The 51,383-nt window shown below is 45.2% G+C and overlaps 1 protein-coding gene across 1 annotated transcript; it reads right to left on the bottom strand.

Annotated features, from left to right (window-relative positions):
• Positions 1–4,180: 4,180 nt before the first annotated feature.
• Positions 4,181–39,283, bottom strand: LOC115081389 (pre-B-cell leukemia transcription factor 1-like; the record flags this gene model as incomplete). The annotated part of the gene is made up of 2 exons (XM_029585843.1): positions 4,181–4,316; positions 39,093–39,283. Coding segments are annotated over 2 exons (327 nt in total), but the record flags the coding sequence as incomplete, so codon positions are not given.
• Positions 39,284–51,383: the final 12,100 nt, after the last annotated feature.

Raw genomic sequence — 51,383 nt, 5'->3', positions numbered from 1 at the left:
TAGCCTGTGTGAGGAGTGTGTATGTGTGTGTGTGTGTGAGATTGGGAGCTCGTGTGTATGAAAAAGGGATTGTGTGTATGTGAGGGTGCTAGCCTGTGTGAAGGGATTGTGTATGTGTGAGACAGAGCCTGTGTGTGAAGGGCTGTGTGAGAGAGAGACGTAGGTAGCCTGTGTGAGGATGTACGTGTGAAAGAGAAAGGGAGCTCTTGTGTGTGTGTATGAAGAGAGAGGGCACTGTATGAGGGTGTGTGTATATGTACTAGAGAGAGGGAACATGTGTGTGAGAGAGGGAGGGACAGAGGGAGCTTGTGTGAGGGGCAGTACTGAGAACGGGGTCAAACTCTGGGACTGGCAATAGAGTGGAAGGGGAGAGATACTGGCAGGTGGAGGGGAGAGATGCTGGCAAGTGGAGGAGGTGGGGCCTAAGAGGGCAAAGTGGCTAGGGGAGTAGGGAGAGTGAGTGGAAGGGACACTTACAGTGAATTTCTAGGGAAATTCTGCTCAAAAGATTTAAAATTCTGCATCTTTAAGTAATAACCTTTTTCTGTATTAATTTAAGATGTAATTACTTAAAGACTGTCATGTAAATTGTGTTATTTTGACCAATATAAAGTTTGCAGAATTTTAAGTTTTTGTGCACAGAATTTTACATTTTTTTGCGCAGAATTCCCCCTGGAGTATGAAATGTACCACTGTAGGCTGTATAGAGATAGGGATATGCGCCAAGCGCACTCAGATGAACCCTGAGTTGTAGCTTTAGAGAGGTGTGGAAGATAGTCGAGCAGTTTTTGTGTTGAGCAGGAGAAAGGGTTTAGGGCTTTTTGCTCACACCACATGGAAAACTTCTTCCACTTCAGTCCATAAGATTTCCTGGTGAAAGGCTTTCTGGAAGCTATGAGGACATGAGATACATCTTCTGTGAGATTGAGAGGTGGCAGGATCAATCTTTCAACATCCAAGCTGTGAGTGACAAGGCCTAGAGGTTGAGATGTTGAACCTGCCCCAATCTTGGGTAGTGAGATCTGGGGAAGTCCCCATCTGATCAATTTCTGAATGGACAAGTCCCAAAGGAGTGGAAACCAGACCTGCTTTGGCCAGTGGGGGGCTATGAGAATCATAGTACCCTTGTCCTCTGAAAGTTCACAGCAAGAACCTGATCACCCAGAGCTCCAGGATGTTGATCTGACAGAGACATTCCTGAGTGGACTATAGACCCTGAGTGCCGAGTGTATCTACATGGACACTCCAGCCCAAGGTAGATGCATCTATTGTCAAGACAATTTGCACCTGAGGAATGTGGAAGAACACCCCCGTTCCAAATTGAAAAGTTCTCACCACCAAGGCTGAGAGTCCCAGAAGGATGGAGTGCCTCAATGCAGTCTTGCGAATCCTGCGTGACCTGAAGCAACTGAGACCATAGGCTCCATTGGGCTCTTCACATGTGCAGGCACGCCAAGGGAGTGTACCGTTGTGGCCATGTGGCTCAACAGTCAACATATGCCATGCTGATACCTGCTGGCTCCTTTGAATCACTGCTGTGATGGCCATCAAGGTGATCAGCCATTGTTGCAGCAGGAAGGCCTTGGCCTGAGCCATGTCTAGCAGGGCTCTGATGAACTCCAATTGAGGTGACAGGCTGAGATGGGACAAGGGGAAGTAAATCATGAATCCTAGTGACTCCAGCACACAGATGGGTCAAGCACATGGGCTCCTCGGCCCCTGCCCAAGAAGTGCTCTTGACCAGCCAATCATCCAGATAGGGAAAAATGTGTACTCCAACTCTGCGAAGGTACACCGCCATTTCGTAAAGACCCACAGGCAGACAAATAGCCCAAATGGCAGAATTTGGTACTGGAAGTGCTGTTTTCTCACCACGAAGCAGAGATACTTCTGGTGGCTGTGGAAGATGTTGATGTATGTGTGTTTTTTACAGTGTGAGAGCTTAGCTAATTCCCTTTTGGAAGAAAAGGGATCAAGGTGCCCAAGGAAACCATCTTAAATTTTTCTCTTTCAGAAATTTGTTCAAGGTCCTTAAGTGTAGGATGGGGCGGAGTCCCCCAGTTTTCTTTAGAATCAGGAAAATCCCGAATCTCCGCTGTCGCTGTCCTGGTGGAACAGGCTCGACCGTTCTGGCCATTAAGAGGCAGGAGACCTCCAACAACGGTAACTCAGGGTGAGCTACTGGGCCCCAAATAGACTTGGAGGGAGATTTGGTGGGACACTCAAGAGGTTTAAATTTGTATCCTCTGCGAATGAAGCTAAGGATCCACTAGTCTGAGGTTATACTGGGCCACTGGCTTTGACATGTGCTGGTCCTAGTGCCATCGGTACTCTGAAACCGAGGCCCTGCAGCACCTTTTCCGCATCTAGCTGCACTTGCTTCTCCAGCTTCTCCTCGAAGATCACCAATGCCAAAATAACTGGTAACCAGGAAGCATTATCAGATCCTCTTTGGAACCGAGAGAAGGACTGGTGGCAGACATCTAGATCAGTGGAGGCTGTGACAAACTTCTGAGAAATGCGGAGGACTGGTGTTCCTCACCATGGGATCGCTTCGGGGGCATCTCAGACAAAGCTGGAGCTTCCCCATGCCCGGCACTATGCATTGATAGGGAGCCATGCCGATGAATCTTTGGCTTCTCTCAGTGCTTCCCTGGTGCTGAGGTTGAAGATGACAAACCCGATGTCTTCGACCTGGAAGATCTGGGCAATGGCCTTTCTCTGGAGTCACCAACGCAAATGGAGCTGATGGCCCCGCTGACATTGAAGGCTTGATGGCCATCAGCACGGCTTCAACATAGTAATGATGGCAGAAAGACCAAAATGGTCCATCTAGCCTGCCCAGCAAACTTCTCAAGGTAGTAACTTCCGCTCCGTGCAGGTTACCCCCCAAGCTTTTTTATTTATTTATTCCCATCCTCTAACCTTTAGGGATCCACAGTATTTATCCCATGTCCCTTTGAAATCCTTCACAGTTTTAGTCTTCACCACTTCCTCCGGAAGGGCATTCCAGGCATCCACCACCCTTTCTCTGTGAAGAAATATTTCACGACATTGGTTCTAAGTCTTCCACCCTGGAGTTTCAAATCATGACCCGCTCGTTCTACTAAATTGTTTCCAATGGAAAAGGTTTGACGACGACCATGGATCATTAAAACCTTTCAAGTATCTGAAGGTCTGTATCATATCACCCCTGCTCCTCCTCTCCTCTATGTTGACACCTCTGATGCCGATGGATCAGTCTTATGGTGGCCGATGAGCCGGTGTGTCTTCTCCAAATGGGCTCAGTGTCCTTTGGGTGGTCATCTGTGTGCATTTATGGCAACCTCGGATGTGACGCAATGCCCCAAGCAGAGGGGGCATCTATCATGGGGATCCGTGACAGATAAAGTCCTCCCACACTCTGGGCATTGCTGGAATCCCGATGACATGGCCTTGTGTTGTGAAACAAAAGGGATGCGAGTTAGAAATCGATGGCAGTGACCCTAAATGGATGGCGGGCCCAGAGCGAACTGCTGCCCCTGGGATCGACAATGAAAATAAACTTACTTTAAAAAATATACCTAGGGAAGATAAAGGAGAGATCAGAGGGATCCCACATCAACCCGGACAATCCCCAACAGTAAATTTGAAGTGAAAAATCATTAGCAAATCCTTAAAAACAAGGAAAAAAGTGAGGGACTTCACCACAAAAAAAACGGGCTCCATGGAAAAAGAAAGACTAAGGGGACCCCGCATAGCCACGTGTTATAATGCATGCTCAAGCATGCTCAAAAAGGCTCAGTTAAAGTTCTAGAAACTTTCATATAGGTTTTCTATCCTGGGCTACATCGGATGATATCACCCGTGTGTGAGGACTACCATCTTGCTTGTCCTTGGAGAAATGGAAGCATCTAACCGGCTCCAAAACTACTAATGCCATATAACCACAATTAACAGTCAAAATACCCATTAAGTTTCAAGCTTCAAACTTTTAAAGATGAAGACAAGTTTTGTGAATTCTCCTGTAAATATAAGAGTTTGCAGCTTTGGCACAGGATGGAAATGTGGATCTAAGAGTTTCCTAATGCTGTCTTCATTGGCTGCCATTTCCCTGTACATTTGTAAATACCCATCATGCACTGGGTGTGGTACACTAAGGGAACAGCGCCAATGGAGAAGTTGATTTCTCGGCCCTCACCTGTGAGACTGTGATGCCGCATTTCTTGGCTAGCTCCTCTTTGGCTTCCTCACTGGGGTAAGGGTTGCTGAGGTGGGAGTAAAAATACTCATTCAGGATTTCTGTGGCCTGCTTGTTGAAGTTTCGTCTCTTCCGCCTTTAAAAAAACCAAAAAAAAAAACCCCATGTTATCACCTTTCATGAAATTGTGCTATAAAACACTTTACAAACATAACATTGTGAAACATAAATGCAGCCACCTCTGGGGTAAGTAGCCATGACATCTTCCTAAGGAGAAAAGGAACAATGTTATTCTCTGACTACAGAAGGACAAAGCAGCACAAGAATGCAGGATAACTTCACAGGACCCTGCAAGGGAAAAGAGGTTGCCTGCAGAGACCGGTCACACTAGCAGGGACTCCTGGGGACATACTCTAACACAGGGGTGGGCAGTTCCGGTCCTCGAGGGCCACAAACCAGTCTGGTTTTCAGGATATCCCTAATGAATATGCATGAGAGAGATTTGCATGCACTCTGCCTCAGTTGTTTGCAAATCTATGTCATGCATATTCATTAGGATATCCTAAAACCTCGACAGGTTTGTGGCCCTCGAGGACGGGAATTGCCCACCCCTGCTCTAACATCACATCCCTGGTAAAATAAACAGCAAATTGTATTAGCATAATAACCCACAAATGTAGAACAGGTACTGGCAACATTCCTGCATCATTATTCTGGTCTCTTTAACCTACTGAATAGTATTTCACGTACATTATAAGACACTGAGAGCACACTTACATTACAAGGGCCCAATGGGATAGCTACAAGCAATTCTGAAAGCATGATCTGCCACATGATCAAAAACCATGAGCCAACTTGCACTACCACTCTGGTGCTTCAAGATGTCAGCAAGAATCATAGAATCAGAAAACATGACTACACCCAGCCTACACAATTTGCTTCTTTTTGAAATGCTAGGTATCCTAGCTGATCTCTGATCTTCACTTCCTTTCTTCACAACTAAGGATCCTCTGAGTTTATTGTATGCTTCTTTTTTTAATGTTCTGGTTTATACCACCTCCACTGGGAGGTGGTATGAATCCACCTTCCTTTCCATGAAGCAATATTTTCTAAAGTTACTCTTGAGTTTACCCCATTTCAGCCTCATATCATGACCTCTTAACACAGTAATATAGTAAAATACAGCAGATAAAAGACAAGTGGCTCATCCGATCTACCCAGTTATTCCACTCCACACTACTAAAGCTATCTCCCAGCTGTGAGCTGTAGAAGCTTGATCACCTGTAGGATATCACTCCTTATCCAATGATCATAGATTATAATGCACTACATTTTAACCATTTACCAAAAAGTAGTCCACAGGAATATTCTCTATATTTTTTTATGTATTTTTTGTTGCATAGAAAAACTGATCAAGGCAGTTACAGAAGAAAATATCTTAAGGTGAGGAAAAATAAAATACTCAAGAATCATTAAAGTACATAAAAAGTAATGAAAATGTTCCTATAAAATGTGTTTGTTAAATGATTGTTTTATTGCATTGCTGACTATGGTCATCAAAAAGCTGTGTACCAGGTGGTTTGACATCACTTAGCATTTTTTAAGATGCCATCCAGTAAATGTGGCAGTTACGTCTTACACATTCCACCTTGATGGGGTTTTGTTTTTTTTATGTTGGATTAGGTAGGGAAAATAGTGGCATGGTGGGGGTGCAGGGCAGGCACTGATGACATCCTGCCAGCCAGCACTGACCCCGTGGAGCCTGTGGGTTATAACCTGGCTGCTCCATGACTTGTGCTGTCACTAGTTTATGCTTTGCTCTTGAGAAAATGGAGTGCGCTCTCTGCAATAATGTCACCTCCTGCCCCCTCTACCTCTCTACAAAAGCTTGTTTTCATGACCTCTGCTGGCAGGTTATTCCAGACATCTCCTACTCTCTAAATAAAAAAGGAATTTATCTTGATTCCTCTGAGCCTCTCTCCCTCCAGCTTCACACCTCCTGATGCCTTGTCTCTGAAATTCCTTATCTCTGGAAAATGTCACCTTCCTATGGTACACTGAAGCTTGGCAAATATTTTAATAGTTCTCTTCTACCATTCCATTTCATTTTTTCTAGTGAGTATATTTTGAGTATTCAGCTTTTCTCTGTAGGCTTTGTGGAGCTGGTCCTCTCCCATTTTAGGAGTGGACCAGCAGCAGGCTGCAAATCAGGCAAGTCAATTCACTTTCAGTTGCCTCAGGTACAAACAAATAATCTAAGATTTAACTCGCACCTTTTCCACTGGTAGCTCAAGGCAAGTTACATTCAGGTACCATAAAACCTCTGGGGACAGGGAAATACCTACAGTAACAAAGTAATCTGCCAGAAGTGGCTGACGAGTAACAAAAGATAAAATATGAATAAAAAATTAAAATGCCCTGCATGGAATATGGGATAGAGAAGAACTAAGAGCTGTCCTTAAAAAAAAAAAAAAAAAAGGATGGTGCGTCCATTTATACTGGAGTGGTTTACAGGCCTCCAACTCAATTGGAAGAACTGGACAGAGATCTGGTCAAGGACATCCAAAAAGTGGGAAAGAAGCCAGAAGAGATGATTTTTGGAGATTTTAATCTGCCAGATGTAGACTAGAGAATCCCTTCTGCACAATCTACCAGAAGTAGAGAGAGAGTGGTTACTCTGCAAGGGTCTCTGTTCAAACAGATGGTAATGGAACCCATGAGGGAAGATGTGAATCTAGACTTGGTGCTCACTAATGGGGATAATGTCTCTAATGTCCAGGTGGGAGCCCACCCCAGCACAAGTGATCAAACAGTATTGGTTTGATATCGCAAACAGGATGCAGAGAAGTCACACAAAGACCTGGGTTTTGAATTTCAAAAATTACAGACTTTGCTGAAATGAGGAAGTACCTGGAGATAGAACTAGAAGATTGGGAGAAAATGGGAGGTGGACAAAAGTGGGCCAAACTAAAAGGAGCAATTGACACTAAAAGGTGACAAAGATCAATGTGTGAAGAGAAATGAAGAAAAAGCAGAAATATTAAACAAATACTTCAGTTCAGTGTTCACTAAAGAAGACCCTGGAGAAGGACCTTTACTGGTTGACAAGACCATTGGTGGAAAATATGTAGATGAAACTGTTTATAGAAGAGAATGTTTAGGAAGAGCTAGGAAAACAAAGTGGATAAGGCAATGGGGCCAGATGAGTTTCATCCCAGGATACTGAGGGAGCTCAGAGATGTGCTTTGTAAGGAACTGGGGAAACTTTTGGGGAAAGGGGAGACTTTTCCGAAAGGATGGGCTCCACCTTAACCAGAGTGGAACCAAGCTGCTGGCACTAACTTTCAAAAAGGAGATAGAGCAGCTTTTAAACTAGAACAAAGGGGAAAGCCGACAGTCACTCAGCAGTGCATGGTTCGGAGAAATGTATCCTTGAAGGATACTAATGAAACAGGAGAGTTAGGGCATCCCAACAGAGAGGTTCCATTAAAAGCAAATATAGTCCATATGCCTATATGTAAAAAATCACCAAAACTAATGATTTCCGAATTATCCCAAACAACTGAAAAGCAGGTTGTTAAAACAAACAAAAAACACACTTTGAAATGTCTATATGCCAATGCCAGAAGTCTAAGAAGTAAGATGGGAGAGTTAGAGTGTATAGCAGCAAATGATGAGATTGACATAATTGGCATCACAGAAACTTGGTGGAAGGAGGATAACCAATGGGACAGTGCTATATCAGGGTACAAATTATATCGCAATGATAGGGAGGATCAACTTGGTGGGGGTGTGGCACTTTATGTCCGGGAGGGTATAGAGTCCAACAGGCTAAAGATCATACAAGAGACTAAATGCTCAGTAGAATCTATATGGGTAGAAATCCCATGTGTGTTGGGTAAGAGTATAGTGATAGGAGTATACTACCGTCCACCTGGACAAAATGGTCAGACAGATGATGAAATGCTAAGAGAAATCAGGGAAGCAAACCAATTTGGCAGTGCAATAATAATGGGAGATTTCAATTACCCCAATATTGACTGGGTAAATGTAACATCAGGACTTGCTAGAGATATAAAGTTCCTGGATGTAATAAATGATTGTTTCATGGAGCAATTGGTTCAGGAACCAACAAGAGAGGGAGCTATTTTAGATTTAATTCTTAGTGGAACACAGGATTTGGTGAGAGAGGTAACGGTGGTGGGGCCACTTGGCAACAGTGATCATAACATGATCAAATTTAAACTAATAACTGGTAGGGGGACAATAAGTAAATCTGCAGCTCTAACACTAAACTTTCAAAAGGGAAACTTTGATAAAATGAGGAAAATAGTCAGAAAAAAACTGAAAGGTGCAGCTGCAAAGGTTAAAAGTGTTCAACAGGCTTGGACATTGTTTAAAAATACAATCCTAGAGGCGCAGTCCATATGTATTCCACGCATTAAGAAAGGTGGAAGGAAGGCAAAACGATTACCGTCATGGTTAAAAGGTGAGGTGAAAGAGGCTATTTTAGCCAAAAAATCATCCTTCAAAAATTGGAAGAAAGAACCATCTGAAGAAAATAGGATAAAACATAAGCATTGTCAAGTTAAGTGTAAAACATTGATAAAACAAGCGAAGAGAGAATTTGAAATGAAGTTGGCCATAGAGGCAAAAACTCATAATAAAAACTTTTTTAAATATATCCAAAGCAAGAAACCTGTGAGGGAGTCGGTTGGACCATTAGATGACCGAGGGGTTAAAGGGGCTCTTAGGGAAGATAAGGCCATTGCAGAAAGACTAAATGAATTCTTTGCTTCCGTGTTTACTAGTGAGGATGTTGGGGAGATACCAGTTCCGGAGTTGGTTTTCAGGGGTGATGAGTCAGACGAACTGAACGAAATCACTGTCAACCTGGAAGATATAGTAGGCCAGATTGACAAACTAAAGAGTAGCAAGTCACCTGGACCGGATGGTATGCATCCCAGGGTACTAAAGGAACTCAAAAATGAAATTTCTGACCTATTAGTTAAAATTTGTAACCTATCATTAAAATCATCCATTGTACCTGAAGACTGGAGGGTGGCCAATGTAACCCCAATATTTAAAAAAGGCTCCAGGGGTGATCCGGGTAACTATAGACCAGTGAGCCTAACTTCAGTGCCGGGAAAAATAGTGGAAACTATCCTCAAGATCAAAATTGTAGAGCATATAGAAAGACATGATTTAATGGGACACAGTCAACATGGATTTACCCAAGGGAAGTCTTGCCTAACAAACCTGCTTCATTTTTTTGAAGGGGTTAATAAACATGTGGATAAAGGTGAACCGGTAGATGTAGTGTATTTGGATTTTCAGAAGGCGTTTGACAAAGTCCCTCATGAGAGGCTTCTACGAAAACTAAAAAGTCATGGGATAGGAGGCGATGTCCTTTTGTGGATTACAAACTGGTTAAAAGACAGGAAACAGAGAGTAGGACTAAATGGTCAATTTTCTCAGTGGAAAAGGGTAAACAGTGGAGTGCCTCAGGGATCTGTACTTGGACCGGTGCTTTTCAATATATATATCAATGATCTGGAAAGGAATACAATGAGTGACGTTATCAAATTTGCAGATGATACAAAATTATTCAGAGTAGTTAAATCACAAGCAGACTGTGATACATTACAGGAGGACCTTGCAAGACTGGAAGATTGGGCATCCAAATGGCAGATGAAATTTAATGTGGACAAGTGCAAGGTGTTGCATATAGGGAAAAATAACCCTAGCTGTAGTTACACGATGTTAGGTTCCATATTAGGAGCTACCACCCAAGAAAGAGATCTAGGCGTCATAGTAGATAATACATTGAAATCGTCAGCTCAGTGTGCTGCAGCAGTCAAAAAAGCAAATAAAATGTTAGGAATTATTAGGAAGGGAATGGTTAATAAAACGGAAAATGTCATAATGCCTCTATATCGCTCCATGGTGAGACCACACCTTGAATACTGTGTACAATTCTGGTCGCCGTATCTCAAAAAAGATATAGTTGCAATGGAGAAGGTACAGAGAAGGGCAACCAAAATGATAAAGGGGATGGAACAGCTCCCCTATGAGGAAAGGCTGAAGAGGTTAGGGCTGTTCAGCTTGGAGAAGAGACGGCTGAGGGGGGATATCATAGAGGTCTTTAAGATCATGAGAGGTCTTGAACGAGTAGATGTGACTCGGTTATTTACACTTTCGAATAATAGAAGGACTAGGGGGCATTCCATGAAGTTAGCAAGTAGCACATTTAAGACTAATCGGAGAAAATTCTTTTTCACTCAACGCACAATAAATCTCTGGAATTTGTTGCCAGAGGATGTGGTTAGTGCAGTTAGTGTAGCTGGGTTCAAAAAAGGTTTGGATAAGTTCTTGGAAGAGAAGTCCATTAACTGCTATTAATCAAGTTTACTTAGGGAATAGTCACTGCTATTAATTGCATCAGTAGCATGGGATCTTCTAGGTGTTTGGGTAATTGCCAGGTTCTTGTGGCCTGGTTTGGCCTCTGTTGGAAACAGGATGCTGGGCTTGATGGACCCTTGGTCTGACCCAGCATGGCAATTTCTTATGTTCTTATGCTGGCGGGTCCAGTGCGTGACCTGTTCACCAGATCCCTGGAAACGGGAGTGGTGCCTAGTGATTGAAGAAGAGCGGTGGTGGTCCCGCTCCACAAGAGTGGTAGCAGACAAGAGGGCAGAACCTACAGGCCAGTTAGCCTCACCTCAATGGTGGATAAATTAATGGAGACTCTGCAGAAGGAAAGGATAGTGAACTATCTACATTCAGGAGGACTGTGGACCCGAGACAACATGGATTCCTTAGGATAAGGTCCAGTCAGACAAATTTGATTGATTTTATTGATCAGGTAACTAAAGAATTGGATCGAGAAAGAGCGCTCGATGAGATCTACTTGGATTTCAGCAAAGCTTTTGATACAGTCCTGCATAGGAGGCTTGTGAATAAAATGAGAAGTTTGGGAGTGAGCACCAAGGTGGTGGTGGCCAGTTTTAGCCACCCAGCAAAACTATTTTTAAACTCAATTTGACAGCACTGCATCAACAATTATAGAAAATGGATATAAGATCTTATTCAGATGATATGTAATGCCTCATCAATTATATAAAATATACCTTAGATGTCAGTTAATTGTTGAAGACAAATACAGATTAAACAGACCAAAAAGTATAAACAGAAATGAGCAGACAAAAAACTGAATTTGAAATCGCAACAAGCCAGGCGCTGTATGCGGTGCAGCATAACCATTCCTCATAAAACAATAAAATCAAGAAAGCAGAGTTGCTTACCTGTAATAAGTGTTCTCCTAGGACAGCAGGATGTTAGTCCTCACACATGGGTGACATGATCAGATGGAACCAAAAACGCACACTGAGCACACCCAGCATTTCACTATCCAAGTGGGGTTCCCTTTCTGTCTCGTAACATAGAATGATGAAAAATAAAATAAACATAGGAGAAACCCAACTCTGCAGGGTGGCGGGCGAGTTTCCTGAAGACTAACATCCTGCTGTCCCAGGGGAACACCTGTTACAGGTAAGCAACTCTGCTTTCTCCTAGGACAAGCAGGAAGGTGGTCCTCAGACATGGGTGAATACCTAGCTACAGGCTTTTCCCAAACACAACCAAGAGGCACCAAACCAGGTGCCAACTGGCACAACAACACAGGTGCTGTTGGTAACAGGCAGGAAACAGCCTGAACACAAGAAAAAGGGCCCTAGGCAGGAAGAGTTGGGTTCTACAGTTGGAATAGATTCCAGAGGACAGACTGGCTGAAGCGGCTATCATATTGGCCATCCTTGTCCAAACAGTAGTGAGCAGCAGAAGTGTGGAGGGAACTCCACATCGCTGCCTTGCAGATCTCAGACACAGGGACGACTCTCAAGTAGGCCAATGAAGCTGCCATGGCTCTAACAATATGAGCCTTGACATGGCCCCCAAGCTGCAGTCCCACTTGTGCATAGCAGACAGAGAATCAATCCGCCAGCCAGTGAGAAAGGGTTTACTTGGCAACTGCAACTCTCAATCTGTTCTTATCACAGAGATTAAGAGTTGCATGGACTGCCTTTGGCCTGCTGTCTGCTTCAAGTAAAAGGCCAAGGCTCTCTTGCAATCCAAGGTGTGCAGAGCCCGTTCGCCCTAGTTCGAATGAGGCCTGGGAAAAAAAAGGTGGGCAGGACGATTGACTGGTTGAGGAATTTAGGGTGCGTACACAGAACCACCCTATCATGAAAGAAAATAGTGTATGGTGGGTACGTCACCAATGCCTGAAGCTCTCTGATCCTAGACGCAGAAGTGACTACAATCAAAAGCATGACCTTCCAAGCCAAGTATTTCAGGTCACAGGTGTGCAATGGCTCGAAAGAATCCTTCATGAGATGGGCCAACCCCAGATTGAGGTCCCAGGCACAGCAGGATGACGCAGCGGAGGCTTTAATTGAAGCAGACCTCGCATGAAACGCCCCACTAAGGGCTGCAGAGATGGGTGAACCATCCACCCACTAGTGATAGGCCCCAATGGCACTCAGGTGTACTCTGATGGAGTTGGTCTTGAAGCCAGCATCCAACAGGTATAGCAGATAGTCAAGCAGCTTCGGTGTAGAGCAGAACAGATCTAACCCGTGATGCTCACATCACACGGCAAACCTCCTCCACATAAGATTTCCTGGTGGAATTCTTCCTGTAAGCTACCAGGACCTGAGACATATCGTCCGACAGGTCAATGGGCTGCAGAATTAGCCTCTCAACATCCAGGCCATTAGGGACAATGCCCTGAGGTTGGGATGGCTCAGCCTATCCTGATCTTGCGTGACGATCTGGGGAATTCCAAACCAATCGGGTCCCTGACAGAAAGATCCTGCAGGAGCGGGAACCAGATTTGCCTCGGCCAATGAGAATCATGGTCCCCCCATCCTGCTGGAGCTTCAGGAGAGTCATCACCACCAGAGGAAACGGAGGATATGCACACAGCAGGCTTCTGCCCCAATTTGGGGGGGGGGGCAAAGGAGTATGTGGTTGGTTTGTGTCCTCCCTTAAAGGGAACAGAAATTTTTCACTTTACTGTTGCAGAGGGAGGCGAAAAGATCCACATCTGGGGTTCCCCAAAGGCAGAAGATCTGGTCTGCTATCGCTGGATTCACTTGCGGGGGCTCGACTCAGTTCATCCGTGACCATATTCTCTGTCCCCACAAGGTACATGGCTCAAAGCAGGATGCCCAGAGTCTACGTGCATGATCAAATCTGAACTGCTTCCTGACACAGGAGGAACGATCCTGTACCTCCCTGTTTGTTGATGTACATTATCACCTGGTTGTCAGTCTGGATTAAGACAGTCTTATTGGACAAGAGATCCCAGAATGCCCAGAATACGTAACGAATCACTCAAAGCTCCGTGAAGTTGATCTGGCACTGAGCTTCCTGAGCAGACCACAGGCCCTGCGTGAGGATGCCCTCCACATGGGCACCCGCACCCCAGGGTTGACACATCCGTGGTGAGCACAATCTGGGAAGAGGGAGGCTGGAAAGTAACCCCTTGTTTCCAAATTAGGCAGGCTCTCCCACCAAGATAAGGTGGCCTGGAGCAGCGGCGTAAGGTGGATGCACAAGTGGAGGTCCTGGGTGGCCTACTGATACCGGGACCGCAAGGTCCATTGAGCCCTGCACATATGCAAGCGAGCCAAGTGTGTAACATGGACAGTGGCCGCCCTGTAACCCAAAAGGCAGAGCTTAAGGTGGGCCAAGACTTGCTGGCTCCTGCAAACCAGACCCGCAAGGGATACCAGTGAGAGCAACTGATTGCAGGGTTGATAGGCTCTGGCCTGGACCATAGCCAGCCGGGTGCCAATGAAGTTCAACTGCAACGGGGTAGTTGATGACAAACCTGAGGGACTCCCATCAACCCGTGTAGAGACAGAAGAGCTCCCCTCCTTGGTGGCGCTCTTGACCAGCCAGTCATCCAAAAAGGGGAATGACTGTACCCCTAGACGGCAGAGGTGCACTCCCACTGCTGCCGAATGGCAACATCTTGTATTGGAAATGCCTCTTGTCCACAACAAAAAACAAAGATACTTCCTGTGGCTAGGGAAGATTTCCCTTGAGATCGAGGGTGTAAAGCCAGTCCCCTCCTTGCACGAGGGGAATCAGGGTGCCCAAGGATACCATTTTGAACTTTTCTCTTTTTAGAAACTGATTCAAAGATCCAGAATAGGGAGGAGTCTCCCTGTTCTCTTTGGAATCTGGAAATAGTGAGAATAGAACCCCCTCCCTTGCTGCCACAACGGGATAGGCTTGACTGCTCTGGCCATTATGAGGGTGGAGAGCTCCGTCAAGAGTATTTCTTGATGTGGGGACGACCCCAAGAGGGGCATGGGGACTGTCATCGGAACATCCAGAAAGTTGAGTCGATACCCTCAACGAACAATGGACCACACCCATCGGTCTGAGGTGATACTGGGCCAGTGGTCCAACAAAGAACTGTAGTTAGCCTCTGACTAGTGGGCCCGGTGTCGAGGGTATGGGTGATGAGCTTATGCTCCCCCACAGCCAGTCAAAAACCCCATAACAGGGCTTGGCTGGGGCACCGACTGAGGCCTGGGGGTCTGCTGCTCTCTAGGGCGGCCCATAGAGCTCCCACGTTGAGCACAGTCACGAGAGACAAGAGGATATTATTTCCTCGGGCGGTAAAAAGACCTCTGTGAGCCTTGTCGCGAGGACTTCCTGGAAGAGCACGGTGGATCCGATGTACTAGCTGAGATGCTGGAGGGTCTTATGGTGATCCTTCAACTGAGCCATAGCATCCCTCACCTTATCACCAAAACGGTTTTCGCCAGTGCATGGGAGATGGACAAGTTTCTCCTGGACCTCTGGGCAGAGATCCAAGGCTCAGAGCCAGGCCATCCTGCAGGCACCAATGCCCGCCGCTGCCACCCTAGCAGATGTTTCAAACATGTCGTTGGTGGAGCGCACTTCATACTTGCCACATTCCAAGTCTTGCTGGACAAGAGCCATAAAAGCATCTTGTTGCTGCTGGGGCAGATGCTCTGATAACTCCTGGACCTGTTTCCCGATGTTCCAAGAGTATTGTGTCATATACAACTGGTAGGAAGCAATACGGTTGATCAACCTTCAGGAAGAGACTTAAGACTTGGCTCTTCAAACAAGCTTTCCCGGACTCCAGCTAATGTCCTTCAACTTCAAGTTCTATTTCACAACCAGCTCATTTAACTGTTCGTTGTAAATATTTAAAATGCTATTAACCTTTTCTTTTTCCTTCCTCTCCCAGTTTAAGCATCCCTGTTTTTTGTAACTGCTTTCTTCCGCACTACAGTTCCAGTTTGTTTTTTCTTTCTATGCACCACTGTTTTAATGTAAACCAGCATGATGTGATTTTATCATGAATGCCGGTATATAAAAACCTTAAATAAATAAATAAATAAATAAAACATGGCGCTCTGAAATACCTTCATGCCCAATGCATCCAGCATTCTGTGTTGTCGACCCAGAGGGGTGGAAGCTTGGGTATGGGAATGCTTGACCTTCTAGACAGCAGACTCCACAACAGACTGATGTGGGAGTTGATGCCTCTCAAATCCTGATGTACCAGATAGACAGCATCAGACTTCCTATTTACCCAAGTAGCGGAGATGGGGTGCTCCCAAATTCTAAGGAGTAACTCCTTGAAGATCTCATGGATGGGAACAGTCACCATCTCCTTTGGGGAATCAACAAACTGGAGAACCCCCAGCTTCTTATGCCTGGCATCCTCTTCCATCAGAAGCTGAAATGGAATGGGTTCTGCCAAGGCCTGGACAAACCCCACAAAGGTCAAGTCCTCAGGTGGGGACTGGCGCCGCTCCTCCAGAGACAGGTCCGATGGAAGATCACCCAAGTCCTCGGACGAGGACTCAGAGGTATCATCCTCCATGGGTCATATGGGGCATCCTCTTCACTAAGATCACCTGGAGACACCAGTGGAAGGCACCAAAGGACCTGGAATTGGATTGGGGAACATTGGTTGTGGAACGAAGGGCTTCGGAAGTGCCATGGGCTGAGCTGGGTCTTCCTCCTCGAAGAACTCACAATGGACGGAGGAGGCAATGGTGGCTGCCGGGGCATCGAGGGACCCCCGTGTACCGGCAGTATGGGGAGGATGCCAAGGAGGACATCAAGGTGCTCCAGCATCGGTGCCAACATTGAGGGTGCAGGCTATGGCACCAGTGACAGCACCGGTGAGGCTGGCGGCTTGTTGCCCTGTAGGGCTTGGACCACCGGCAATTGCACCCTACGATCCAACTTCTCTTGAAAGTCCGCTGAGGCCAGAATGGAGGTAGGCGTCACCAGATCTCCCTCAGAGCCCTGAGGGAGATTGGTGCCTAGCACCAGCATCAGTGGGGAACACCTGGATGGCATCTCCTCTCCGCATGGTCACTTCGGGGGCATCACAGTAGGCACTGGTGCCGTACAAAGACGGCAACCGATAGCGATGCATCTGGGACTTCCTTCTGTGCTCGGCCCAGTCTTTCCCTGGTGCTGAGGAGAATGGAGACGAATCCGACGTCCTAGAGCACGAAGACACCACTGATGGCAGAACTCCGGCCCCTTTCTCCAGAGGGGGCCCCGGTGGGGGAGAGGACATCGAAGGCTCGGTGTCCATCAATTTCCCGCGGCCTCACATAGTCAATGCCCCCAACGCCGGAATTGAAGTTTCAGATTTTTTGGAATAGAAGAGCTTCTCCATCTTATCCAAACGGGCACGATGGTCTTTAGGGGTCATCGTTGCAAAAATGACACCCCCCTGACATCATGCGATGCCCCCAGGCAAAGGATACATACCCCATGTGGGTCCATGAGGGACAAAGCCCGTGGACACTGAGGGCATCGATGAAAACCTGACTCCATTACAAAAAAGACCCGACGAGTAGTCAGTGCCCAGCGGCCACCGAGAATGAGACACCCCCGGGAATCAACTGCAGAGAAGGGAAAAAAATTTACCATGCTGCCCTAACTACTACAAATTCACATACACAGTTCTTAATACATACAATATAACAGTCTAAAATAAAAAATTAAACAATAAAAACAAACTGATCACACTTCCAAATCCATCTGCCACTTTAAAACTCTCTTCCACTATAAGCCTTTTTAAATAGTTCAGCCTTCAATAACTTTCTAAGTTTTAAATAATCCTGCTCTTGATGCAGCCGCAACGGTAGCATATTCATATTGTTGGAGCTAAATTTGAAAACGCCGTTGGTCTAGTTCCACTAGACAATAAATCTTGTAGGGATGGGATAAAAAATAAATCCTGGGAAGCCAAACATAATGTGTTGAAATATACTTAATTTTTCCAGCTAATCCATGTGACTCCATATTAATTGCTTTATGTATTATAGCAGGGGTCCCCAACCACCAGTCCGCGGAACAGGACCGGGCCGTTGGGGGTTTTTTGCTGGTCCGCGGTGCCGCTAAGCACCGGCAGGTGTGTCGCATGCTCCCGGTCTCTCCCGCTGCTCTTCCTTCCCTGCTGCCGTTGCCGCCGGGCTATCAGCACGTTCAAGCCCAGTGGGTACGGCAGCGGTGCTAGAAGAAGCTGTGCACCCGCGGCTGGCCTTTTCTTCTTCCCGCACGCCCCCCCCCCCGTGATCCGGAACAGGAAATAATACACAGAGCGGTGCGCAGGAAGGAGAAAGGCCGTGCCGTGTGGAAAAGTAGCAGCGGCAAAAGCAGCATCGGCCCCCGAGCAATCAAAGCAGACAGCAGCATGAGCCTCCCGCGGCCGATGGGATTCTTCTTTCTTGGCCTGCAGGGGCTGGAGGAGGAGGCTGCTGCAGCTACCATTTGTGCTCGGGGGGGGGGGGGGGGGGGAGAGAAAGAGAGAGAGAAGCAGCCAGCCAGCCTGTGTGCGATTGAGAGAAACTGGTCAGAGAGCTGATATATGTGTGTGTGTGTGTGTGTGTGAGAGAGACAATGAAAGTGATTGCTCAGGGAGATGACTGATGTGTATGTGAGAGTGTGAGGCAGTCAGGGAGGTGACTGATGTGTGTGCGTGTTTGTGTGTGAGAGAGAGAAAAAGCATGGAAGTGAGAAATCTGGGTTTGTGAGAAAGCATGGGCATAAGAAGCCTAGTGTGTGTGTGTGTGTGTAAGAAAGCATGGAGTGAGAGAAGCCTGTGTGTGTGCATGCATGAGAGAGAGAGACTGGTTGCTAAGGTGACGGTGTGTGTAAGAGAAAGAGACTGGTGTGTGTGTGTGTGTGTGTGTGTGTGAAAGAAAGCATGGAGTGAGAGAAGCCTGTGTGTGTGCATGCATGAGAGAGAGAGACTGGTTGCTAAGGTGACGGTGTGTGTAAGAGAAAGAGACTGGTGTGTGTGTGTGTGTGTGTGTGAAAGAAAGCATGGGAGTGAGAAGCCTGATTATGTGAGAGAGAGCATGGGAGTGGGAAGCCTGTGTGTGTGTGCATGCATGCATGAGAGAGAGAGACTGGTTGGTAAGGTGACGGTGTGTGTGAGAGAAAGATACTGGTGTGTGTGAATGTGAGAGAAAGAATGTGATTCAGGGAATGAGAAGCCTGTGCACGTGGAGAGTGAGCATGGAATTGAGAGAGAGACTGGTGTGTGTGTAACAGAGAGAAAGTGATTATGGGAATAAGAAGCCTGTGCATGTGAAGAGTGAGCATGGGAGTGAGAAACCTGGGTGTGTAAGAAGCCTGTATATCTGAAAGAGAACATGGGAGTGGGAAGCCTGTGTGTGTGAGAGAGAGAGAGAGAGAGAGAAAGAAAGTGATTATGGGAATGAGAAGCCTGTGCATGTGGAGAGAACAAGCATAGGAGTGAGAGACTGGTGAGTGTGTGTGTGTGACAGATAAACTGATTATGAGAGTGAGAAGCCCATATATGTAAGTAGAACACGGGAGTGGGAAGCCTGTGTGTGTGTATGGCATGAGAGAAACTGTTCAGGAAGGTGACTGGTGTGTGTGTGCCAAAGACTGTTTAGGAGATGATTGGTGTGTGAGAGACAGAAACTGGTCATGGGGGCATGACTGGTATGGTGTGTGTGTGTGAGAGACATGGGCACTAAGGAAGAGGACCATAAGTATAGAGCTTAGCTTCTACTGTTTCTGGTGTGTGCCACGGCCTACATGGAAGGGGAGTAGGAGAGCTGCTGGAAGAGGTAAGTAAAGGTGGCTTTTTAAGTTTATTTTTCTTGATTGACTGCCATTTTAATTATGTGATGTCTACTTTTTTGAAATATTTTATTGGTGTTTGGAGAATGTTTAATAGTTTTTATGAGTTTTTAATTGTTGGATGTTATTCTGTTCATAGCTGTTTTGAAACATTTATTCTGCTTATTAGTACAGTTTACAATTATTTCTGTGTGGGGATCTATAGCAGCTTGCTAGTTCTGTTTTCCTAATAAGAGGTGTATTGGTTTTTAGGACCTGATTTAATATTTGTAGTGTTGCCTTTTCATAGATAGGGTTGCTCCTGTTTGAGTGTATTCCATAATACAGGTATAACTGTGTGCGGATTAGTTTATGTGCATTACTACAGATCCTGGGAGTATGTTAGGTTGGTTCTGTGTCTGTTACCGAGATGAGATATTTTACTAGCATGTAAGCGTTTGTATCGGTCTTATTTGTTGTGTTTTCTCAAGAGGATATGCATTGCTGGTAAACTGTTGTCTTTTCATAAGTAGGGCTATTAAGCCTGGAAGTAGAAGGAGTTTGAGTTGCTGTTACTAAGATGACGCCAGAACCAGAATATCGTTTTTGTAGGGTGAGTTGTATGGGGAATGTCATAATTCTGCTTTACATCCATTATTGTGGGTCAGGGGGGTTCCCATGGATGCAAACTGTACTTTTACATCCAGCCCCATGACGATCATGGGTCAATGTGTCATGCATGTGAGAACCTATGGTGAGTTGAGTCACATTCACATTATAAATGTCATAATTAAATGATAAGTATGCACTAAAATCCAACCCCCTCCATAACCCCACCCCCATATGACCAAAGCCCCGCCCCTGCCCCACCCGAAAAATGGTCTTGCTTGAAGCCGGTCCCTGGAGCAAAAAAGGTTGGGGACCACTATATTATAGTATACATCTTAAATGTAATTTTTTAAAATATGGTTTAATAGAAACCCCCAGAGCAAGTCAAATTTATTGGCATACCCACATATATAGCATTACAGTAATCCAATTAATGTAAAACTAAAGTCTGTACTATCAATCTAACATCCTCGATAAGTAAAAATTTCCTCAATGGTCACAAGAGTTTTAACTTAAAATATGCAAAGCATGACATCCTTTTTACCTGAGCCATTTATGTTAATGCTGTATACAAAACTACTCCTAAATTTTGAGTTTCTTGGAGTCCACCCCAGCTTTCCTGCACTAAGGGAGAAAGCAGAATTGCAGATGTTCTCCGAGGAGAGCAGGATATCTGTCCCCACACATGGGTGACATTATTTAATGGAGCACGGCATTAAAAACATTGTCAAAGTTTCTAGAACTTTGACTGAGCCTCACTAAGTATGCCCATGTCATGGAAGTTCTCATACATGGATGAATCCCTAGCTACAGGCAGCCCACAACAAAAAAGGGGGAATAACAAAACCAGTGCCAACGTGCACAACCAGAACAATAATTTTGTTGCAACAGGCCTTTTTCATATGTATATAACCTAATGGGGGCAGACAAACAAAAACAATGGCCCTAGGCAAGAACAGAGTTGTGTTCCATACCTCAAACAAGCTCTTGAAGACAGACTGGCCAAACCTGCTGTCACGCCAGCCATCCCTATCCAAACAGTAGTGTGATGTGAATGAGTGGAGAAAACTCCACCTTGCAAAGCTCCTCCATGGGGACTAATTGCAAGTCAGCCACTGATGCTGCCAAAGCCCAGAGTGAGTCCACCTTACTTAACAGAAGAAGATGCAATCTGCTAGCCAATTGGAGTGTGTCTCTATTTGGCAACAGCAATCCCCAGCTTACTCTAATGAAAGAAAACAAAAAGCTCAGTGGGCTTTTGAAGGGCTTCTGACAACTTTAGAAAGAAGGCAAAGGCTTTCTTGCAGTTCAAACTGTACAGGGCTTGTTCATCTTGGTGAGTATGAGTGTGTACGCAAGACCACTCTATCATGAAAAAACTTAGTGTAAGGTGGATAAATGGTTAAGGCCTGAAGTTCACTGAAGTAACTGCCATCAAAAATACAACCTTCCAGATCAGGTACTTCAGGTCACAGGAGCACAGTGGCTCAAAGAGAGCTTTCATCAGCTGGGACAAACCACATTGAGGTCCCAAGATACAGCAGCTCTTATGGAAAGCTTCAAATGAAGCAGACCATACATGAAACAGACAATTAAAGGCTGTACAGAGATGGGCTTACCTTCTACATGGTGATATACACTAATCCCATTAAGATGCACCCTGAGTTTGTCTTAAGACTAGCTTTAGATAGATGGAGAAGAAAGTCTAGCAGTTTTTGTATGGAGCAGAAGACAGAATGCATGGCCCTGTGCTCACACCACACATCAAGCCTCCTCCACTTCAATCCATAGGACATTCTAGTAGGTTTTCTGTAAGCCAAGAGGACACGAGAGACATCCTCTGAAAGATCAAGATTTGAGGAATCCACCTCTCAACATCCATGTGGCGAGCAAGAGGGCTTGGAGGTTGTGATGGTGTAACCTGCCTTGATCATGGGTGAACAGAGCCGGGGATACCCCCAGCCTGGTCAGTTCCCAAATGGACATCTCTCAAGGAGTGGAAACCAGATCTTTCTCAGCCAATGGGAGAGCTATGAGACTCATAGCCCCCTGTCCTCTCTGTGCTTCAACAAAGTCTTTGCAACCAGTGGGACTCGAGGATAAGTGTGCAGAGCTTCCTGGCCCCAATGTAGGGCGAAAGCATCGGAGGACAGCTTGCTGTGCGCCCTTGTGATTGGAACAGAAGAGCGGGATTTTTCTGTTACAAGGAGCTGTGAACACAGCAATCTCCGGGTTGCCGCAGAAACAGAAAATCTGATTTGCTACCCCTTGGTCAAGGACCTTTCATGGAGTTATAAGGACAGACTCAGTTTGTTCACCAACTTGTTCACAAGAGTGACTAGATAAATGGCCCTGAGGACAATCCCCTGAGAGATGGCCCAGGCCCACAACTGGATTGCCTCATGACACAAAAGGCAGGAGCCTGTACCTCCTTACTTGTTGACTACATTGCCACGATTATCCATTTGGATCAGTTCAACCTTGTTGGACAGCTGATTTCTGAAACCTATAGCGCATACCAAATCTCCCAGAGCTTCAGGACGTTTATTTGATACTGATGTTTCCGGGCAGACCAAGTGCCCTAGGTGTAAAACTTATCTACATGTGCTTCCCAGCCTAGGTTAGATGCAACCATAGTTAGAACAATTTGGATCGGAGAAATCTAAAATGGAACACCCCTGACCAGACTGGAATTGTCTCGCCATCAGGACAGGGAGTCCTGGAGTAGCGACGTGATCTGGATGCAGACCTGTAGATCTTAAGTGCTTGGAACCACTTCAGTCTCAGGGTCCATTGGGCTCTTCTCATGATCAGATATGTCACGAAAGTAATATGAACTGTTGCAGCTATGTGGCCCAATACCCCCAACATGTGCCAAGCTGACATCTGCTGACTCTCTTGGACCTCTGCTACAATGGCCATCAGATTGGTAGTCCATTGCTGCAGGAACGTGGTCTTGGCCTGAATCATGTCTAGCAGAGCTCAAATTCTAACTGTAGTGATGGGCTGAGGCGAGACTTGGGGTAGTTGATGACGAGCCCTAGTAACTCCAACACCCAGATGGTCATGTACAAGGTCGTGTACATCTCTATCCTGAGATGTGCTCTTGACCAGCAATAGTCCAGACAGGGAAACACGTGCACCCCTAGCCTGCTTAGGTGCGACCCCCATTATGACTAAGTATTTCGTGAAGACAGGTGGGGCAGATGCAAGCCCAAATGGCAGAATGTTGTTTGGCGGTGCCGGTTTCCTACAACAAATCTGAGTCATTTCCTGTGACCGGAGAATATCTAGATGTGAGTGTAGATGTCCTTTAGATCGTGAACGAGTATAGCCAGTCCCCTTTTCACAGAAAAAGGATCAAGGTGCCCAGGAAAATCATCTTTTAACTTTTCTTTTTTGATGAACTTAGGTCTTGGATAGGACAGAGTTCCCTTGTGTTCTTTGGAATCAGGAAATAATTGGAGTAAAATCCTCCCCCTCTCTGCCATGGTGGAATGGGCTTGACCACTCTGGCCATTAAGAGGGTGAACAGCTCTGCGACCAACACGTCCTGATGTATTGTTTGCCCCCAAGATGAGTTCAGAGAGTGATTTGGTGGGACAACCAATAGGTTTAAATTGTACTCACTCTGAACAATCCTGAAGATCTACTTGTCTGGAAGGTCCCCCGGCACAGCTACTCGGATCTTGACTATGCTCTCTATGGTGCAGTCAAAAGCTGTCCCAGGTGTTGGCTGGGAACTGTGGGGCTTAAGTGACCTCTGCTGTTTGGGATGGTTTAGAGGGAACTTGCTGAGTCCCATTTTCAGGTACCTCCTAGAGATGAAAGTCAGATTCGGAGAGGGTGTGGAGAGCTCCTGGAACTTCGCACAGAGATCACATCTGTGCCACCACGTCCTTAACATGATTTCTGAAGAGATTCTCTCTTGTGCACGGCACCTCAGCAAGACACTCCTGCACTTCTGGATGGAGCTCTAAGGTGCGTGACAGCCAGGCAAGTCTGAGCACACCATCCCAATGGCAGAGACTCTCATTGCTGCCTCGAAAACATCTTGTGGTAACCCCAGATGTCATGCAATGCCCCCAAGCAGAGGACATATCTACCTTGGAGATCTGTGATAGACACAGTCCTCGTGCATTTAGGGCATCACTTAAACCCCGAAGACATATTGGCATAAAACAAAAAGGACGCTAAATCAAACTTGACGGTGGCAATGGCTGATGGCCGGCAGGCTCCAACAGGACTATCGACTGAAGGGAAATAGAGATATTCCAAAAAAAAACTACCTAGGGATAACTAAGGGGAAGACCACGGTGATCCCGTGCTGAAAAGTGAAATGAAACCCACATAAAATAAAAAAGAGAAAAAAAATTGCAAAAATCCCTGTGACAGCTGGGCTCTGTGGAAAAAGCAAGACCAAAGGGGCTCCCGCATGAACATGTGGTTCAGTGCATGCTGTTGGCATGCTCAGTGATATTTAGCCAAAATTCTAGAACATTTTCCATGCCGGGTTCCATATGATGATATCACCCACATGTGAGGGCTGCCATCCTGCCTGTCCTTGGAGAAAAGCTGTGTGCACCAGTGGGAAAAGCAGTGCACGCAGTTAGAGGGAACACTGCTTATAATCTACTTGTTTCAAGATGCTAAACAATACATCCTCGTCAGTCAAAATAAGTACTTCAGAGATGGAGTTACAGTCTCTGGAGTCCAATCCTGGTCTAATCCCTCTGCAGTTTCTACACATTCCCACCCAACCTTCACCATCCTCCACCCCAAAAAATACACTCACCGCTCCCCCCATACACCCTTCTCACCCACACACTCTTCAATCTCCATCATCCACCCATCAACACTCTTCAACCTCTGTTACCTACATACATGCACATTCTCCAACCCAACCATTCAAACACACCCCCTAACCGTGTATGTGGGGTTTGCATGTCCTTTACACACCATCATCCACCTCCCCATTAACATAGCTCTCTCACCCTCCAGATCAACTGCTGGACACACACACACAAACACACACAGAACTCCTGTAACACACAAAGTCATAGAATTATGAATTTGTTTTAAATAGTCATGCTATTCTAGATATTTTAACTTAGCAGAGGAGTAGGCTAGTGGTTAGAGCAGTGGGCTATGAACCAGGGAAGCCAGGGTTCAAATCCCAATGCCGCTTCTTGTGATCTTTGGCAAGTCACTATACCCTCTATTGCCTCAGGTACAAACAGATTGTGAGTCCTGTAGGGACAGGGAAATGCCTCCAGTAGCTGAATGTATTCTGCTTTGAAGTGCAGAAAACCAGAATATTAAATAAAACAAATATAAAATAGGAAAAATGCCAAGCTTTATTAATATTATGTATTATTTACATTACTAATACTAATGCTGTACACAGACCTGTACAAGAAATTTTGTTTGAAGTATCTACACGGTGTTTGAGGAAAAGAAAGGGTTGGAGGAGAGGTATGAGCTCCCCTCTGCCAGAGATTGAATGCTAATTACAAGCTGCCGGGTCCCTCTGCTTTCAACTGATACACTGGGTAAATACAGACTTTGGCATTTTAACTAGGGGGTTGCCATGGAAACCTTACCAACAAAAGCAATCCAGGCTCCTCTGTGAAGAGGTCCTGCAGTTTTGTTTAGTGAGGATTAATTCAGTATCATTAGCAGCACAAAGCGCCAAGACAAAGAAAAAAAGAATAATAGTAGGCAAGGTGAGCAGGCAGTCAACTCCAGATACTGATATTATGCTGCCTTAAAAAATCCTGGAACCGATCCAGCAAGGCGCACTCTCACGGGCTCCTGTCGGACACCTTGTGGGAGGAGCCTCTAGGATAGGCACCCTGCATTCCACATTCCGTGTGCTTCTATGGTTAAGGGAGCCTTTACAGTAAAGGATGTTCTTTTTGATGACATTTAAATTATTCACATTTATGTAGTGCTATTAGAATCAAGGTGGGGATTCCTCCCCAAAAAGACAGAAATGCATAAAGTTTCATCCAAATTATGCTGGAAAAAATGGTTGCTGAAAGGTAATCGCAGAAAGTACTTAGACCCCTTCACTTTTGCCACATTTTGTTAGATTACAGATTTATTCTTAAATGGATAATATGCATTTTTCCCTCCTCAATCTACACACAATACCCCGCAATGACAAAGTGAAATCAGGTTTGTAGAAATTTGTGCAAATTAATTAAAAAAAAAAAAAACCAAAACCTGAAATACCAAATTTTACATAAATATTCATATCTTTTGCTATGATACTCAAAGTTGCATCATGTTTCTATTAATCATCCTTGAGATATTTCTCCAACTTGATTGGAGTCCACCTGTGGTAAATTAAATTGATAGGGGGACAAGATGGCCGCCGCCTGAACACCATGCTGCGAAGAGCTCGTCCGCAACCCCGAAATTTCTGTTACTTTAATTCTTCTTTGATTATGCCTCATACAAAAAGGAAGACTTGGGTGAGGGAGATTTTGAGTTCTTCTCCCGTTACTGAGCATAAGCAACAACAGCGGATAGTGTCTTTTTTCGCGGCACCCTTACCAGTGACGCCGGAGGTAAGAGCCGCTGTGGAGGCGAATGTGGAACAGATGCCTTCCCTGGCCGAAGTAATATCTTTGAGCCCCAGTGAGCCGTGTGCTCCTCCACCGCCTTGCTCGTTCAATTTGGAATTACTACAAGGAGCGACTGCTGCTACTACTGCCCCGAGAAGGGGCAGCCATATAGATTCCCCTTCGGTGAACCCATTAATTATGGATTCAAAGGGCTTACCTCCATTACTGTTTTCCTCTGAAGTTAGAGAGAGTGGAGGAGACCCCGAGAAGGAAGAAACGGAGAGTAACCAGGTATGCATACCTTCAAAGTTAATTATTGAAAAACCTAGAGAAATAATGTTGGCATCTGTATGGAATGCGTTAATATCCGTGGAAAAAGCAATATCGTCACTAACCGAAGCATTGCTAGAAAACAACCGAATTTTGTTTGTTGAGAAGTAAATTAAACCTATGGAAACTAAAGTTGCTGAAATGGATGTAAAGATTGCAAGAATGGAAACAGTACAACACAATCTGGTTCAATCAGCTTCAATTTCTTAAAAAAAAATAAATTGTAAAATGTTGAAAATAATGGGCCGGATTTTAAAAGGGTTACGCGCATAAGGTACGCGTGTAACCCTTCTAAAACGGGCCTGTGCGTGCCGAGCCTATATTGCATTGGCTTCGGGCGTGCGCAAAGCCCCGGGACGTGTGTAAGTCCCAGGGCTTTCTTGGGGTGGGCGTGTCGGGGGGGGCGTGACGCAATCGGCGCGTCATCCGGGGGCGTGTCGGGGGATGTGACGCGGTTAGCGCGTCATCTGGGGGCGGTGCCGCAGGCGTGGTTTCGGCCCGGGGCCGTTCCGGGGGTGGGGGCTCGGCGTGCGCAAATTGCATAAATGTGCACCCCCTTGCGCGTGCCGACCCCGGATTTTATAAGATACGCGCGGCTAACCGCGTATCTTATAAAATCCGGCGTACTTTTGTTCGCGCCTGGTGCGCGAACAAAAGTACGTGCGCGCGCTATGTTTTAAAATGTACCCCAATATGAGGTTGTTCAATTTGAGAATATTGAACTTCCCTTATATTAAGATGATAGATACCTGCTAAAGACTTAAGAGTTACTTAAAACAAATTCTTAAATTTCCAGAGGAAGCTCTTCCTATTATAACCAGAGCTTATTTCTTCCTATTATAACCAGAGCTTATTAAATCTGAAGAAGGGATTCCTAAAGGCCCTAAGGGTTCTGATTCCTGTTCATTAATGAATATTACACAGTTGCTGGAATTATCACATGAAATGAATATTCAGGAACGTGCCACATTATTGGTATCTTTTGCTTTTTTGTCCAAGAGGAATTCTGTCCTGAAATTCTTTTTTCGCAATTGTCAACATCTTTATTATGGTCAAAAAGTATGGGTCTTCCTGGAGGTCACTAGAATAACTCGGGACCATCGGGGGAAATTTCTGCAAATGAAAGATGAAGTTAAAAATAGATCTGCAAAATTTGATTTAACATTTCCTTGTAAGTGTCTGATTAGGCATCAGGATTCCAACTATATATTTTTTGAACCATCACAATTGAGGACATTCCTGGACTCTCATTCCTAAAATCCTCACTTTATGGGTACGGCTTAATGTAATACGTAAGGGATTGTTCAGGCTTCATACTGGCCTTTAAAAAGATTTCCTATTATTTCGCTCATATACAAAATTGTCCCCCTAGTATTGTACTTATAATGATGACTTAATGATTGGAAAATTTTTCCAAGTTAATTGATATTTCATAATATTAATCATAATCATTGTCATATTTCTGTTACAAGTGGACTTGTGTTATTTGTGAAAAATTCAATAAAAAAGTAAATTAAAAAAAGTGAAGCAGATTTGTGAGGCAAGACTTGCCCTGGGTAAAGCCATGCTGACTTTGTTCCATTAAACCATGTCTTTCTATATGTTCTGTGATTTTGATGTTTAGAACACTTTCCACTATTTTTCCTGGCACTGAAGTCAGGCTAACCGGTCTGTAGTTTCCCGGATCGCTCCTGGAGCCCTTTTTAAATATTGGGGTTACATTTGCTATCATCTAGTCTTCAGGTACAATGGATGATTTTAATGATAAGTTACAAATTTTTACTAATAGGTTTGAAATTTCATTTTTTAGTTCCTTCAGAACTCTGGGGTGTATACCATCCGGTCCAGGTGATTTACTACTCTTCAGTTTGTCAATCAGGCCTACCACATCTTCTAGGTTCACCGTGATTTGATTCAGTCCATCTGAATCATTACCCATGAAAACCTTCTCCATTACGGGTACCTCCCCAACATCCTCTTCAGTAAACACCGAAGCAAAGAAATCATTTAATCTTTCCGCGATGGCCTTTTTTTTTTTGTAAATATGTTTTATTAGGAGTAAAAAATAAGCAATTCCACAACATTCATCAGTGCAAGAAAAGCAAACCAGGAAATAACCATGGTACGCCATAGTACCTAACCTTCAGTTATACAAATCCGTATATAAAAGACATACAACAGATATGCAATATGCAATATAGATATACAATAGATATACAGTTGGCACTAGGAGTCAGGCTTACTTGCAACCAGGGAAGCGTGTGTTATACTCCATATTTTCATTTTGTTATTTCACCTTACCGAGTCTCTTCTGGACTCAGATCACCCATACTACCTATCACCCCTCTCCCATCGTACCTCCCCAACTCCCCCCTTCCCCCCCCCATATTTTGCCCCTCCCCTCCCCTCTACTTTGATATCCTTCTTAAAAAAAAAAAAACCGTAAAGAGTAAGGATGAAACAGAAGCGTGCATAACATTTCATTCAATACTTTAGTGTGTTGAGCTGTTAATACCTTATACGTGATAAAGGTTTACTGGGAAACCCCTTTTTGACCAGCGTAATGTAACAATACCCAGAATTTTGCCCTTTAACCAAAAGTTTGCCCTCTAGCCTTTAGCCAAGTGTGGACGGTCTAATATGGGAAAAGAAAGGTCCCCATATTCTGTGCACTGTGTCCCTTTTTGTTGCTGTGGTGTGTTGGGCCATTTGGAATTCGTGTGTACTGAGATTTAGCATTTTCGTAAACCAGTGATCTACATGTGGAGCTTGATCAGATATCCAGTTTGTGAGAATAGTTTTCTTTCCTACTACCGCCGCTTTAAATAAGAATGTGGCTAGGACCTTATTATTAATTAATGGATCTCTGGGAATCCCAAATAACCAAGTAATTGGGTCAGATGGCACAGAACACCCCCAGATCACTTTGCAAAAGTCTATAACATCTTTCCAAAATGCGGAAATCTTTGCACATTCCCAAAATACATGTGTATAAGTACCTAATTGAGAACCGCATTTCAAGCAGTTGGGAGATTCAGAAATTTTATACTGATAGGCTTTCTCCGGGGCTAAATATCCCCTCCACAAAAATTTATATTGCGTTTCTCTTAATAATTCGTTAGATGTCAAGTGCTTTATAGTAGCAAACGCTGCTTTGAACTCTTGAAATGATCCGTTGAATAATGGCCATTCGCGCCAGGATTGGTAGAGACTGGACAGCACGTTGTCTGCAAGATCTTTGGAGAGTTCTTTATAGAATTTGGAGATGCTTGGACTCTTGGATATGTTGGAACTTCTATGCAGAAGGTCTGTTAGTTTCTGGGATTTTTTCCACCAGTTAACGTCAACATTTAACGATCCTATAAAATGGCGTAGTTGTAAGAATGCAAAAAATTCTGAGTTGGGAATCTGATAGACCTCTTGGAGTTCCTGGAAGCTGTGCATCTGGCCTGTTGCCTTATTAATCAATTGGTGCAAATGACCCAACCCTCTGTCTTTCCATGCCGTAAATATCGAGGTTCCCTGACCTGGGATAAAGAGATCGTTATTCGTGATTCCAAGCAGTGGTGTGAGGTTAGGCTGAAGGCCCAATTTTTTGCAGAGAACTTTCCAGGTGTGTCTACACGTCTGTAGTAACAGATGCGACCTAATCTCTGGGGGCACCTGATCCACATGCGCATGGGCCAAACTATTAAGGGATGCTACCCCATACCACTCCTTTAAATAAGCAGTTGGTGTGTTCCGCGATGGCCTTTATCTTCTCTAAGTGCCCCTTTAACCCCTCGATCATCTAACGGTCCATCTGACTCCCTCACAGGCTTTCTGCTTCGGATATATTTTAAAAAGTTTTTACTGTGAGTTTTTGCTTGGATTTTCAGAAGGCGTTTGACAAAGTTCCTCATGAGAGGCTTCTAGGAAAAGTAAAAAGTCATGAGATAGGTGGCGATGTCCTTTCGTGGATTGCAAACTGGCTAAAAGACAGGAAACAGAGAGTAGGATTAAATGGGCAATTTTCTCAGTGGAAGGGAGTGGACAGTGGAGTGCCTCAGGGATCTGTATTGGGACCCTTACTTTTCAATATATTTATAAATGATCTGGAAAGAAATACGACGAGTGAGATAATCAAATTTGCAGATGACACAAAATTGTTCAGAATAGTTAAATCACAAGCAGATTGTGATAAATTGCAGGAAGACCTTGTGAGACTGGAAAATTGGGCATCCAAATGGCAGATGAAATTTAATGTGGATAAGTGCAAGGTGATGCATATAGGGAAAAATAACCCATGCTATAATTACACAATGTTGGGTTCCATATTAGGTGCTACAACCCAAGAAAGAGATCTAGGTGTCATAGTGGATAACACATTGAAATCGTCGGTACAGTGTGCTGCGGCAGTCAAAAAAGCAAACAGAATGTTGGGAATTATTAGAAAGAGAATGGTGAATAAAACGGAAAATGTCATGCCTCTGTATCGCTCCATAGTGAGACCGCACCTTGAATACTGTGTACAATTCTGTTCTCTGCATCTCAAAAAAGATATAATTGCGATGGAGAAGGTACAGAGAAGGGCTACCAAAATGATAAGGGGAATGGAACAACTCTCCTATGAGGAAGACTAAAGAGGTTAGGACTTTTCAGCTTGGAGAAGAGACGACTGAGGGGGGATATGATAGAGGTGTTTAAAATCATGAGAGGTCTAGAACGGGTAGATGTAAATCGGTTATTTACTCTTTCGGATAGTAGAAAGACTAGGGGGCACTCCATGAAGTTAGCATGGGGCACATTTAAAACTAATCGGAGAAAGTTCTTTTTTACTCAACGCACAATTAGACTCTGGAATTTGTTGCCGGAGGATGTGGTTAGTGCAGTTAATATAGCTGTGTTTAAAAAAGGATTGGATAAGTTCTTGGAGGAGTAGTCCATTACCTGCTACTAAGTTCACTTAGGGGTAGATTTTAAGAGAAGCGCGATCAGCCTACTTTTGCTTGCGCATCAGACTCAAGCAAAAGTACGCTGGATTTTAGTAGATACGCGCGGAGCCGCGCGTATCCACTAAAATCCTGGATCGGCGCGCACAAGGCTATTGATTTTGTATAGCCTGCGCGCGCCGAGCCGCGCTGCCTCCCCCCGTTCCCTCCAAGGCCGCTCCGAAATCGGAGCGGCCTCGGAGGGAACTTTCCTTTGCCCTCCCCTCACCTTACCCTCCCTTCCCCTACCTAACCCACCCACCCGGCCCTGTCTACACCCCCCCTTACCTTTGTCGGGGGATTTACGCCTCCCGGAGGGAGACGTAAATCCCCACGCGCCAGCGAGCCTGCTGCGCGCCGGGCCGCGACCTGGGGGCGGGTACGGAGGGCGCGGCCACGCCCCCGGGCCGTAGCCACGCCCCGTACCCGCCCCCAAAACGCGGCCGACACGCCCCCGAAACGCCGCGTCGACCGGGCCCGCCCCCCGACACGCCCCCGACACGCCCCCCTCCGAAAACCCCGGGACGTACGCGAGTCCCGGGGTCTGCGCGCGCCGGTAGGCCTATGTAAAATAGGCTTACCGGCGCGCAGGGCCCTGCTCGCCTAAATCCGCCCGGTTTTGGGCGGATTTAGGCGAGCAGGGCGCTGAAAATCCGCCCCTTAGAGAATAGCCACTGCCATTAGCAATGGTTACATGGAATAGACTTAGTTTTTGGGTACTTGCCAGGTTCTTATGGCCTGGATTGGCCACTGTTGGAAACAGGATGCTGGGCTTGATGGATCCTTGGTCTGACCCAGTATGGCATTTTCTTATGTTCTTATGTTCACTAAAATGTTCTAAAAACTTTCACTAGACTTTCAAGCTCTTCATTTCTCTTTTTACAACCTTTTCACTGCCAAAGGTTTGCAATCTCCCTGCTGGAAGGAATTTTGTGGGTGTTTTTTTTTTTTTTTATTTCCTCAGGTGTACTAAAGTGAGCCACAGCCAGAGCTGACCATCAAGCTGGTAACATTTACCTTGAGTCCTCTCCAACCTCGGCACCCCCATGGAAACAGAGGCTCCAGTCCAAGGGCACTGTGGGGGTCCCCAAAGCCCTCATTTGTCTAGTTCCAGGATACCTCGCTCTGGAGACCCATACTCAGTAACAAAGTAATGATGGCAAAAAAAAAACAAAACACCAAATGATCCAACCAGTCCTTCCAGCAAGTTTATTATTGTACTAACTGCCACTCACTGCTGGTTACCCCCAAGCCTTATATTGAACAGAACTGGTCCTAAAACTGATCCCTGTGGAACTCCATTTAAAACACTTCTCTCTTCACTGTAGGTTCCATTTACCATTACACTCTGTCTCCTGTAAGTCACAAGTTTGTAGTCCATTCCATCACCTTAGTGCTAAATATCAAGCTTTTCATTTTATTCACAAGCTGTTGCGAGCTTGTCCTCCGGCTGCTGTACGAACCGAGGGCTTGGAGGCCTTCGGATTCTGTTGCGAGCGCGAGGAGCGCGGTCTCCTCTAAAGCAGATGGGGTAAGCCCTTGGGCCACGGCAGAACTCAGGGAGGAGCCCCAAGCCACACCGTGGGAGGTGAGCTGGTGCGAGCATGGAGAACCAGGCAAGGCCTAGCTGAAGCAAGGAATAGAGAACAGGGTCTGACCCTCAGCCAGACCTGCACGCCCAAGACAACCAACAACGTAATATTGATTGATGAACTGTCCTCCGACTGTTCCAAGCCCTTTCGGACCTGCCGCTGGGTAACGGCATGGGCAGAAGGCCGGACAGAGGACAAGGGCAGACAGAGTCCTTAGAACACAGAAGACATCACAGACAAGGGCTGAAGCGAGGACATCAGACGAGGGCTGGGAAGGAGAACATTGGCACTGTCTCTCAGGGCGTCCTACTCAGCCCACCGACACGGGCGGATCCAATGGGCTGGTTGCGGACCACCCTGTCCCACTGCGCGCCCTACACAGCCCGAGGAGGCTGGTCGCGGACCACGCTGAGAACGGGACGAGCGCAGGGAAGAGGTGGGTTACTGCACTCCTGGCAGTCTGAAGTGGGATACTGCACTCCTGGCAGTCTGAAGCGGGATACTGCACTCCTGGCAGTCTGAAGTAAGCTGGAACATCAGGAACTGGAACAGGAACAAACATCTAGGAACATCTGGAACCAACATCAAGGAAACAAGCAGAGACACAGGACAGGGAGCCATCGAAGCAAAGACGACCACGGAGGACCTGGATCGGTCTGAAGACACAGGCAACTGTGGAACCCGATCCGAAGGCAAACAGGAACTGAAGTGAAAGTCCTTTTATACTGCTGTATGCAGGCAACTCCCTGGGAGGAGTACACCTGGACTGCCCCTCACTGGCCCTATAACGGAGGAACAGTGCTGCAGGCTGGCCCCTAGGGAGAGGGCATGGCCCCGAACCAGGAATTCCAAGCAGAGCCAAGCAAGCCACAGGCAGGCCCCAAGAACATCGAGGCATCCCAGGCCCAGGAGCAAATCCTGGATAGTACGTAGGCGAGGCCCTGCCTTCGGAGCGGCCTCCAAAGAAAAAGGTAAGATGCCTCCTGTGGCGCAGCACAGGAGGGATCGCAACACAAGCCTCCTATGCGGGACCATATAAAATATTTTGTTGAAATCCAAGTAAATCACATCACATCAAATTCTTGGTCACCCAATCAAAAAAATCTATCAGATTTGTGACAGGACCTTCCCCTGGTGAATCCATGCTGCCTCTGGTCCGGCAATTCTTCTGACTGTAGATAGTTCACTATTTTTTTCTTTCAGCAGTGACTCCATTACTTTTCCCACCACCGAGGTGAGGCTAACCGGCCTGAAGTTTCCAGCCTCCTCTCTGCTCCCACTCTTGTGAAATGGGACCACCACCGCTCTTGCTCTAATCTCATGGAACCACACCTTTTTCCATGGATCTATTGAAAAGGTCTTTCAACGGACCTACCAGCACATCTCTGAGCTCCCTCAGTATCATGGGATGTATCTCCTGGGCGCTTCTAGTTCCACTCACCCAGCTGAAAATATAATAGGCAAAGGGGGCTGGCCCTACCTGTACAGTCAGGGTTTAAGTAGTGAGCAAGGACAGCAGTGTTTTTTATTTTGTTGTGTTTTCCTCTCCATTCTCTTGAGAGATACACAGTTTGAAGGAAAGCGGAGAAGATGAAGCATGTGATAAAGATCCTTGCTACAGGGCAGCAGGCTGTGCAAGAACAAGTTATGCAGCAAAACGCATTGCTAACTCAGGTAAGCACAGGCCATAGAGACAGCTATGAACTGGCCACCTCCCTTGTAACCAGTTGTACTTAAAATGGCCCTGGGAAAAGACACTGAGTGTTTTTCTTTAAGAACTTTGAACGGACCACTTATTTGGCAGGATGGCCTGAAGATAGATGGACTATCTGGGGAACCTCCTTACAGGGAGCAGTCAAGCTGCCTTCCAAACTCCAATCCAGAGGGAAGGGCTACATATGCCGGTCAAAACACCCATCCTAAAGAGGGCAGGACTTATCCCGAAACCCTACAGAGACAGTGGTTTCAGCAAAAAGTTCTTTAGCCAGAAGAAAACATATGGAATCTTTTCCACCAACTTAAGGATGTGGCTTAGAAGTGGCTGCACCCAGAAGAGAAGACTGGAATGGAGATAGCCAATGTGGTTTTGCTGGAACAGTTCCTAGATGACCTAGAACCCTCTATCCGGAAGTGGGTGTGCCGACATCCAAATCTTATGCTAGAGAAGGCATTGAAGATGGTAAAGGCCTATTACCAAGCTCAGTCCATACCTCAAATCACCACAGGCTCAGGGGAGACTTCCCCACCCAGACAGAAGACACCAGAGTCTTAAGGACAGGAGACCTTGACAGCAGGTGGAGCCAGGCAGGCTGGACTTTTCACCTCAACCACAAAAACCCGTGGTATCACGTTTTAGTTGCCAAGAAAGGGGCCCTTTTGCATGAGACTGTCCCCGCAGGGAAAAATGAACCAATGGACGTTAATACTGTGGCCCCACACTTTTCTAATTTTGTGGATGTTCCTAGCCAGGAAATCTCTATTTTTGTGATTGTGGTGGAGCTTGATAGTTTTCCAACCCAAGCATTAGCAGACTCTAGGAGTGTGAAAACACTCGTCCAAAGAATTAGCAAAGCTGATCTAGATTTACGACAACAGAGCAGCGACCCTGGCATGCATCTACAGGGACCAATGGCAGTATCCAACAAGTAAGGTACAACTGAAGACCCTAGTCAGCCAAGAGAAAACAGAGGTGGGGAGTTCTTCCTTGGCTACCTTACCCCGTGATAGGGGAGGACTGTCCAAACCTTTAGAGCTGTGGAACCAGCTCACAATGGGTTCATCTAGCCATAATAATGAAGAATTGGAGTTTCCAGAACTCTTTACCCTTAGAAGACTCAGACCTGTATTATAAAGACTCCTAAGTCCTGGAGGAAATGCAGATAGGAAAAATACAGTTATGACTCGAATTTCGAGGCAATTGGGGAGTCAGTCAGGGGAAGAGCACCAACCCTCCCAGAATGTCATACCTTTCAGTGGGAAAATGGGAGTAACTTGGGGAGTTCGGGCAGGCCCAGGTGGAAAATGAGTTCTTTAAGTGAGTCTGGGGGCAGGTTACAGACTCTAGTCCTCCTTGTTTTGTAATGAAACGGGAACCACTTTACCGAGTCACAAAGGGAAGTGTGGAAAGAAAATTGCTAGAACTCCTAGCTCCCAAACCATATTGCCAGAAGGTCATACAACTAGTGCACAATCACTTTCTAGGCGGTCACCTGGGGAAGAGAAAATATTGGCACAATTCTATTGGCTGGACCTGCATAAACAGGTTCAGCTGAATTGCCGGTGCTGCCATACCTGCTAACTCACAAAGCCTGCTGGTATATGGATGACACCTCTCATACCAATGCCCATAACAAAAGACCCCTTTCTAAAGGGTTGGCATGTACCTGTGGGGCCAGTAGAGATCTACTCAAGGAAATAAGTACATCCTCGTCATTCTAGACTATGCCACAAGATATCCAGAAACAGTACCACTACGGAACAGTAAGACCCCAACAGTGGCGACCGCCCTAATGGAAGTTTTTTCACAACTTGGGCTGCCCAAGGAGATTCTGATCTATCAGAGGACACCGTTCATATCCAAGGTAATGAAACAACTTAGCACACCTCGATCTATCATCTGCAGACCGATGGCCTCATTCAGCGCTTCAAACAGATGCTCAAGCAAACAGAGGGGAAAAGTATGGATGAAGATGTCACAAACTCCTTGCTGCCCTATGCGCTGTTCGCAATCCGCAAAGTGCCCCAGAGCTCGATTGTTGTTTTCCCTTTTTGAATTACTGTATGGAAGGAGGCCGAAAGGATTCTTGAACATAGGAGCCTATTTTCTAAAGATTATCTCCCATTTTGTGTCTATGGGAAAAATGCTTAGTAAATGACCCCCCATAAGTAGGGAAACTTGGGAAGACAAAGGGAACCCTTGGCAAAACCTCATGAACAACGTTCTTGGACTGCAGGGTCATCTAAAAAAAAAGGTGGGGGAGGTGGCCTATCTATGCCTAGAGAAGGCTCAGGCTGCCCAACCTGAGCTTACAAATGTCCCACAGTCCAAAGTATTCCAGCCAGGGGATCACATCCTTGTCTTTCTCCAGTCTTTGGAAAGCAAGTTGTTAACCAGTTGGCTCGGTCCCTATGAAGCTTTGGAGAAAACAGGGCCCGTGGAGTACAAAATAATCCAGCCAGATAAAAGAAAACTCAAATCTATCATGTAAACCCTCTGAAGAAATTGATTCCACAGGTGTACGGAGTGGTATAAGAAGTGTTTGGTCCAGAGAGTGGTCCTGAAGTGGATCAAACCTAGATTCCTTTCGGAGATCAGCTGTCCACTGCACAGACAGGTGATTTAAAGCAGCTGGTGAAGCAAAACAAGGAGATCTTCTCAAACTTACCATGTAGTATTCACCTGGTTTAGCATAACATCATTATGCCCCCTGGAGTTGTGGTGCAGAGATAACTCTATTGGATTCCCAAGATCAGATGCCGTGCCAGTGGAGACTGAAGTGAAGGAAATGCTTCAGCTTGGAGTTGTAGAGGAGACTCACACTGGGTTGGTATCGAAGCCAGATGGGATTGTTTGATTTTGCTTTTCACTGCAAATAAATTGCACATAAAGGAAACAGCCAGAATCTGTCTCCTTATTACTCCTGGCTGTTTCCCAAGCTGCTAACTCCCAAGATACCACAGGAGCAATCTTTTGTGAGGCTACCAAAGCAGCTGATTTCATAAATAGCTAAAACAATTTTCCTTTTCTTTCTGCCATAGACAGGGGTCCTCGGGTTATATTGGATTCCTCACTCTTGCCTTACGACCCGACATCTCTAGCATCAGCATCCATATCTGTAAAAGCTGCCCCTTCCTCTCACCTGCTCCCAAGCAGCTTTCTTTCAAATTTACTCCTTACTTACAGATTAGAACTGGTACTGGTCTCTGATTGCATGCTGCCATTCTAATATCTTGTATCCCGTCCTGGGTGAATGTCTTATTCAAAAAGGGTAATAAATCCAAATCAATACATAAACACATTTCCACTCCTAACAGTCCGGGTCAAGCCTTCTGTTCTTGAACTCTTACAGCTTTCCCCTGCTGCTTCTCTGTCACCCTGTCTAATACCACGCTGCAGATGCCTGCCCCCCTATCCTCCGGTTCTTCTTCCTACTCTGCAGATTACTGGACCCTGCACCACAGTTTCCCATACTCTGCTTCTAACCCCGGACTGCCTCCTCAGGTTCAAACTCCATTTCCCTCCTGTTTGAACACTGGTCCATCACCTCTGTTGTCTGTACTGCTCACCATGCTATAGCCCACGCTGCTGACTGAGTTCTTTGTAAGAAGCCCTGGCGAGAGCGGCCTACAAACAAGCCAGGTTTGGGCTGAAATTTGAGCTGCTGCATTGCAGGACAATTTTCCAGAGAAAACATCCATTGCAATGTTACGCCAGACACCAGCTGCTAGCACTGGGCCAGTGTCTGTACATCCTGCAGCCAGAAATCGGGGAGGTCAGCTATCTTGGAGGCATCCATAAAGGGTCGATGCTGTACTTACATTATGGCTCATACTTTGTTAAGGACTCTATAAGCGTTGCAGCTATTGTGACCCCTTCAGACTGTCCGCAGTCTATCTTCCAATTATACATGTTTCCCCAAATGTGTGCTCTTGGAATAGGTCTTACCGTGCATCCAGGAACCGGGAACGCAGGATCATTACAGCCTCACACGTGCTCTGCTTCAGCTGCATCTGGATAGAGCTGAATTTGCGGTGAATGATTCCCACCATACGCTCAATCTCCTTGGGCGAGATAGGTCGGGTTCGGCTCTGCTCACGCAGTAGATTCATTACATGTGTGGTGAACTCATTACATGCCTGAAAGAGACAACAGCATGGTTCAAATAAAAACCCTATGGAGCTGGAACTATGAGAAGCAATATACAGAGGAAGCAGAGACTCACTGGCATATCCATCTCTGCTCATTCTCCTTGCCGAACTTCACAAATACAGCAGGATAAAGCAAGGGGACATTACATTTTCCATGGAGCAGGAGTGCATTTATCAAGCACTGATGAAACAAACTTGATTTAGAAAGGAAGATACTGGATACCAAATGAACAACACTGAGAAGGGGCTGATTTAGCAGAAGAGCTCACTCTGCACTGATAACACGGAGAAGGTGCTTATTTATAAGAGTGCACACTGCACTGATAACAATGAGAAGACACTGATTTACAAGAGGAGCACACACTGCATTAATAACACTGAGAACAAGTTGATTTGCCAGAAAATTGCACACTGCACTGACAACACTGAGAAGTTGATTTTCCACAGGAGTGCACACTGTACTGATAGCACTGAAAGGGCACAGATTTACCAGAGGAGTGCATGCTGCACAGATAACAGTGAGAAGGCACTGATTTACCATATTGCATTAACACTGAAAAGGAGCTGATTTACCGCACACACTGCACTGACAATACTGAGAAGGAGCTGATTTACTGCGAACACTGCACTGATAACACTGAGGAGGAGCTGATTTATGACAGGCATGCACACTGCACTAATAACATCGATAACATCAGGAACAATTTTGGATTTTCGAACTGGGCTCTATACAACCCAGAGGGTTAAATGAACTGATAAACTGGCATTCATTTGGGATGATTACCGAATTGAGAACTGCTTACTAGCTTAAATGTCATTTCCGTTTAGTACTTTAACAGTTTCTCCCCCCATCATGTTTAAAGTATCACATGAATGGACGCGATTTGAGGATCGATGAAGACAGACTGGAAAGAGAGAATTTGTATGGGAATTCAGTTTGTCCCGTTTGAAATTGGAGATGTGAGCCTGTATAAGGAGATATCCCCTGATGCAGAACGGCGTTCGAAACTTGATGTCATGTCGGGGTTAGATCGTTAGCCTGGTGGCAAGATAAGAACTGTTGGGATTTGGTGTTGCTCACTTGAAGACGAGATATAACAAATTTTTGGGACACTTTTCCATTCTTCTGTTAGAAATGAAAACATTTTTTAGTTTGTGGAGATATTAATAAAGTAAAGTGGACTTTAAACTAATAGGGGCTTTGATGTATTGGAACGCCTACTGAGTGTCGGTCCTACATAAATAAAAAAAAAGAGTAAAATCATAAGTTATAAAAATGAAGGATACATTTTTGAACTGTTTTGAAGTATATGCCCAGTAGACCATTGCTTATATAGTGGATACATTGTTGTGAGGGTCTCTGGAGTGCAGTTTTGGTTGGGCATATTAGTGTGTGATTGATCGTAAATAAACCCGAACTCCACCCTGAACTTTGGGAGGGTGAGGAATATAAATTATTTTAAAGAAATAAAATACTTGTTTCACATCCAGCCCACAACACCCCAACAAGGGAGCTTCGGTCCTCCCATCAGATCTGTTTATCTTCCCCGTCACTAGCTAAAGCAAAGCTCTCCTACATTTAGTTGCTTTGCATCCAACTTATGGAACAATATTTAGACAGAACTTATGAAAGGAAACCTGTTACTCTTTCTTTAAAAAAGTAAAAGAATCTAAACCTGGTCATTCAGCCAAGCTGGAGGTCAGTATCTCTGCCTATCTTTCAGCTTTGTATCCTCCCTTAACTATGAAAAGTGTTCTACTTTGATGTGCTGTGCTTTTGGCTCAGTATCATCTCTAATCTAGGAAGTCAGTGTGTACCGTGATTTGCTATCTATACAATTTTGTATTGTACCAGTTCCCAGCTTTATGATATTCTTATGTCCCCCTCCTGCCCTACACCCCGACATACGTATTGCAATTCACAGTTTTCTTTGTAATTTCCTTTGTGCCTTTCCTAGGGAAAGGTGAAATATTGCATGGAAATAATTGTGTGTGAAGCAGCTTCCTTTGTCCGGTGGTGTTGCCAACCTAGGGCGGAGGAAGGGATCTTCCAGACTACATCTCAGGAAGAACTCATTTATTCTTCTAAATAACCTGCACATGGCACTAGCCTAGGTGAACACTAAGTATCCAACAGCATAAGCCAATCCATCTACTGCCTTCTGTACGTTTTAAAAAAAATACTTAAGCTAGAATAAATGACTGTTTCACCAGGTAGAATAGCTCTAATGAAAATAAATTAAGCTATGTTAATTGACTCAAAAGATTTGGAAGCAACATTAGCATGATCCATTCTGGGCCTAAAGAGATTTTCATCCTGGGCTGATCCCTGATTTCAGATTGATCTGCTGCTGCAATTAAGAACCAGAAAACAAAATCCACAGCCTCTTTGGACCTTTTGACCCATTTAATAACAAACATGGGCATTGAACTTTCCTTCCATTTAGGAGCTGTTTACTGAACCATAAACAGAAAGGCATTCATAGTACAGAGGTAATTAGCATTCTAACAAGTTGAACGACAAGAGAGAATGCAAACAATATTAGCCATAAACTCTAACATCCTTACACTCAGGCTCATTCAATAAAGTCCGCGGGAGAGCCGGCGCTTCGAAGCGAGTGCCCGCTCTCCTGACGCACACCCAGGCACCTCTCCTGAGCGCACAATTCTTTATTTAAATTAGGGCCCGTGCTTAATTTTACCGGCGTTGGCTCTCGAACTCGCTGACAGCCATGGGTTTGGATGCTGGCAAACTTGAGCGCCCGTTTTCCAACCCGCGTGCAGATTTTTTTTTTTTTTAATTTTTGGGGCCTCCGACTTAATATCGTTACATTAAGTCGGAGGGAGAGCCGGCCCCATAGTCAAGGCCGGGAAGCTGAGTCTGAAATTAAGGCAGGTGTTAATTTCTGAGAGTAAAATGTGCGGCTTGGCCGCATATTTTACTTTCTGTATTGCGGGTGACTAACTAATAGGCTCATCAACATGCATTTGCATGTGATGAGCATTATTAGTTTCGGGGGGGGGGGTGTTGGCCACGTGTTTCCATGCGCAGTATAAGGGGTAATAATAGCGCGTCAAAAACGCGTGGCCAAATGGGGCTAAACGGTGCGCTCAGCCGAGCGCACCGTTCTGTATCGGCCTGAAAGCTAGAAAGATCCAGGGTGCCTAGTGCCCAACAGAAGAGACACTATGAGAGAGAAGGAGGAGGCTGAAAGGAGAGAATAAAGAAAAGAAAAAAGTACAAATAAAGGAAAAGGAAAAAATAGGCAACAAAACAGTGAACTCCTCCCCTTTTCCCTCAAATGCTAAAAAAGTAAGTATATTTCCTTTGTCTCTAAAAGGTTTTGGCTGGTACCTAAGAGATCCATATTCAAAAAGCTGCTGTGTGAGTAAGATATCTGGCTAAGGTTATCCAGCTAACTTTAGGCCTGCTAAGTGGCCAAACAATTGCTCAGATAACTTTGGCCAACCAGCACAGATTATCAGCGCAGAGTGGCTCAAGTTAAATTGCACTGTCAGATCTCTCTTTTCTCCAGTGACATGCTGTGCAGGCAATTTTTTTTTACCTAGGGAGAGACATCAAAACAGCAAGATAGAGTGATAACTGCAAAGATAGCAGGAGAAAACTTTTCAATATCGGCCTCTAAGATCTCTCTTCTTTTTTCCCCCACTTATTATATTTCATGCATGTGACATTTCCAACACCACATAATATACAGGTTACAAAGGCCAAAACTATATAATAGAAAAAGTACAAAATGGAGAAATTACTTACCTGATAATTTCATTTTGCTTAGTATAGACAGATGGACTCAGGACCAGTGGGTTTATGCTCCATTGCCAGCAGATGGAGATGGAGCAAGCTGACATCACAGTATATATAGCCCTGCAGTGACCCCAGCCTGCCAGTATTCTCTGCAAAAGCAACTGTGGACAGACTAACAAAAAAAACTTGATTAAAACATGATTAAAAAGAGGTAACCAGAACAGTACTCAACCAACCACAAACATTGAACTCACGTAAGATTCTAGGTACCCCAAGCTAGGGATTGGATGAACACTTACCAGTAATCCCTTGGGATCCAGAGCCCCATAGTCAAGGCCGGGAAGCTGAGTCCATCTGTCTAAACTAAGGAAAACAAAATTATCAGGTAAGTAATTTCTCTATTTCCTAGCATGTAGACAGATGGACTCAGGACCAGTGGGATGTACCAAAGTTACTCCCCAACAGAGTTGGAGGCTGCCTGTAGTCCAGTCAACACCGCATGTGCAAAAGCTACAACCTCCCGGGCCTGCACATCCAGATGATAAAACCTGGAAAAAGTGTGTAAGGAGGACCATGTCGCAACTTGGCAGATATCGACGGGAGACAACAAACTAACCTCCTCCCATGACACTGCCTGAACCCTAGTGGAATGAGTCCTAACCTGAGTAGGCAATGGCTTTTCAGCAGCCACATATGCAGCCGTGACTACCTCCTAAATCAAACGAGTTATGGTAGCCCGCAAAGCCAGAGCACCCTGCTTACTCCTGCCACAGAGAACAAACAGGTGATCCGTCTTTCGATAAGTTTCAGAAACCTCCAGATACCGCCCAAGTTGCTTGACATCCAAGGAGCGAAAAAAACCATACTCCTCCACATCCCTGATCTTAACCAGGGATGGCAAGGAGATGGACTGATTCAAATGAAAGTCCGAGACTACCTTGGGCAAGAAGGATGGAACAGTACGCAGCTGTAATGCCCCCAGAGTCACCTGAAGAAACAGCTCCCGGCAAGACAACATCTGCAGTTCAAAATCTTTTCTCACTGAACATATAACCACCAGGAATACAGTCTTCAAGGACAACAACCGAAAGGAAAGGATATGCAGAGGTTGGAAAAAATCCAGCACTAAGTTAAGACTCCACAATGGAACCGGTAATCTCAAAGGAGGCCTAAGATGATTCACTCCCTTCAAAAAACAGGCCACATCAGGATAAGATGACAAGGAAACACCATTCACCGGACCTCTGAAACACACAAGAGCTGGAACCTGCACCTTCACAGAATTAAGGGCCAATCTCTATTCAATCCATCCTGCAAAAAATCCAGAATGAGTAGGATCTTAACTGAACGAGGAAAAGCATACCGCTCCTCACACCAGGCCTCAAAAACTCTCTAAACCTGCACATAAGCCAAGGAAGTGGAGAACTTGTGAGCATGAAGCAAGATGGCAATCACCACAGAGGAATAACCATTCAATTTCTCATATAATGAACTCTTCTCTTGCGACCGGAGTAATGCCTGATTTATGAAAAACTGCGATGGTAAAACCATTGTTAAAAAAAAAATTGAATTTAGATGCTAATAATCCAGTCAATTACAGACCGATTTCTTCTCTTCCGCTTATTGCAAAAATTATTGAAGGTGCTGTCCTCAAACAACTGGCAGGATTTCTTGAAAATAATGTAGTATTAAATCCGCATCAATTTGGTTTTCGACGAGGCTTAAGTACTGAGCTTCTTCTTATATCATTGATACATTCTATTAAACGTAGATTAGATCAGGGACAACAGTTTCTTTTGGTATCATTAGATATTTATTCTGCTTTTGATCATGAGATTTTATTATACCGCCTTCGTGAATGCGATATAACAGATGTAGTTTTTTCCTGGTTTAAGAGCTATCTCACTGACTGGAACCAAGTATTCAGGCTGAATCAATAATCTTCTGCCTCACAACAGTTAAAAACAGGGGTGCCACAAGGGTCGGCTTTATCGGCCACATTATTCAATGTATATCTTGCCTCTATCACAACATTGGCGGCCATTATTATGGACGGATATAAACTGTACACCAATGATATACAGTTCTAAATCAAGGTGCAGAAGTCTTGGCAAGAAACTGTAGATCTGCTTCAACTGTGTATTGATTCGATAAAATGTTGGTTAAAACAAAACAAATTATCCTTGAATACTAAGAAAACCGAAATATTGTTAATTCATTCTCCTCATGTTAAATCTGATCAAGAGTTCATTGTGATTGATAATATTTCATTCTCTATTACTAAGCCCTTAAAGAGTCTGGGAATTTTGCTTGATGCGTCCTTGTCCTTTAAATCACAGGTTAGAGCTGTTATCCAAACTGGGTTTTTTTAAGCTTCGTTTGATTGCTAGTTTAAGGCATCTTTTCTATGATCATGATTTTTTTTTTTTTTTTTTTTTAGTTTTAACTGTTTTTATTCAGGAAATTTCTTCAAATTTTTCTGACTGTAGTTCGTTCTATAATGTTTCCACATCTAGATTATTGTAACAGTCTGTTTATAGGGTTACCCAAGATCACGCTGTAACCTATGCAACTTTTACTAAATGCTGCTGCCCGGTTGGTTTCTCTTACAAAACAGACCGAACATATTTCGCCAATCCTTTGTAAATTGAATTGGTTACCTGTGCATGAATGCATTGAATTTAAAATTGTAATGATCGTGTTTAAGCTTCTCAGTCTGGATGGTTCTCATTGGGCAAATGCATTGCTGCGTATTTATAAACCAACTAGAGGTTTGATATCTTCTCAACTAAACTTGCTTGATGATATTCCTTCTGTGCGGCAAGCTAGTCTATTCTATACGAGAGAGACGTTTACAATTGTTGCTCCATCTTTATGGAATCTTTTGAAAGAATTTCTGCTCCATTGGGTCTTTAGTATTTTCTAGAATCTATGACTGTGACAGATTTTCATACCTTTTTTAGGTATGATTTAGAATTTATCTTTGAATATAATTGCATTATGTGTTCACATAACATTGTTGAGACTGTGGGTTCTATGAAACTTTATGTGTTGTGTTTTTTTTTGTCATGTTGTTGTTTTAATGATATTATGTATTTATGTTGTAAATCGCCTAGACCTTTTTGTGTTAGGCGTTTAATAAATTTTAATAAATGAAAAAATGAAATGCTTCTACAAGCGAGCCCTCTCAAGGGCCAAACCGTAGGACAAAACAGATTTGGATCCTCGTGAAGAACCAGTCCCTGCTATAACAGATCCATGTGCGGCGGAAGGCGAAGAGGGGTCTCTACCAGGAGTCTTCGCAGATCTGCATACCATGGATGCCTAGGCCAGTCCAGTGCCACCAGGAGTACTAACCCCCTGTGGCCTGCGATCTAAACGAATTATCCTGCCCAGCAAGGGCCACAGAGGAAAAGCATAAAGCAACCTGCCTTCCAGCCAGACCTGTATGAGAGCATCTATTCCCATGGACCATGGATCTCTCCTGCGACTGTAGAATCTAGGAACTTTCACATTGCGAGAAGTCGCCAGCAGGTCTAGGAACGGAAGGCCCCAGTGATCTACAATCAGCTGAAATGCCTCAGCTGACACCACTTACTCACCTGGGTACAGACTCTTCCTGCTGAGAAAGTGTGCAATGTGAGAGGCCGAGATCATCTGCAGATTACCTCCTGACCATTCCATAAGATGGTCTATTTCCTGTGATACTTGCTGGCTCTAAGATCCCCCCTAGCAATTGATATAGGCCACTGTTATCACACGAGCTGCTTGATCCCGCAGCCTGTGGCTGAACTGCAAGCATGCCAGCCATACAGCCTGAGCTTCCAGGAAATTAATGTTCCAGCAGGACTCTTCGGCATTCCAATGTCCTTGGGCCGTTTAACTCCAGACGGTGAGCCCCAGAACCACAGAGACTCACATTTCTCATGAGTACAAACCAGGTTGGAGAGGACAAGGATATTCCCTCTCTCAGATACTCCTCCAGCAACCACCACTGGAGGTGGGAACAGATTTCCATTGGCAAGTGGAGACGAAGTGCATAGTCCTGAGATTGCAGGTTCCAACTAGACAGCAGAGAGCACTGAAGAAGATGCATATGCGCCAGGACCACACCATCTGGCATATGGTATTCACCAACTGATGCACCTGAGACATCAATTTCTGAATCCAAACTTCTGGTAGGAAAACTCTGTCCTGCTCAGTGTCGAACCGGACCGCCAGATACTCCAACGACTGGGATGGCTGAAGATTGCTCTTGATCAGGTTCACCACCAACCGAAATCCTGCAATAAGGAGATCAACTTGGGAGTTACCAGGCAGCGCTCTTCCTGAGACTTGGCTCCAATCAGTCAGTCATCCAAATACAGGTGTAAAAGGATCCCTTCTTTTCGCAAAGCCGCCACTACCACCACCACAACCTTGGAAAATGTTCTGGGAGCAGTGACTAGACGAAAGGGCAGCGCCTGAAACTGACAGTGGCGCCTCAACACCGTAAAACGTAGAAAGCAATAGTGTTCCAATCGGATGGGAATATGAAGTTAAGCATCCAGCAGATCCAACAAGGTCAGAAATTCCCCCAATTGCACCACCATTATTACAGAGCATAAGGTTTCCATGAGAAAATGAGTCACTTTGAAATGACGGTTGACCCTCTTGAGATCCAGGATGGGACGAAAGGAGCCCTCCTTCTTGGGCACAACAAAAGAAATGGAATATCGCCCCATACAATCTTGAGACTTGGGCACTGGAACCACAGCCCTCAGCCTGAGGATGCTTTGAAACGTGAACTCCACTGCCTGCTTCTGCTGCGGGGAGTGGAAAAGGGACACCATGAACACGTCCTGAGGAATACTGCGAAATTCCAGTGCATACCCTTTTCGTATCATCTTCATCACCCACTGGTCTGACATGATCTCGACCCACCTTCGATAAAAGAGAGAGACACGTCCCATCTCTTGTTCCGGAAGGTGGGCTGGAAAATCCTCATTGGGAAGCTTGGGGAGGTCAACTACCAGAGCTCGTTCCTCTCTTGTTCTATAGGAGAAGAAAAGACTGAGACCTACCGAAAGGCTGAGTTCACTGAAAGGTCGATCCTCTGTAGGGAGAAACCGTCTGGAACCCTGGAGATGACACCTCAAAACAAAGGAGCTGTAACTGCTTCCTATCTTCCAGCAACCAAGGAACCAGAAACTCGCCCCACTTACTGGCTAGTTTCTCCAATTCGCTCCCGTATAACAGTGAGCCTTTAACAGGCATCTTGGTAAGATTAGCTTTGGAGGCTGCTTCAGCTGACCAATTTTGCAACCAGAGTTGATGCCTCACTGCTACACTGAAGCCACATCTCTGGCTGAGGTACGAACCAAATCTCAGCCTGCATCTGCTAAAAAGGTGGCAGCAGGCTCCTTAACTGCTCTAGAATTCCCTACAGACTCATCAACCTCCTGAGAGAGAAGCAGACAAGACCGCGCCACTAGGGCGCAACAGGAAGCAATCTGTAAAGACATCACCACTGCCTCAAAGGCTTGCTTAAGAATAGCCTCAATCCTTCTATCATGTACATTCAAGGCTGCTCCTCCCTCTAAGTGGACGACTATCCCCATAGAGACAGTACATACCAGTGCAGCCACTTTTGGAAAATGCAAACGCTCTCTCACAGCTGGATCCAGAGGGTACAGGCCTTCCAATGTCCGACCCCCTTTAAAATTTGCCTCTGGGGAATCCCATTCCAGATCAATCAATTCCTGAATGGCATCCATTATAGGGAAAAAAAAGAGGCTTTATGTAAGGAAACCAAATTGGGATTCTTCCTCAGCTCAGACATGGCATCCGAACCAGGGACACCCAGCTGATTCAAAATCTGGGAAATCAGAGCCAGCAGTTCATCTCTACAAAAGAACAGCAACATGGTTTGATACAGTTCCAGTCCTGGAGGAGTTTCCCCATCTTCCAGGGAATCCGGATCAACCTCATCATCAGTGCCATCCAGATTCCTGTCTGGATCATCCGCAGGGAGCCAAGGTGAGCTCTTGATGCTTAAGCATAGGACTGGAAGAGGGAGAAGCCACCAGCTGAGGGTCCAACTGGACAGGAATGGAGGAAGCAGAGGGCTGCGCCTGAAAAAAAACTTGTAAGCCTTGAAAAAATTCCACCCAAGAAAAGGCAGCCGGATCCACACCAAGCCCAGAAGGAACTGGAGCTGGTTCCACAGAACTGCCCTCGCCAGCAGAGGAGCCAATCAAGGGAGAACCAAGGTCTGACTTCCCTCCAGTCAAGCCTGTGACCAACCCATCATCAGAATGGGAGGAGCCAGGCTTAACAAAATCAGAGGAAGACAACTCTCCCTGAGCGTCTGAGCAGCGCTGACATACGTTAGAAGCCTGGTCAGGCTGAGAAGCCCTAATATAATAGGCAACACAAATAGGAAGACACTAAGGCTTCTTGCTTACTGGTGCCATCGCGGTGGTAAACGTGTGTCTGAATGGCTCAAAAGGGAATGTGCACCTAGAAATAAGCACCTAGAAGGAAGGCACACGCACAACATGTGTACTAAGCTAAGCGTCAGAACAGTTTACAATTTGTGCGTGTAAAAAGAGCGCCCAAAAATCGAGCGCACAACACGTGTGCAGAACCGATGCACTGCGCACATCAACGGCCTGTAGAAGGCAGCAGAGCATGCACAGGAGCACACGAAAAATGCCACTACAGCCTACTGCACAACGTGCAAGAAAAAATCCTAAGTGCAGGGCCTAGCCTACCAGGGGCCGCTCAACCCACCAAGTTGCCCAGTTCCCCAACCCCAAGGGGAGCGGGAACCAACGTCGGTATGGCGCCCTAAGCATGGAGACCTGAGGAAGTCCTGAAACCCCTCTAATTGTCTATGATTCAAAGGTAAACTTTTTTTTTTCCTTAAACCTTACTTGAACTTTCTGGCTGAGTACAGAGACGGTCTCTAGCTACAGGGGGGAGAGGGCATCTGCCATCACCGCCACGCTCAACCTCCTGCACCTGCTGCCTTTCAGCTAAACTAGCAGCTAAGTCCACGCCTGGAAACCCAGCTACTGGACCAAGGCACACCTTTGAGGGACCACGGAAATCACCTAAGGAATTCTCAACTGGGGGAGGGACTTTCAGGTATCACCGGAGGAGAGCGGGTTTTCTTTTCCTTAATTTAGAATTTCAAATTTCTCCTTCCAAAAAGCTTGAAGCAATCCCCATAGGGAGAAGCACATCCACCATCTGCTGGAGACTGAGAATACTGGCAGGCTGGGGTCACTGCAGGGCTATATAATTGTGGCAGGGTTGAGCATAAACCCACTGGTCCTGAGTCCATCTGTCTACATGCCAGGAAAAACTATTTCCATAATTTTAGCATGAGTTTTCCTAAAAAAGAAAGGAGTTCAACAAAAATAAACTAATATGGGTGAATTTTCAATATAACGGTAACATACTATCATAGTTATTTTCAAAAGCCATTACCTGCATTACATGCACTTACACATGTATAATTTATGGACAATTCATTGGCAGATATTGTAGCAATTTTCAAAAGCTCACTTACATGAGTAAAGTGCATTCACACATGTAAACCCAGTTTTAAGCGTGTAAATGCTTTTGAAAGTCAGGCTCATAATACATAAACACAAAACTAGTTGAAAGAGCAAGGTACAGCTACAGCAAACTTTGTAAACAATGAATGACAGACAAAGGGGAGGAGGGGGGAAGAAATGACTACATAGAAGTCGATATTCCAAAGACATTTAATGGATAACTGAAAAATTCTAGAATAAGTCAGGGGCATTCCAGGGGCGGGTGGGAGGTGCAGAGTTAGCTGCATAAGTTATGTGGCTAACTTTGGTTGTGCCATAGGACAACCAATATTCAGCTCAGCGGCTGCATATTGGCCTCTGTGTCTCCAGGTTCAGATGCTGATGAGAAACATGCAAAGAGATTCAGGAAGTGATGTACAGATAGCTGAGAAGGTTCTCAGAATATGTAAACAGCATCTTTACAAGAAATCAAACATTTTTCAGGGTACCTCAAACAAAAGATATCCTCCATCTGAGTAACTTATCACAAGGCTAAGAAATCTTTCCCCTTAGCCTGTGTCAGCTGAGGTACATCGTGAACAATCTGACACACAGGCCCAAAAAGGATTTGATGTTGTTTTGGAAAATGAGGCCTATGACCTAAGGTAAGGGATGAGATGGAGCCTCCCCCTCTCAAGGCACAGCACAGGGTCGAATCAAGAGGGCCAAAGAGGCCCCCCCCTTAGAGTCTGGCTCGTTTGGTGATTTGAAATGCTACAGAATGGGAAAGCAAATA

This window comes from Rhinatrema bivittatum, unplaced genomic scaffold, assembly GCF_901001135.1.
Source record: "Rhinatrema bivittatum unplaced genomic scaffold, aRhiBiv1.1, whole genome shotgun sequence".
Taxonomy (NCBI): domain Eukaryota; kingdom Metazoa; phylum Chordata; class Amphibia; order Gymnophiona; family Rhinatrematidae; genus Rhinatrema; species Rhinatrema bivittatum.
Note: the sequence above shows the minus strand (reverse complement) of the source record. Positions and strands in the feature narration are given on the sequence as shown.